The sequence below is a fragment of the Papaver somniferum genome, chromosome 11 (assembly GCF_003573695.1).
Source record: "Papaver somniferum cultivar HN1 chromosome 11, ASM357369v1, whole genome shotgun sequence".
Lineage (NCBI taxonomy): Eukaryota > Viridiplantae > Streptophyta > Magnoliopsida > Ranunculales > Papaveraceae > Papaver > Papaver somniferum.
In genome coordinates, this window is record NC_039368.1 from 113,035,485 (window position 1) to 113,107,573 (window position 72,089).

Genomic DNA, 72,089 nt, shown 5'->3' on the forward strand with positions numbered 1-72,089 from the left:
CATATATCAACCTTGAGGGTTTCGGTGAGGAGGAGAATCCAATCAAGCTGGAAGAATCAATTGACCCATCCTTTGGAAACTCTGGTTGTAATGTTTCAGGATCTACTATGTGTCTAGCTGCTTTCACACCACAGAAGCCTAAATACTATCCAAGTTTGACGTGCTCGTTTTGTTCTCAGAAAGGTCATGAACTATCAAGATGTTACAAGTACAAACATCAAGTGAGGCACGCCAACAAACTTCAACGAAGAGAAAATCGATTGGCAAGAAAGCTTAAACTTGCTCAGAAGACTGCAGAGGTATGTAGAATTTTATCTTCGTCTAAGAAGTTGGTTTCCAAATACAAAATAATACCATTATAGAAGAAGGTATGGTCAAATTGCGCTGATAGACAAAAGTCTGAGGGTTTCTCTCTAAAGGAAAAAGGTGGACAAATTGTTGTTCACCGTAACACAAATTTATTGTGTTGTTTAACAAATCTTGTCTCATGTTCCTGATTAAAAGAGATAAGATTGTGTACTGCTCAGGCTTTAGGAAAAGCTTTTTGATGTGTTTTTCATGTCTATCAGATACAGTAAAGGGTTATTATCGATAATTCTACTCTTTATAGGGTTTAGAGTTGGGCATCCACGAATTACATTCCTTTTTCTTCTCTGATATCCTTTATATCTTAAGACTGCTTGATGAGATTGTGAATTCCACTCACAAAAACCAGTTTTTTATAACTGTTCTCCAAGCATCATGTCTTTGGATGAAAAAGATGTCAATGTGATTGTTAAGCCATCAATCAAGGAAAAAGAAAAATCTCCAGTAACTCCTTCCTTGAAAAGAAAGAGGAGGAATACAAGAACGCCAGGGGCTGTCCCTTCTAACTCTCAGAAGTTTTCCGATGTTCTTGATGAGTTGAAGGAAGTAAAAAAGGAGATTAGTAAAATAAAGGCTTGCGTTTTAAGATCTTTGGAAATTCAGAAGGCCCTGGTTCGACATCATCAGCTAGGACGGTTCGTTGGTATTAACTCCTTCCTCCATGAACCTTATATTCCAATGGCTGTTGACGACAAGGAGTTCGGGAATGATAAGGAATTTCTCAAAGATATTATTGGCTAGTATGTCTTCTTTTTGGCTTAGTAGGAAGAATAACTAGTGCTTGAATAGCAATGATTGTAACTACACATAGCTATTATTTTTCATCTTCTTGTTCTTTTTTTAGGTTTATTGGTTTAAATTCTAAAAATATTTGGACGATGATGTTTTTGAAGTATTAATCTTTATGATTTGTGATATTGCAATTTGTTATGGGATATGTATGTTTGCGCCCGTGAACTTGAAGGTCCCATATATCGTCAAAAGTAAAGTCGTTCATGAGTTGGTATTCACGTACTGGTAAAAGAATGAATAGACTTTTAACAAATACAAAAGTTAAGCCTATATTGTAAATTCTTTGATGGAAGATAGGTTAAAACCTTTTGTGTTCAAGGATTATGTCTATTAATATCGTTATGCAATAGTGATTGAAGATGGAATGAATCCTTGAGTATTCCGCAGTATTGATCATCCCTGATCCATATTTTATGTATTACTGTGAGGATCCATAACGTGTCTTATGTTGAGCACGATACGACCAAGTTGATTAATTTTTGATTAGCTTTGTTGGTTGTTCCGTAAGGTACTTTATGTTGAGCTTTTTGAACTAAATTAATCATTTTGTTTGGTTATTTAGTTATTGCTCTATAAGTATTATTAGGTTGAGCAAAAAAATTGACAATTGAATTGATTACTTTTGTAATTAGGTTGTGTATTCCAATTAGATTAATTATGGGTTCACTTGTAATTAATCTAGTTGAGTATCTTCATACTCCGTAAGATTCCTCTTATGTTGAGTATATGAACGACTATCCCATTCATTTTCTAATGGTTATGTTAGTCATATGCTCCGTAAGTTCTCTTATGTCGAGCATAATCAATTAAGTTGATCACTTTTTGTGTTTAATTTGATTGTGTAATCCGATTAAATTAATCATGGGTTTACTTGTGATTAATTTGATTGAGTTTTTGGATATATAAAATCATTCTCATGGTTTTTGGTGTCCAATAAAATCCTTCTTTTCTTTTGAAATTAAGGTCGCTCTTGTTGTTCTTTCGGGAATGACATCAAATGGGGGAGAGTTCTTTTGAACTCGTGCTTAATGGTAATATCTTGAGGGGAGTGCGGCTGTGGAATATTAGAGGGGTTATCTTGTATCTTTAAACTCCTTGATGAATGCTATTAGCTTAGGCTATATGATTGCATCTAAATTAGACGGTATGTATTTTTATTTTAGTCATGAAATGTCTCTTACGGAAATTTCATTATGATCCCGTTCTTGTACCTTTGCCAATTTTATTGAAAAAAAGGGGGAGAATTAATATGTAGTTCACACTACAAATACATATGGTTTTTGGATTATTGTGTAAGGGGGAGTGGTTTCCATGTGAGATGGAGTATTGACTAAGGGGGAGTGATACATATCACCATAGTATTATTGTTGAAGTTGTGATACAATTGAACTTTGACACTGTGTAATAATACTATGACACTGTATAACAATGATCGAGACCGATGCTTTCTCATTGTTATAGCTACGGATCTTCAACAACGGTAATGCTAAACTTACAACCTTTGGGATCATTTGAGTACTTGGAAGTGACGAAGATTTCGAGGAATGTTGAAGATTAGACATGTGGAATAGGAGCTACTAAAGTTTCTTTATCTTTTTGGTATTCCATATGTATTGATAGTTTTGTCACTAAAATTGACAAAGGGGGAGATTGTTAGAGCATTGCTCGGTCGAACTCGCATGTGTTGTTATCTCAAGCATGTTTGTCAATCTTAGTGATCAAAACTATAAGTCTTGATTTCTAGTCTATTATAGCTAAGTCTCGGACTAGGATAGAAAGTGTAGCTGAGCTCAAGGACTTCATGGCGATTCATCATACAGGAAGAAGAACTACTCAAGGAACCGGTAGAGCTTCTCGACAAAAAGGTATGTGAAGACTTGAACTTATTTGTCACTCAAAAGTCTATCTACTCTATCTCCTACTCTTTGAGAAAAGAAGTCGTATGCTATATATATAGACTTGGATTATGTACATTTAGTATTTCGTGCCGAGTATACCTCGCCTATCTATATCTCGAAATATGTGTTGGTAAGCTTTTCGCTTCGATCAAGTTTATCTTTACCTAGTGACGAAAGTCATGATATGTTTCAATCACTTTGAAAATTGCTTTGACGAGAAATGGTTTGTGAATAACAACTATATAACGTCCTCTAAGAATGTTTCAATGATTGAAATGAGAGTTTAGATTACATAACCAATGGTGGACATAAAAATTATTGTGGAAACACATTTATGTATAATTCCTATTCCTTGAACCAAAGTTTGCGAACTTTGTTGATCAAGAGAAACCGGAAAAATGGCTTTGCCAAGTTCGCGAACTTCTGAAATTCTCATCCCGAGAAATTCTGCTAGAGTTGACAAACTAGACTAGTCCGCGAACCCAGACCGCAAACCGGCGGAAGGTCTTTACCGAGATTTTCTGCTGGAGTTTGTAAACTCTACCGGTTACTTAAGTCCGCGAACCTAGTCTGCGAACTTGAGAAAGGTTATATATATCTGAAGATGATTTCTGAACTTAAACTTAAAAAGACTAAGGAATGCAGTATGCAAATAGTGGCAATAAAAGTTCATGAACCGATTCAATTGAATCAAATCATCTTTGCTTCAATTGTGTCTTGTGTAGTACATGAGATTTCCTTGCAATTGAACAACTCTCTAACTAGTTCATTTGAAGTCATTTGAACTAGTTATGGTGAAGAATAACATGGTTGATATGAAATGCTCATATGGCTAACCTTTTGGTTGACTATTATTGAACCAACAAGTGCATACATTTGGGTACGGTTAACAAACCTAGAAGTGTGCATTGTCAAGTGTGTGTAACAAGCTAAGTTTTCGATCTAACGGTTGAGAAATATTAGCTTGAATCTAAATCAGGTTTTCATCTAACGGTGGATATTGTTTTCTTTGTGACCAACCCCAAACCCTGATTTGAAAGACTATATAAAGGAGACATCTAGTATTGTGCATAACTAATCCCCACACCTTACGTGTGATACTAGTTTGCATAATAGAGTCGATTCTCCTTTAACCTCTGGTTTTCTTTTCTCAAACCGGGTTAAAGACTTAAAGACTTTATTGGGATTGTGAAGCCAGACCGATACTACTTTTATCGTAGTTGTGTGATCTGATCTTGCATCTTCTATCGTACGAGTACAATCAGATTGATTGGCTTGAGATTGATATCTCCGATAGGCAAGATATAAAAAGTAATCACAAATGTCTTCGTCTCATAGTTTGTGATTCCACAACATCTTGTTTCGCTACCATACGATTAAGATTGTTGTGAGGTGATTGATTAATCTAGGCTGTTCTTCGGTAATATAAGACCGTATTATCAATTGGTTTCTGTTCACCTTGATTATTATCAAAAGACGGAACAAAACATTTAGGGTTTATCTGTGGGAGACAGATTGATCCTTTGATATACTTGTATATGTGAGACAGATTTGTTTATTGTCAAAGCCTGCGATTTTGGATCGTAACAACTCTTAGTTGTAGGTGAGATCAGCTAAGGGAATCAAGTGCGCAGTATCCTGTTGGGATCAGAGGCATAAGAGCATAATTGTACCTTGGGTCAGTGGGAGATTGATTGGGGTTCAACTACAGTCCAGTACGAAGTTAGCTTGGAGTAGGCTAGTGTCTGTAGCGGCTTAATACAGTGTGTTCAATTTGTATTAGGTCCCGGGGTTTTTCTGCATTTGCGGATTCTTCGTTAACAAAATTTCTGGTGTCTGTGTTATTTCTATTTCCGTATTATATTTGTTTATATAATTGAAATAATAAAGGTTGTACGTTTGAATCAATCAATTGGAAATCCAACCTTTGGTTGTTGATTGATATTGATTGATCCTTGGATATTGGTCTTTGGTACCGTCCAAGTTATTCCTTGTATTTGATTAGAACTCGCAGTTCCTGCTTGAGTAAATCAAATCAAGATAGAGATATAAACTCGTTGATATACTTTTAATTGATTGAGTCTTGTTGATTCTCTTAATAGTATAGTCGAGTTAGTCCATACAGATTTCTAAGCGAAATATTGGGTGGTGTTGTTAGACCCCCGCTTTTTCAGGGAAACTCTCCTAGAAGAACAGTTGGATGAACTATCTGATGAAGGTGATTCATATATTGATAGAGATGTTGATGAGGAAGTCTCAGATTATGTTAAGTTTTTGGATTCGTGGAATATGAAGAAGATTACAACTTCTCATGTCTCACCTCTTCTGACTCCTCTCTGTCGAGAAAACAAGAAATTGAGAAGACGTTACGCAGGTGTTTATTTTCGAATCGTTCTAACGAATCGATCCTCAAGGATTCTATGGAAAACCTACATATGAAGTCACTTGAATGTGATAATCTTTATCAAAAGTGCTTTTTGTTGGAAGAGAAACTTGCAGAATCTGAAGCAACGTTTAACTCTCAACAAATTAGTTTTGATGACAGAGAAAGTGCTTGTCTCGCTCGAGAAAAACGCCTTGAGGCTGATTTATCTGCTGGTCTTAATAAAATCAAGATGTTGGAAGATGATTTGAAAAAGTTCAATACTAGTTCAAGCAAATTAACCACTATGCTAGGAGCAAGTAAAAATAATCGTGATACACGAGGATTGGGATATAAGGGAATAAATGCTCCAAGTATTAGCAAAGAGGTAAAAAACTTCAAGGCTAGTGATTCTTCTCAACAAAAGGTTTACACTGATGGCAAAAGTGAAATACCTAAAGCGGCAGTTAAGGTTCAAAAGAGCAAAGTATATCAACCTCCAAAGTCAGCACACACAGATCGAGGTAAGAACATTCCTTATGTTTGTCACTATTGCGGAAATAAAGGTCACCTAGAAAGGAGATGTCGTTTCCGTATAAGGAATGAGAAACTTCATGATGTTATTGTTTGGGCATCACAAGAAGTTGTGAAACCAAGATCATATGTTGAGACTAATCCCCTTAACGCTACAGGTTGTAAATGTCCAACCTTTAGGTAAATGAATCAGTGCTGTGATAAATCTAGATTTGCCTATAAACGTCATACGAATCCTTTTCACAATCGTAATGGTAATCAAAAGGATAACTTCGTAAAGACGAACACAAGATCCGATGCTCCCAGTTGGAGAAAGACTAACTTGCAAAAGAATAGTCAATCCAATTCTCTTCCGAGGAATATTGAAGAGAATAATGGGAAGAAGGTTTCGGTTTTTCTAAACACACTCAAAAGTGGGTACGAAAGAAACTCAATGATGCTTTGAGTGAGAAAAGGAATGATCTTCCAGAAAATTCCATGACTCTGGAGAAGGCAGTATCCATGATGTTGGAACTTAACAAGTTTTTTGGAAAAATGGAATTGGATGTGAAAGGTTATAAAAGAAATTACTTTCATGATAATCCAAAGGTCACTTGTGGTGAGCAAGACATTTTTCACCCCAACACAACTTGATTGTGTTGTAAGTGCATCCTCACCAAGGAATGCCCTGCTATGTATACGGTGAGGGAAGCACGAGAATTGGGGCACACAGATTATGTTCGGGATGTTTGGACTTCATGGTGCACCTACCAGGTATGTATAACATCATTTAAAATCAAAATTGATGGGTTTAAGTACGCATACCCGTTTTCATACTACTCCAGGTCATGAAAATTCGTTTGCAAACCCGTAGCAAACTTGCCTGTAGATGTCGATATTCTGTAAACTTGTTTTGGCCGTAAATTCTTCGTCTGAACTCGGAATTAATTCATTCTTTTTGCATTATCTTCCTCTTTGAATTCTATTCAAATTGGAGATGATAATTCCTAAATTTGAATGAGTTAAGATTGGTATTTGTCATGTATCTTGTTTTTGAGTGTTTTTCTCCGTTTCGTCGCACTTGTTCTACTGGACTTGGGCACTTGATTCTTGGAGTAATTCTATTCTAAGCTCATTTGTAGATTTTACAAGAATGATATTGGTGAATTACAAAGAAGGAAATTCAAGAATGGGCAGTAGTACGCATTGCCATGGGATTTTTGAGTGTTCACAATCATCTTATATGAACTATGATGCATAGTCTTTAATGACTTTGTATGTTCTTCTTTGTTAAGAAAATATTTTTATACGCTTTTGGTAACCACTCTTGGTGTAAATCTGTGCGATAAAAATTGATTCTACCTTCTAAGGACAAAGATTGAGTTTTGCAGTATTAATCTTTATGGTTTTATATATTGCAATTTGTTATGGGATATGTGTGTGTTTGCATCCGTGAACTATGATTGTACCATACCTTGTGAAAAGTAAAGTCTTTAGTAAGTCCATATGCATGTATTGATAAAAAAAATGAATGGAATTTTGGCAAAATACAAAAGTTAAGCCTATTATGTCAATTATTGATGGAAGATATGTTAAAATCTTTTGTTTGCAAGGATTATGTCTATTGTATGTCATTGTGCGAATAGTGATGGAAAATAGAATGAATCCTTGTGTATTCCGCAGTATTGATCTTCCGTCATCCATATTTTATGTATTACTGTGAGGCTCCGTAAGTTATCTCATATTGAGCACTATTGACTGAGTTGATTATTTTATGATTAACTTAGTTATTGCTCCATAGATTCTCTTATGTCAAGCATGACCAATTAAATTGATTACTTTTTGTGGTTAATTTGGTTGTGTATTCTGATTAGATTAATTATGGGTTCTCTTGTGATTAATCTAATTAATTATTTTTGAGTCTCCATAAGTTCACTTATGTTGAGCATTTCAGATTAAATTAATCATATGTTCTCTTTTGATTAATTTAATTGAGTATTTTTGGATTCAAATTCATATTCATATGTGATTTGTTATGTCCAAAGAAATCCATCTTTTCTTTCGAAATTAAGGTCGCTCTTGTTGTCCTTTCGGGAATGACATTTTATGGAGGAGAGTTCTTAATTGAGCTTGTGCTTAATTGCCAAATCTTTGTGGGGAGTGCGGTTGTGGAATATTATAGGGGTTATCTTGTATCTTTAAACTCCTTGATGAATGCATTTGGATGCGGCTTTATGATTTCATCTAAACAAGATGATATATGTTTTCTTTTGGTCATGAAATATCTCTTTTGAAAATTTCATTAGGATCCCGTTCTTGTACCTTTGCCAATTTTATTGACATAAAGGGGGAGAATTAATATGTAGTTCACACTACAAATACATATGGTTTTCGGATCATTATGTAAGAGGGAGTGGTTTCCATGTGAGATGGAGTATTGACTAAGGGGAGTGATACATATCACCATAGTATTGTTGTCAAAGTTGTGATACAATTGAACTTTGATGTTGTATAATGATATTATGACACTGTATAACAATGATCGAGAATTATGTTTTCTCATTGTTATAGCTACGGATTTTCAACAACAATGATGCTGAACTTACAACCTTTGGGATCATTGGAGTACTTGGAAGTGACGAAGATTTCGAGTAATGTTGAAGATTAGACATGTGAAATAGGCGCTACATAAGTTTCTTTATCTTTTTTGTATTCCATATGTATTTATAGTTTTGTCACTAAAATTGACAAAGGGGGAGATTGTTAGAGCATTGCTCGGTCGAACTCGCATGGGTTGCTATCTCTAGCATGTTTGTCAATGTTCGTGATCAAAACTATAAGTCTTGATTTATAGTCTACTATAGCTAAGTCTCGTACTAGGATAGAAAGTATAGTTGAGCTCAAGAACTCCATGACGGATCATCATACAAGACGAAGAACTACTCAAGAAACTGGTGGAACTTCATCAACAAAAAGGTATGTGGAGACTTGAACTTATCTATCACTCAAAAGTCTATCTACTCTATCTCCTATCTTGAGACAAAAGTCATTTTGCTATATAGACTTTGATTATACACATTTGCTATTTTGAGCCGAGTTTAACTCGCCGATCTATTTCTCGAAATATGTGTTGGTAAGATTTCGCTTTGGCTAAGTTCATCTTTACCTAGTGACGAAAGTCATGTTATGTTTCAATCACTTTGAAAATTGCTTTGACGAAAAATGGCTTGTGAATAACAACTATATAACGTCCTCTAAGAATGTTTCAATGATTGAAATGAGATTTTAGATTATATAACCAAGGATGGATATAAGCATTGTTGTGGAAACACATATATGTATAAGTTCTTATTCCTTGAACCGAAGTTTGCGAACTTTGTTGATCAAGAGAACCGGAACAAGAGCCGTGAACTAAGTCCGCGAACCCAGTCCGCGAACTAGCGGAAGTTCTCGACCCGAGAAAATATGCTGGAGTTTACTCCTTCCGGGAACTTGAGTTAGGATATATCTAAAGACGATTGTTTGTGAACTCATGTTTATATAAACTAAGGAATGTTAATTGCAAACTGTACCTATAAAGTTCATAAACCGATTCGAGTGAATCAAATATTTTTTGCTTCGATTGTGTCTTGTGTAGTTACATAATATTTCCTTGCAATTGAACAACTCTCTAACTAGTTCATTTGAGTCATTTGAACTAGTTATGGTGAAGAAGAATATGGTTGATATGAAAGTGCTCATATGGATAACCATTTGGTTAACTATTGTTGAACCAACAAATGTACATGTTTGGGTACGGTTACACAAACCTAGAAATGTGCATTTCATTTGTGTGTAACAAGCTAGGTTTTTCGATCTAACAGTTGAAATATATTAGATTGAATCTAATCAGGTTTCATCTAACAGTGAATATTAAATGCTTTGTTACCAAGCTAACATTGATTGCAAACCCTGATTTGAAAGACTATATAAGGGAGAACTCACTGGGAAACCTAATCCCCACACCTTATGTGTAATACTAGTTGTGTAAGATAGAGTTGATTCTCCTTTAACCTTTGGTTTCTTCTCTAAAACCAGGTTAACGACTTAAAGACTTCATTGGGATTATGAAGCCAGACCGATACTATTTTCTTGTAGTTGTGTAATCTGATCTTGATGTTTCTATCGTAAGAGTACAATCGCAAAGATTGGCTTGATATTGATATCTCCAATAGGCAAGATATAAAAGTAGTCACAAACATCTTCGTCTCATCGTTTGTGATTCCACAATATCTTCTTTCGCCGCGTCGATTAAGATTATTATGAGGTGATTGATAATACTAGGTTGTTCTTCCGGAATATAAGTCTGGGTTATCAATTGGTTCCTGTTCACCTTGATTTATCAAAAGGCAGAACAAAACTCGTAGGTATTTCTGTGGAAGACGGATTTATCTATTACCGTAGACTTTTCTGTGTGATACATATATTTTTTATTAAAGTCTTTGACTTTGGGTCGTAGCAACTATTAGTTGTGGGTGAGATCAACTAAGGGAATCAAGTGCGTGGTATCCTGCTGGGATCAGAGACGTAAGGAGCGCAACTGTACCTTAGATCAGTGTGAGATTGATTGGGGCTAAACTACAGTCCAGAACGAAGTTAGTTTGTATTAGGCTAGTGTCTGTAGCGGCTTAATACAGTGTGTTTTCAATCTGGACTAGGTCCCGAGGTTTTTCTGCATTTGCGGTTTCCTCGTTAACAAAATTCTGGTGTCTGTGTTATTTATATTTCGTATTATATTTTGTTATATAATTGAAATATCACAGGTTGTGTGTTAGAATCAAACAATTGGAAATACGACCTTTGGTTGTTGATTGAGATTGATTGATACTTGAACATTGGTCTTTGGTACCGTTCAAGTGTTTTTTCTTGTATTCAATTAGACTCGCAGATTTCTATTTTGCTTGAGTAAGTATTGAATCGATAAAAAGAGAGATATTATAACTCTTTGATATATTGTTATCTAGATTGAGTCTGACTGTCTAGTTGATTCTCTAGAAAGTATATTGGAGTCAGTCCATACAGATTGCTAAGCGAAATATTGGGTGTGGTTGTTGTACCCCCGCTTTTTCAGGTATATTTCCATCTCAATATATCGTTCCCATGAAAAGAAATTATGATTTTCAGAATTTCATTAATTGTGTTCGCATCAAATAATGCAGATAGGGTATTCCTGTTCCATTGTTTGGTGTCGTGGTCAATGAGGTGGTTCACTGTTTTCATGTTTGTCGACATGAAGTTGTTTTTCAATGTCCTGCTACACTAGGAATCCCTCCAAATGCTTATAGTTGAACCATTTCCAACTTCCCAACATATGTTATTCATAAGAATATCAAGACCTTCTCTAATCCCATGCTAGACCCAAGAGCCTGAAGTGTTATGAGTCGGTTCACTGTTTTCATGTTTGTCGACATGGAGTTGTTTTCACATGTCTTGCTACATTAGGAATCTACACATCCCTCCAAATGCTTATGGTTGAACCATTTTCAACTTCCCAACGTATGTTATTCTTAAGAATATCAAGACTAATCCCACGCCAGATCCAAGAGCCTGAAGTTTTATTAGAATCATGGAGAGGGTTACAATTTATGAAATACTTACTTTCTAACAGTTTGACCCAAAGCACATCACGAGAAGTTACCATTCTCCACGCTAGATTTGTAAGAAGAGATTTGTTTAGGATAGTAGACTGTTTAATCAAATACCTCTCACGTGCTTATGATGCGCTATATACTTCCATTTTCTAAAATATTGATCTTTCTTGCCCCGCTTTTTATTCCACCAAAACCGCATCTGAATGGCATCTAGCTGATTTGTTAATTGCTTGGGCATAGGAAAGAATGCCATATGATGTGTAGCTAGGGAACCAAGAACAAATTGAGTTAAAATAATCCTCTCAGCTTGATTAAAAAAAAATCCATTTCTAACCTGCTAACCTTTCATCAAAGTTATCAAGTAAACCTTTAAAAGATTGCATTTTGTTCCTCTAAAGCATAATAGGAACACCGAGATACTTATCGTTCAAGGCCATTTTACTAATCTGTAGGATACTCGAAATATTGTGTTTAACCGAATTGGGAACTTTTGGACTAATGCTAATCCGGATTTAGAAAAGTTAACAGACTCACCAGAGTGTATGCTAAACTACTCACTAGTATGAGGAAGAGTTCTTGCTTCTCTTACATTGGGTTTAGTGAAAACTAAACAGTCATCTGCAAAAATCCAAGTGCGAGATGACAAGAGCATTATTGTTAACTTGAAATCCATGGATTTGATTACCTTGTTCAGCAGCCATGAGCGCACGGGAGAATGAATCCATACAGATAATGAAAAGATACGGAGATAAAGGATCCCCTAGTCTAAGACCACGTTGAGGATTATATACACCACCTAGGCTACCATTAAGCATTATGGACGTTGTTACCGTCAAAATACACTGATTTATCATTTCACACTAGGCTTCACAAAATCCTATTCTTTTAAGAGTGGCAAGGAGAAAACTCCACTCTATGCGATCAAACGCTTTAGCCATGTCTAGCTTAATTGCCATCCAACCCTTTTCAGACCTAGATTTTCTCATGAAATCAATCATGTGTTATAATTATATTGTCCGCAATTAACCTACCCAATAAGAAAACAGTTTGGAAAGGTATAATGATCCTGTCAAGAAGAGTTTTAAGCCTAGTAGCCAGAAGTTTCGATATAATTTTATACGCTATATTGCAAAGACTAATTGGTCGAAACTCTACAACAGTCTTGGGGTTAGTAGTCTTAGGAATAAGACTAATAAAAATTATGATTTAACTGCTTAATCATATGTCTACTAGCGAAAAACGATTGCACCATATTTACAGTGTCATCGCCTGCTGTTTCCCACATTTCTTGATAGAAGAAGGAAACTCGTCATGTCCTCGTATTGTCCACGACTGCATACTACAGATAATACTCTTAATTTCTTTATATGAAGGAGTTATAATAAGGAAATTATTGTCAGCTTCTGATGCACGGACTGATATGCTCAAGATACTTTGTCGCATCAGGTGGTCTAGTAGATCTGCTCATTTTGAAGAAGTGATCCTTGAGATTAGTAGCAATCTCCTCTCTCTCTTTCTGTGAGCCAGAGACCCATCTAGTTCTACAGGGTATATATCTGTGTCCTTCTACGAAACTTGGATTTATAATAGAAATATGTTGTATTTTTCTCCCCAAATTTGAAGGATTCTTCTATCCCTCTTTGCCTCCAAAAATGTTCTTCGATATCATACCAATGGCTTAACCTGTTTTACAATTTCACAACACTAAGAGAGCTAATGTTATAACTAAAATCAAGCAAATTCTGTACTTGAGATTTAATTTTACATATTTGAGTGGTAATATTTCCAAAATGAGTATAATTCCGGTTTTGGAAGTCCTGTTTGGTAAAAAAGACAGAGATCTTGTAAGCTTAAAAGCAGGGGAACCCCTTATGTCATTTCTAAAGTTGTTTATTATTAACTACTTACAACTAGGGTCTCTAAGTGCATCTCCAACAAAGAGTGAGAGTTTTATTTTCTTATTACACTTAGGATGTTAGACCCTCATTTACATTAAATTCATCTCCAACAATAGGGCCTATTAAGTAGGAAGGGTGTAAAAATAAATACAAAGGTCTTGGAGAAAGTCTTATCTAGACCTTGGGAATGACCTCCATGTCATCTTTTTAATTATATTTTAAAATTTTACTTTTAAATTTTTTTTCTAAACCAATAAGAAAAAGAGAAACAATTTTATCATTATCCAAGAAAAAAACAAATCTTAAAAATAAAACCTCTCACCATTGGAGATAGTACATGAGCAAAACATTACTATTTTTACCACATACATATAATCCCATACATAAGGATCTAAACAAAAATTCCACATACGATTTTTAGCACCTATTGTTGGAGATGCTCTAAATCAGATTTTGTTAAGACGAAATGGTTTACGAGTTATTGCCTCATTTCTCGCCGTGGATAGGAGAATAGGATAGTGATCATTTGCCATGGGTATAAGGTGGTAAACCGCAGCATTCAGACAGTTGGCTTGCCAATCTAGACTGGTTGCACATCTATCTAATCTTTTTAATATTAGGTCATGGCCATTTCTGTTATTAGTCTTCCGATAGAGTTCATGGTTAAAATGGGTGTTGTTACTTATTGTGGGGTTATTACTGGCGGGTAATCGTTTGAGCATGGAATTGGGGAAGTCACTATCGGACGGAAGGCTAGTGGAAAGACGATATCCGTTCAAATACTCAAAAACAAAAAAGTGACTTCCTGCTTTACCTGGCTCCTCACTTCTCTGAAACAAACCGATTTTGGAATATTTTCTTTTGTGACGATACTTTTGGGAAAGAATTTCCTCGCACAAAGACTCCTAAAAGACCAAATTGCGAACACACTGAGAACTTGTTTGTTTGCAGCTGACTCGGTTCTGGATCTGAGTCAATTCCTGACTCGGGCCGAGTCAGCAGTCAGACTTTCTGTTTTGTATTTTGAGTCAGATCTGACTCGACCTCTGACTCAAACATAATCCCTGACTCGGACCCATTTGAGTCAAGTAACAAAATACGTCTGACTCATGGGGCCAAACCACTGACTCACATATTTTTTGAGTCAGATAAGTCAGATCTGACTCAAAACAAACATCAGATCCAGATGAGTCAGGTGATTACACTTAGATTCAGATGACTCGGATCCAGACGACTCAGATGAGTCAAGAGTAAACAAACATGGTGTAAGGCACTGAAAATTCTGTAAATGCTAGAAAATTCTGTAAATGCTAGAAAAAGAACACCGGTCTAGCAAACACAAATGAGGAAATAATCTCTAAACTCTAAAGCTGAAATTATCTGTAATATTTAGTGGCCCGGAGCAAAAGGTGAGCCTGTGACTTTGCGATCCCCAGAGCAAAAGGTGAACTTAGTGGCCCGGCCAAGCCAGTACAAACAACAAGCTTCTATCTTCTATATAGGTCACTGATGTGAGATGTCACTGCTCAATGGATGGGACGGTTCTTGTGTATACGATTCATAGTGTATCAAACAAAAGATCACCAGGACCCATCAGGGTTCATCAATCATGGAAAAGCTTGCTAGTGGAAAAAGAAAATGAGAGCTTTACCTTTGCTCTTTTGTTTTGTGATTGATGCCAAGGATATTTTTGAGCCCCAGAACAAGGATAACAGGTGTTAGAATCACTTTCCTTTTGGGGATTTAATGGCATTGTTGATATTTCAATGGCTTCGACCTCAAAATATCTCTTACCATACCATGATACAAACAACAAGATGTGCCCAAATTTCTTCAGCGAATAAGAAATTATCTTCTTTTTTCCTTAATTATTCAAGTAGCTTATGCAACTTGCTGAGGGAGTATCTTATAACAATAATCTCTCAACAAATTTACAATATCTCACTTAGTTTGTGATCCACTTTTGTTCATCAATGGTGAATATGCTTGGAATTAGTAAATAAAACAGATCACTTTTCTTTACTCATGGCCAGAGATTTAGAATCACTTTTAGCTTTATGAATAAAGTCCTCCTTAGATGATACTATTAAATATCCTCCACCCATATTCCACCAACAGTCCTACAGATGTACTATCATGCAGTTTTCCATTTTCTACTTGATTAAGATTCGCAACATAGTGCAAGAACTTTACAGACATATTTCATCAAGAAGTAGAAACTTTGTATTGAGTTAAGAATGTAATAATAATGTATGTAACAAATTTACAATAAATGGCACTAGCATACAACATATCTCACCTCTTTCATGTGGAGTATAACTAAATAAACCTAATTTGAAGCTAACCCAAATGGTGAAGAAAAAAAAGGTTATATTTTTTACAGTGAAATACCATAGGCTAAACTAAGAAAAGTAAGGGGACCTAATGTATGAGATGAGGATGGCATGAAAGAGACCCAAGCCCATAATTTAAACTCATATCGTAGGGATTTCGACAAATTGTTTGAGTAAAAGAGAGAAAGATAGATACCGCAGTTTCAGTTATCCCGAAGTCGCCTGTTGTGGGAGTAGAGACTGTGGCTGCGACTGCTTGCCTTCAAGGAAAACTGTCAGCTCTTCTGGAGCAACTACCAATTTCAACCATTCATGCAGGTCTTCCCCTTCAACTTTCTCCTTTTCTGCATATGATATGATGGGAGAAGAAACGCAACAAAGGCAATCAGCAAAGGGTCAAATTAAAGAAGAGAAAGTGGTAAAAATAACATCTGAATTTGGTAAAATCAGGCGCAACAGAAAGCATTTCCAAACATATATGAATGTACATTTATGAATATGCACGAATAAAAAATACTACCTCCGTCCCACTATTAAGTGACCTAGTGTGTAACTCAATTTAGTGATACACTAGGTCACTTAATAGTGGGACGGAGGGAGTATTAACTAGAGCAGAATCTCCATTATATAGGAGCTCTGTGGTCAACTACCGTGTGGGCCATCTCGGCTGTTGGTCTGGGTTCTGTAGCACAATTCACTGATGTGCATTCGAAAACAGTAAGAACCCGTGGCAAAATCATATATTTTTGGATTCGTTGGACTAGCTTATATCACTAATTTTTACATAGAACACCTCATACAATAAGTTAGTAAAACTCAAAATCACCTTCTAAGTAAGCTCCTAGACCCTCCAACACAGTAGGATTGGCACGGACAACCGAGAGCGCTACTTCAAGAGCAGATTGAAGTAGTGCTTTCACCTCTCCTTGAACAAGATCCACCAGGCGCCCCTGTTAAATTCAACCATGGATCAGTACTTAGCGTATATAAAGTACAGAGAAGAAATATTAACACGGCTCTCCAGAAGAGAGACTACTATTTCATTGTTTTTGCCCTTGTATGCAGGCGCAGCTTTGTCTCTGCTGCCAAACGCCATCAAGGACTTGAGCTTCTTAATCCAAACTCTCAAACTTGTGTTGTTAGCAGTTTTGGGCTATTTCTTCGAAGAGCCCAATTCAAGAGTACAACCAGGAGAACTTAGGTTCCACATCTCAACAAAATGTAATTCCTCATATTTAATCTCACAGTCGACTAGTGGAGCAACCCTCGAATAAGTAGGCCAGTGACTCATGATTCTACTACAAAAGGCAACAAGTGAAGAAGAAAAATACCTGATCTCTTCCCCAAGGAGACCCTCCAGAATCATCCATCCCTCCAGCGGACAGTGTTGTTATTGATATTGGGCCTATTGTCTCATTAAGACCATATTCGGCCACTGCTTTGTATGCCATATCTGTTGCCCTTCTTATGTCGTCAAGTGCACCTGTTGATACGCGGCCAGAATAAACAAATTCTTCTGCTGCACGCCCTCCAAGAAGAGTGACCAAACGGCCTCGTAGTTCATCGATAAAGAGGAGATATCTATCTTCACTGGTTGGAGGAGTGTAAGTAAAGCCCAATGCCCCTCCTGACCTCGGTAGGATGCTTAATTTCTGAACAAATAGCCCAAATATTAACTTTTAGGATACACTTTTCAATCAATATCATGTGGCTGTCGTGTTATAGCTTACCTCCACACGTGGTTGCCCAGTTAAAATTTTTGCAACAGCAGTTCCAACAACCGCATGACCAGCTTCATGACGTGCAACTACAGCCTTCTCATTTCCTTGCAACTTTGCATTTTTTTTCTCTATTCCCTAATAAAAATTATATTTCTCAGTAATTTTTCTTGTTAATGCATGTGATGTGTTCTTGCTAAATGAACTCTTGAACTGGTAAAATAGCTACAACCACACACAGGTGGTAGCCTCATGCTTAGAAAGAAGATGCACCAACACTAGAGTTCAGTTCTTACATGATAACAGAATCTTATAAGCAACAGTGGACTTGCATATGACTATCATAGTTACAATATGCTAGACAAAATCAAGATCTTAAGCAGAGACTTACAGCTAATGAACGTTCTACTGCCTGGATAAAGTCAACCTTCTCTACAAGCACTTTGTTCAGTCGTCCAGCTAACAGAGCGGCTTCGTTCACCAAATTCCCAAGGTCTGCCCTGAACAATGACCAAATACAAGTCAATCCAGTGAAACAGAACTGGTTAAAAGACAGTAATAAGGCCAATCAGTACCCAGTGAAACCAGTTGTCATGGAAGCAATATCACTAAGATCGACATCATCTCCTAAAGGAAGTTCCTTTTTTTCTGCGTGAACTTTCAAAATGGCTTCTCTTCCAAGTCTATCAGGGGTTTCCACCTATGAAATACAGCCAAACAAATCAACCTCAAAAACAATTTAAGATACACAACAACAAAAGTTCCCCACGAGATAAGTACAAACCATTACAACACGATCAAATCTCCCCGGACGACGAAGTGCAGGGTCTAAGACATCTGCTCGATTGGTTGCCGCAAGGACAATAACTGCAGAGTTGCTGTCGAACCCATCCATCTCCTGTGGTACAGACATCAAAACATGAATTGGGAATGACATGTTTCTGATGGTGGTAATTATTCAAGAGAAGAAGTTTTGCAAGCATCTTACAGTAAGCAACTGGTTCAAGGTCTGTTCTCGCTCATCATTGCTGACAATTCGGAATCGACCATCACGACTTTTTGCCACAGCATCTATCTGTGCATATGAAATTTGAACTTAAACACATGAGGACTTCCAGAAGCAGAACTAGAAATCAGAGAAGAACAGGTAGAATCTTCCAACCTCATCAATGAATATTATAGACGGTGCTTCCTTTTTAGCCCTTGCAAAGAGATCCCGCACACGGGATGCTCCCATGCCAACATATAATTCAACAAATTCACTGGCAGAACAGCTTATAAAGGGGACATCTGCTTCTCCAGCTACCGCTTTTGCAAGAAGAGTCTTACCTGTCCCAGGAAGACCAACCTGTATAGGTCATTCCAACATTAAAGATTGTCTTCAGAAAAACTAATCAGGCATAACATCCAAGGTACCTCAGAGGACCATGATGACGGTCTATCAATAGAAAGAGGGAGTTGTTATAAGCACTGCGCGATGGAACTTTGGATCCCTAAATTATGAAAAATGGTCCATGAGCAAAAACTGTGCAAACTATTAGCAATATGAGCACAAAAAGGTATGGTATCAGTTGGAGATTGACCACAAAAAAACAATGAGAAACTCAATATTGACCTTGCGAATCAACTCACATTGATACATATATGTTTCTATTCAGTTGGCAGGCAAAATCTTTTAATATAACCAGTTTGTAAGTAGATAACCTAAAGCAATATTTACAACCTAAAGCTTGTCTTTCCAATTACTCATAAAAACTCACCAAAAGAACTCCACGTGGAGGTCGAGCACCAAGTTTTGTATACCTGTCTGGATTCCTAAGAAATTCCTGGTGAAGATATTTTCGTAAACAATGATTAGAATAGGTATTAAAACTTCTTACTTAGCGAAGACAAAACATGGTCAGTCATAAAAGCATAAGCACACGAATGTTAAATTCTTATTATTGGCCATGCACAATTTCTATATAAAGCAAACAAAAATCTATAAAGAAAATTCTTAGGCATACCACAATCTCTTCCAACTCCTCCTTAGCCTCATCAACTCCCGCAACGTCAGCAAATGTGATTGATTCACTGTGTTCAGCCACTTTTGCTCCACCAGAACCCCCATTTTTACGACTCCTCAGCTGCCCAGCTGTATTCTGCATAAACACATACATCCTCCATACTCAGCAACAATTAAAATACTTGAAGCAGCGAATTTGAAACATAACAAAACAATCAAAACTTGTCAATCAAACCTGAGAAAAGTTAACGGGAAATCGATGCAGTAGCCCTGCAAGTACTGCAACATAGAAAACTGCAATCTACAAAAGCCAACAGCAATTTCACATAGTTAAAAATCAGAACATATACACATATTAACAACATCAAATTCAACAATCCAATATCATCAATTACCAATGCAGAATTGAAGAACCCGCCAGACCGTTTATCAGGAGAACCAAATTCAACTTCATTATCAACCATTTTCTCATAGGGTGTCTTTATATCATTTGGGCGCGTAGTTGTATAAACAATACGTTTCATCGTAGGCGTAACACTTCTCAAAACCGCCTCAGACTCTTGCAACTTATTCATCCCATCAACTTCACCAATATCAATAACCTTTCCTGCTTGTTCAGCAGTTTTCAATTTAAACATAATATGAACACCATCAACTTCAACCTTATGTACTTGATTACTATTAATCTTATTTAAGAAATCACTATAAGGTACACTAACAAAAGTAGTTGAAACCCTAGGTTCAGAACCAGGTAATGGTATACTAGGTCTTAATAATCTCATTACAAATATAACAATCCCTAATTGTAATAACAATATCCCAATTTCTTGTACTTGTATTATAGGTTGCCATTCCCATTTCCAAGTTTTTTTCCATCCTTTTCCTCCTCCGCCTCCTTGTTTCCCCCTCTGCGGCGGAGACGCTGCAGAAGGAGGAGGAGTTGACGATTTCTTCTCTTTCGATTTATCTTCGTTACTTTCTTTCTGATTTGAATCAGTACTTGCTTGAATTTGAATTCTTCTCTCGATCCTCTGTTTCTTTAAGAAATTCCCTCCCCAACATTCAAAACCTTCGAAATTCCTTCTACCGAGGATATAAACAGAAGACAAACTCGATGATCTTAATGGAGAAATCCTTGATTGAGAACTACGAAGAGTAGTAGTCAATTTTGAAAACTCTTTTGTATGGTTTCTTGTAATAATCTGGGGCGTTGCTGTTGTCGTTGGTTGTAGAGTTTCAACCATAGACATACTTGGAACCCTAGGATTGATTTGATGATGAAGATAGCTTCAGAAAGAGGATAACTGTGAGAATGTTAGAGAAAAAGTGAGAAAGAAAGAGAGATAAGAGGATCGTTTTTGGGTGTCGTAGACTGAATAACATGCATACAGATTTTTCGGTCAGACTGGTTTCGCGTGCGCGTTATCCATCCATATATGAGTCCGACACTCCGCTTTCAAGGACATTTGGTTCTTGGTTAGCCACGGCATGATTGAACAAGTAACTCTCTTACACTCGGAGGTGAATTGCCCAACTTGTTTTTAGGTACTGGATAAGTATGGGCTCGACATTGGGCAGAACCACCCCACTTGACCTACCTCTAATCAAGTGTAGTCCAAAGACCATACTCCAGTTGTTGTTTTTCATAGAGTAGTTGTTTTTTCTAATAGAATAGTAGAGTGGTCTCTATGCTACGGTACGTCCAAACTTCTTTTAAATCGGAGTTGGTTTGGTAATTGTGAGGTTTGAACCCTTATCTTTGTAGTTGGAGAGAGCATGAGAACCATCATATCGCATGATGGTTCTCAAACTCCAATCTATCATGTTTACAATAGTCATGGTGTTTTATTTTATTTTTCGAAGAAAAGCTGACATCATTAGAAATATTGATAGATCTGATTTAGGAACTCGAGAACCTTATAAAGATTTTTCAAAAACATAATACGGTCGTACAAGCTATAATATCTTAATTAATTTTGATGTTAAACCATCCCTTCAAAACTAAAAATGTTTCAGATGTCCGTCTGCTCTCTCACACAGGAGAGGAACCGATATCGGAAAAGAAATCAGTGTGTCTCAGGGCACAAGGAAATGACTGGATAAAATCCAACCTAATGTTCCTCAAAACATGTAAATAATATGAACCGGATAAGTTTACATTGCCTAATGCAATCAGGGTAACAGTAACCCAAGACATACTTGGAACCCTGGAATTTCATTCATTTGGGGCGTTGTTGTTGTCGTTGGTTGTAGAGTTTCAACCATAAACATACTTGGAACCCTAGAATTGATTTGATTGAAGATAGCTTCAGAAAGAGGATAACTGTAAGAATGTTAGGGAAAAGTGAGAAAGAAAGAACGAGAGATAAGAGGATCGGTTTTGGGTGTCTTAGACTGAATAACATGCATACAGATTTTTCGGTCAGACTGGTTCCGCGTGCGCGTTATCCATATATGAGTCTGACACTCTCTGTTTCAAGATAACATTTGGTTCTTGGTTAGCCACGACATAGAAGATGTTACTCTTACATTCAGAGGGGAATTGCCTGCTTAGATACCGGATAAGTGTGTCCCCGACATTGGGCAGACCTACCTCTAACAAAATTTAGTCCAAACTCCAGTTTATTTATTTATTTTATTTTATTTATCTTTTAAAGATAAAGAGTATTACATTAATAAGTTGGAAGCTTAACAAGCTAAGCTCCAACAACATACTACTACATTAATTGAACATGTTGATGTGCTAGCCTACCAGCGAGCCTCATGGGTAACCTAGCCAAGGGAGCCGAAGCGGATGGGGGTTGAGATTGTGTCACAAGGGTGGCAAACTATCTCTATCTTCCATGTTAATTTCTGCAATGTTACGTCATTGGGGGCTCGAACCTGGGACCTCCTACAACGCATGAAACTTTGGGTAATGGGATGACCAGCTGAGCTAGATACCCGTTTATATGGAGAAAATTTTGCTAAAGTGGAAAAGATGTTATTGTATGGAGAAAAATTAACAACAATGAACTATGAGTTCGGAGAATCAAAAAAAAAAAGGATCCATGAGTCCAAATTTGTGCACCCCTCTAAAACCAGGGTGCACATTTCGGATGTGTTTATTGGTTAAGAAAATCAGCATAAACCACCAAAATTTCTGAAAGCGATTTTATATTCAATTATACTTAATTACGTTTATCTTAATTATTTTTATATCCTAAAATCACGTAACTAAATTTAAAAAAACAAACAAACAAACAAACTGCCTATTAGTGTCTCTTTCTTTATCTTTTTTGTTAATGTAGTCAAGGTTTTTTTCATCGATGATTCAATGACTTGTTCTCTCAATCCCGATAGGGATTTATAATGGTACTGTTCTTTTTTTATTTTGCCTGATCGAATATTGGTAATTAATAACCAAAACCTGGATATACAAACCAACAATTTTTTATTTTTCATCGTACCCATTGAATGTTTCGATATTTGGGTTAGGATTTTCATTTGGAAATTTGTTGTTTCATGCACATATATATAACGGTAAATATAGATGTAATTTCAACTTGATGGTTTTCAGATTTTTATTCATATAAGAAGCTGAGAATTTTTGGTGATTAAAGATTGATGATGATGCATGTTGTTAAACACCACAACTAATTAAGCATTTGTGTGTATACATCATGTGGTAAAATTGAAGAGATTAACAAGTACCGAATCAAAGCCATTTGGGATTTACGAAAGAAAGAGGATAAGAAAAACGATAGGTTATGTGTTCCACTGTTTTTCCTCTCTATCTTCTCTACCCCGTTACAAATAAGTCTATCTGATAATTACTTTCCGATGATAATAAGAATAAAAAGGAAAGAGAAAAAATATTTTTAGTGCATGGGTAATAAGGTAATTGAAAATTCAAAACTAAAACTGGTTTTCTACACAAAATCCCACCAATGGGAGTAGTCATAATGTGCACCCCGGTTTTGGAGGGGTGCACAAATTTGGAATCATGATCTATTATATCTTACCAATATATTTTTTTTATAATAAGAAAACAGAGTAGCTGACACATAAAAAGCATTTAACTCAATATTATATTGTTCCATTTTGTTAGGCTAGGATTAGCACCTAGCTGAATGTTTCCCACGAAGTATTGTTTGGTTAGGAGTGATATCCGTTACATCAAAAGATTGAAGAGTAGTAAAGAAATTCTAGAGATTTGGCCCCTTCCAGTTAAAGTTTTCAATAAGAGTAGACTGGATACAAAGTTTTTCTAGTCGAATTGCCGATAGGTTTTGCTGATGGTCGACTTTGTGTTAGGTGGCTAGAAAAAAAAGTCAATTACTTCAAATTTTCTCCTTCATTTGATGATATCCTAGATTAAACCTTTCTTCAACCTCTTGTTGACATTCCTTTTGAATAGCTTTGAGAGTATCATCATCTTGAGCTTCAAGGTTGTACTGGATTTATGAACCTCCTTTCCCCATTCTAGAGCTAGAGTTGCACCTCTTGAGGCTTTGTTGACTCCAATGGTACTGTCTTTGTGATTTCTTTCTCCCAAACATATCATCGTAGAGGACAAAGCAATTAGAGCATAGTTGGTGTAGAGAAAGATATCACCATTAATATCAGTTAGGAACACTTCCATGGAACTGATGCTAATAGTGATCCCAAATCTATCTTTATGTGTAGTTATAAGTCTTTCATGTCTGTCACCATGATTTTCATGATAGTATAAACACTTCTAAGACTTCATTGATTTATTAAACATTTATGTGTTTGAATCATGATTAATTTCATAGGTGTTTAAATGAACATCAAGTAGCTTTTAGTTTTTTGGCTAACTTGCTAAACTGAACAGTCATTATACACGGTTCAGTAAACAAAACTATATGTATAGTCTTCTATTGTAGTTTGAAAACCTATTTTGTTTACTTGATTCTCAAGTTATCTTAGTTTGAATTTTAAGCTAACCATGGTCTTTGAAAAACTATAAATAGAGCATCTATGTCAACTGGGAAAATCAATCCCTTGACACTTTGTCTCCTAGTTGATTTTAGAGTCAACTCTATTGACCTTTTAGGTCTACGACTAAAAAGACTTCTCTTGGGATTTGTGAAGTCAGGTCCGACTATCTTTACCTTGATAGTTCATGTAAACTAATCTTGCTTTCTGTTATCGAGGTTTTTGTAATCCCTTTCATGCAAGGTACATAGTAATCACAAAGTTCTCTTTGTCTCAGACTTTGTGATTTCTCAAGATAAATATCTAAAGACTGATCTTAGTTGATCTTTCGACGATTATTCTTGAGAGGTGGTTAAGAATCTAGGTTGTTCTTTGGGAGTCGTAAGTTCCGGATTCGTGAGGTTTGCTATCTTGCCTATGGAAACCATATTTCCAGACATTGATCTTTGATCTAAACGGAAATCAATAGGCTTATCAGTTATAGATATATTGGTATCAAAATTATTCACTTCGGTTGAAGCAATCTTAGGCTATAAAGGACGTCATCTAAGGGAATCAAGTGCGTAGAACCTTACGAGCTTCAAGAGACATAAGGAGCGCGGATGTAACTGAATCGCTTGGAGGGTGGATTCGGTCCCAACTATATTCTATTCCAACGTCTGAAAGTATGCTAGTGTCTGTAGTGTCTTAATACAGTGTGGTGTTCAATCTGGACGAGTGTTGATGGGTAAAAACGATTTGCTGGTTTTTGAGGAAAAGTGGCGAGACGAGCAATTCTTCGATCGAGCAAATTTCCTAAACCTTTAGCAAACATATGATGCACTGCACATGAGTGCTTTGAGTTCGAGAGATCAATATGTAGGACTCCGGCCTAAACAAAGACAATGGTCGTTCCAGAATTAATTCGGTCACAAAGAGGGATGAGGGTCGATCTGTAGGAGGGTAGCTGAGAAGTATTGGAGATCAATGATAACTGAAGGATTATGGATGTGTTGGAGAGTTCTGCAAGTTTAATGAACTGCAGAGCTCAAATAAGTTCAGATACGATAGTTCTGATTATATTCTGATAACTTGAGTTCTGTCGTGTTGTTCAATCATGAATTGATTAACTTATTTATATAAATAGTAAACACAATGATCTCCATTAAATGTGACGGTTGCAGAGGAGTGGAAGAATGTGAAGTGGAAATCGTGGTTAAATCAGTTCCTCGTGCGTGGAATAATTGGTTGATTGTCCATCCACTACTTTGCTAATTCCTTCAACTGCTTGCACGAATTACTGATTTTCTCATCGTGTGTGTACACACGTGTCGTAAGCCACAAAACCCTAGTGAATTTCCCCCCATCTGACATGATTGATTGTAAAGTATACATGTATTTAGTTGGTCAACTGTTGACTTGACTAGACCATGAATCTTAGACTTGATGAGTCGAACATAATGAACGAATATGGTATGCTCTGAGACTCATGGATTGTTAAAAAGCGGGGGTCTAACAACCACACCCGATATTTCGTTAGGAAATCTGTATGGACTAACTCCAATATCATTATGAGAGAATCAACTAGACAGTCAGACTCAATCAAGGAAATATATCAAAGAGTTATATCTTTGTTTCTCAATGTAATCAGAAAATCAAACAAATACAAATCTGTGAGCCTGATTATTATGAGAAACAACTAGAACGGTATGAAAGATCAATTTTCAAGTGTCATTCAATTTCAATCAACAACCAAAGGTTGGATTTACTAATTGATTGAACTACGCACAACCTGTGATATTTCAATTGTATAAACAAATATAATGTGAAAAAGAAATAACACAGAAACCGGAAGTTTTTTTAACGAGGAAACCGCAAATGCAGAAAAACCCTAGTCCAGATTTGAACACCATACTGTACTAAGTCACTACAGACTCTAGCTTACTACAAGTTAACTTCGGACTGGAATGTAGTTGATCCCTAACCAATCTCACACTGATTAAGGTACAGTCATGTTCCTTGCGCCTCTGAATACCAGCAGGACTCTACGCACTTGATTCCCTTAGATAATCTCACCCACAACTAAGAGTTGCTACGACCCAACGTCTAAGACTTGATAAATAAGTCTGTCTCTCACGGAAAAGTCTATTCTGATAAATAAATTTGTCTCCCACATAAATACCTACGAAGTTTATGTTCCGTATTTTGATAAATCAAGGTGAACATGAACCAATTGATAATCCGGTCTTATATTCCCGAAGAACAGCCTAGAAATATCAATCACCTCACAATAACTTAACCATATGGTAGTAAAACAAGTTATTGTGGACTCACAAAGAATGAGATAAAGAGCTTTGTGATTACCTTTTATATCTTACCTACCGGAGATAAATCTCAAGCAAATCTTAGAGAAGATAGTACTCAATACGATAGAACAAGTAAGATCAGAACACGCAACTAGAGAGAAAATAGTTGGGTCTGGCTTCAGAATCCCAATGAAGTATTTAAGTCGTGAACCTATAATGGTTTTAGGAAAAACCTAGGTTAAAGGAGAATTGACTCTAGTCTCAACTAGTATCACACAGAAGGTGTGGGATTAAGTTTTCCAGTTGCTAGAGTTCTCCCTTAAATAGTCTTCAAATCAAGGTTTGATAACTTTGAGACAAAACAATCAATATTCACTGTTGGATGAAAACCTTATTTAAGATTCAAACTAAGTTTGCACCGTTAGATGGTCTTATCTTGTTACACACAAATGTAATATACATTCATTTAGATATGGGTAACCGTACCTAAACGTGTATATTGTGTTGGCTCAATAACAGTTAACCGAAGTTAGCCATATGAACACTTTTGTATTAACACTTCTAGATCAAATGAATCTAATTGTGTTATTCATAGAGTTGTTCGGTTATTTATATTCCCATAGAAGTATACAAGACACAATTGAAGCAAAATCGGATTGATTCAAAAGAATCAGTTCATGAACAATTTAGCCACGATTTGCAAAGAATGCATTCCTTAATTTATAAATGTATTTGTTCATGAGTATGGAATCATACTTAACCACATAGGTTTGCAAACGGGTACGCAAACTTAAGTTCCGGACTTGATCCTTTCCGACAGTTCGCAAACAGGTATGCATACTGTCACTCCAGACTTGATCTTTTCCGACAGTTCGCAAACGGGTACGCATACTGTCGTTTCGGACAGAATTTAGGTGAAAAAGTTTGCAAACGGGTACGCAAACTTAGTTAGCGGACTTTGACAATTAAAACCGTTCGCATACAGGTATGCATAATTGGTTCCCGGACCTGAATCATTCTTACAACAGTTTGCATACTGGTGTGCATACTGTGCTATATCCAGACAATGGTTAATGTTCTAAACTCCCATTTCAATCATTGAAACATTCTTAAGAGGCGAAAATAGTTGTCTCACATAAACTATTAGCTTATAAACAATTTTCAACTGATCGAATGATCAACAAGAATCATTTTGAGTCTACATCAAATGACTGTCTCACACAAATCATGTAAGATGTTACAAGGCGATTTTCACATGATCACCTTTTGACTTTCATCAAGAATAATGATGAACATATTTAAAGCAAAAAACTTTCCAACACATATTTCGAGAAATATATAAGCGAGTTAAACTCGACTCAAAATATCAAATGTGTATAATGTAAAAGTCTATATAGCTATATGACTTAGTCTCAATATGAGATAAAATAGAATAGACTTCTGAGTGATAGATGAGTTCAAGTATCCACATACCTTTTGTTGATGAAGTTTCTCCAAGATCCCCTTAGTAGATCTTTGTCTTCAATCGATGAACTCCGTGAAGTCTTAAGCTCAACTACACATTCTATCATAATCCGAGACATAGCTATAAGTATATTAGAAATCAAGACTTATAGTTTTGACACCTAAACTTGAAAAACAAGCTTGAGATAGCAACACTTGCGAGTTCGACCGAGCAGTGCTCTAACAGATTGATCTTAAGGTGTCTGCTAGGATATGATAATGCACATACGTCGAGTTTGATAAATTGTGATGTTACTTTACCAGTTGAGGCAATAATGATATTATGATAATTTGGATCGACGCACGTCCGATGAGATTGCTCGATCATGGACCTATTCTGATATGTCGAATATTTGACTAGAAATCAGATGTTACTGAGTTATGAGTTATGTAGAGTGCTCATTCCTGATCTACTATGTCATGAATTGTCGAATGAAAAAGTAGGGATTAAAATATTAGTCAATATTAAACGATCGAACGTCCAACTGGATGGACGTCCAATGAAATATTGGATGATCGGCCTAGTGGATGGCAGTATAAATGATGGTGTTCTCATACAGTCGAGCAATCAAAATGTTGGTAGCAGGACCGAACATTAATTAAAAATATTGATTGTTGGATCAATATAAAAGTTATCGACATTTATCGAATTATCGTAAATTCGAAACCTTAATTTTGGAGAACCCTAAATCCTGAAGATTGGGAGTCGTCCAATGTGGGTCAAGAAATCAACCAAACAATGGACATGAGACCCGACCACTGGTGGTGAACGGACCTCTGAGCATGCTGAGAAATGTTCATGAACAAGGATTCTTTTTTGAAGAATTATGAAAGATATAAATTATTATTTAAATAATAATAAAGAGACGTGGGACCGGACAACCATGATGGGCAAGGGACCGGCCAGGTCCGGTCATTGTGGTGCACGGGCCACCATGTCCCTCGCGCGTCCATTCTTGAAAATATTAGGTATTTTGTTGGTCATTTGAGCAATATTTTGGAGTTTCATAAGAGTTTGATCTTGGCTGAAACTCTCAATTTTGCATGAATGAGCAAGTAGGACTTTGCCCGTACGTCCAATATTAATATGTTGTTATTTTATTATTATTGGTAAAAGAAAAATCTAACAGTCGTGGGACTAGGGTTTTTGGAGAGTTGAGCAATATTTGGAGAAATATGGAGATTTAGGAGTTTGCATAATAAGGGAGTTTCAAAACGGGTAGCTAGCTCAGCTGGTCATTCTTGTTCCCTAAAGTTTCATGTGTTCCAGGAGGTCCCAGGTTCTAGCCCCCAATGGCGTAATATTGCAGAAATTAACATGGAAGGTAGAGTTAGTTTTCCCCCCTTATGACACAATCTCATCCCCCATCCGCTTCGACTCCCTTGACTAGGTTACATATGAGGCTCGTTGGTAGGCGCCTAGCACAACAACATGTTCAATTAATGTAGTAGTATGTTGTTGGAGCTTAACTTGTTAGGCTTCCAACTAGTTAATGTAATACTTTTTATTCAATAATAATAATAAATTTTTTTTAGTGAAATCAAAGCAAAACACAAAGAGGCAGAGAGTTTCTTATTCATCACAGTAGTAGAATTGCACGTATACAAATATCCTAGATATACATGAAAATGTGAACCCTATGTATCTAGTTGGGACGCTCATCTATGGGCCGTACGCCCTACAACACTGCCCCTTGTGCGGTCCAGTAGAACTTCATATGTAGTGTTTCACATATAGTGCTTCGAATGTAGTTCTTCAAATGTCGTCCTCTTCTTGATGACTTGTGCATAAATCAATTGCCTCATTAAAACTTTGACAAGGAAAAATCCACTAGAACAAAACCTTGGTACAACACTTCACACGTAGTACTTCACATGTTGTCTCATACTTTACATGTAATTCATCACATGTAATACGATCTTCAAAGACCGACGAGTTTAAGTTAATTGCCTCACTAAAACTTCGTTAGGAAAACCCCAAAGGGAGAAAAGCTAAATTAAATAAAAAGAGTACAATATTAACCAAACTTAGAACATAGTTGTACTCGAATATGCTGCCTCATTAAAACCTTGATAAGGAAAATCCAGTAGGACAAAACCCTGACGAAGGGAAAAGAGTACAACGTGATAGATGCAAGTAAAGGTGATCCGTTACAGATGATCACTTTGCTTCCGATGAAGTTGACTAGTTGCTTCACAACTCCTAAGGCAGAAAATCCTTATGGGAAAGACAATAACCTTAGTTGGGAAATTACTTCCCTGTGTTTGTTGGTGTTTCATTGAAAACCTTGCCGATTAACAAAACCCCGTGGGAAAAGTAACGCCGGTTAAGAAAGGAGTCCACACACTATTATATCCTCCCCATGATGTCAGAAAGTTTTGTTAGTCCAACCAATCATGGGAGTTCATCACATTTACTTTAGTGACTTGGATGTTTATAAGACATTTTTGTTGATTCTGGTAGTTACGTCGCTTAACAGACTCGTGCTCATTTCTTTGATTCAGATAGTTTCAGTAATATCAACGCGATCTTTATATCTTCAACATATTTGATCTTTTATAGTGTTGTCTCGTTAAAAACCTTGTCGAGTAACGAAACCCTGTGGGAAAAACTATTCTCGACCGAAGGGAAAAAGAGTGCAACACAACTTCAATTTCGAAATAAAATATGTCGACATCATATCCTTGGATCCTCCCCCTGATATCGGCATCTTCCCCTGATTACTTTCAGAGTTATTCTAGACAGTTACTTTAGCCATGTACTTTTCGAAACTGAATATCGATAATGACTTAGAAAGTAGTCTACCATATCTCCCCCTGATTACTTTCGTTGGAGAAGAGATTATTGTTCCATCACAATCATTAAACTTTGGATTGTAGTTCCTTTAGCATTCCTTTTTTTTTCTTTGTAGGGATAAAACAAACTCATGTCAGTGGTTACTTTTAAGTATATGATTATGTTCATTATACCATTCTAATGACATTGAGTTGGCACTGAGCTATATCTTGCTAAAAAGTTCACTGAGGACGTTGTATTTTGTCGAGCGTACAATATCTAAGTACAATAATGCATCTACTGCACTAATATTGGGTAATTTCATCTCCCAACACATCTCATATTCCATTAGACGAAATGGTCATTCATGTACATTTGAAACTCGACTAATTATGGGAGTGCTAGCAGGATGCATGTCCTTGTTAAATTGCCCGACAATGGACATATGCAAACCGTTGGAATAATATACCACAAGCTCGGTTTTCTAGTTCAGAACATACATAAGATATTTTCTAGGATTTTCATATCAAATTCAGATTTTAAATACCTTGTAAGATCTCTTATTCCATTAAGAGTACTTATCATGTCCATACCGTCGACATAGATAGCTATAATTCTGAATCAAGAACTTATTTAATATGAATTGCGCAAAACCTTACTTGTTTATCCCTTCCTAATCAAATAGTCACTTAGACGGGTATACCACATCCTTCTGATTGTTTAAATCAATAATTGAGTGTTCCAGTGTAACTGCAAACACACTCCGTGGTTTAAAGTCATTCGACTTGGGAAGCAAAAGGCCATCATGTAATTTTTCAACTATCCTTGAGCCCAAATCTCCAGAGATATAACCACATCTACTATGTTTCAAGTTCTTTTGAAACTACCAAGCAAACTAATTAATTGAACATTATGATGTTCAAAAGAGTAAGCGATCCATGGGCTTGTAAGAAACCTCGCGCCACAAGGTGATTCTTTATACTTTAAGACCTCATTCATCTCACCACACTTTATGACAAATAACCACGTAAAAATACCCGTATACTTTTCAAAGAACTAAGTTCTACCTGGATTGCGTGGGTCAATATGCTCTTTATTTAAAATTAATCAAAATAAAACATGGTTAGATCTCATTGTGCTCTACTTCTTGAGCAACTATTTATGGATTATATCATTACCGTGCACGCACGATCCTTCCATTGACTCATGTGCGTTCTCATAATCCTTCAGGATTTCATTGTTCTCTAGAATCATTTAAAACTTCGGAGAACCTTCCCGTCTGATTCATGGACATATTTAGAGACAATCTTATGAGATAATTTCAGATGATATTGTTAGGTTGTGCCGAACTTACCTATTTCCTTTATAGGTGAGCACTGGTCGAACCTAGTGGTCTCTCCATATTTCTTTGTGGAGCCACGACCTCAACCATACTTCCACCAAGTGTAGTTGTAACACTTTAGTTTATGGTGCATATCATTTAAGGATTTAACCTTACAGGCACATTTGCAGTTGGTATGTGCGTTCTCGTCAGTTTAACGATACCAGTGTACATTCCGAAAATTGATAATCCTTTTTTCACTTCACATTTCCATTTGTGGAGTATAGGAGTCTATATGAGACAAAATGGGAACACACCACGACATTCCTTGTCATTCCCTCGGAAAATACTCTAGACTGAATATATGTTACGTTTCAGGGGGGATGATATATTTTTCATCTATATATATCTCAAGTGCTTTATAGAATTTATGTTCTGTGGGAATGATGTACTTTTCATTCCATAAGCGTAGATATTGGATCTAGTTCAATTAAATAGTCAATTTTCCAGACAAAGTTCTTCTTGTCATTACAGTTAATGTCTAAAGTATGACCTCCTCTAGAAATTGGTTGCTATTAGGATACACGCATTACATTGCATATATTAACACATACGACCAGGTGCATTTCCAACTATTTCATTTATGATGGGAGCTAGAATTACATTTTAGCTAATCCCGTGTTCCGTTGATACATGTACTTAATTTGGTGTCATTACTATCAGGGAAAAAATACGTCTTTGTCTGATGATATATATGTCCCTTTTCACATGTTTTATATGAGTCAGTACATCTAACCCTCATTACTTAGGGGGTTCTTTCCATTTTTAATTCTGCTATATTTAGCTTAGTTTGACAAATTTCTTTATCTCAACATGCCAAGAGAATCTCACTACACATGTCAACCACTTGTGTAAGTTGAATAAATTACTAAAGATAGTTCTCTTGTTGTCATACTTCAACATATACTGGTTCGTTAGTATCATGGATGACGTAAATAAATGGAAATTTTCTGACTCAGATCACCTTTTTTGAGTTCTTCCACAAAAATTGGAATACATGTGATTTTATTTGCATTGTATCTTTTGAAACTACCTACTCTTTTATAGTCGAGCAAGTGGATTATATTCCACGGAACATTCAAATTTGGGGAGAAAATATCAAGTACGCAATAATGGTGCTCAAGTACTTCTAAACCCCAAATAAACACATTGTACTCGAATTGGTACAACCAATTGAACAAAAGATACCATTAAACTATAGCCAATATCATATTCAAGAGAACAAAACTACATCAAGACCAAAATTCTTAATGATCGAGATAACAATCATAATTTAAATTGACCATTTATATGATGAGGACTTTTCTTAAGAGAAAAAAATAAAAAACAAGACTAGGCATGTTCTAAAAATAAATAAATAAGCCCAGCAAGTATTCAACGTAAAAACCCACATTAGTTACATACCTCGTACTTTAGTTCTCGTTGTATATACAAGAAACCGGAACAAACTTGATCGCGCACATCCCAAAGCTAGGATGGAACAAGACACAGACCGGAACAGGTTCAGACCGGTATGCACCGGACCGGGTTGGGATGTGCTGGCTTGGGTTGGATCGGTTAAGCCAAACCAAGTTGGACCGGGCAGAGAATATTTTTCTTTCTCCTTCGGGACGCGAACAGAAGATTTCCAGCCGACCATTTTCTCTCATGGATTTTACACAAAATTTTCTCTTTCCCGGATTTCATACTGACCTAAATAGGAACAAAATATAGATTCGTACCATTTGCAAGCTTCGCATAATTCATCAAAATATCCCCTTCTTAACGGAACATTGAATAGGGGAAAACTATAGAAATATCGAAATCAGTCTATGATATGGCTTCCGAGATACCGATTGATGAGAACCCGAAAAAAAAATATTTTTCTAGCGGCGGGGAAGAGCTCGTGCTTGATAACGTGTTTTAGTGGAATCAAAGCAAAACACAAAGAGGCAGAGGGTCTCTTATTCATTACAGTAGTAGAGTTACATGGATACAAATATCATATATATACATGGAAAGGTAAACCCTGGGTATCTAGCTGGTCACACATCTATGGGTCGTACGCCCTACAATAAAAATAAGGAATTGGACAGGCGTGGGACCGACCACGACCGTGGGATGGACGGCAGGCCTGGTCACGTGTCACCTCTTACCTATTTTTATTATTATGCTTCAACTTTCCTTAGCTCTTCATATTTCCCGGTTCGTCCATATTTTTTGGTTCTCGTTCGTGTATTATTGATAAGTACACTCGCACCATTTTCTTGGGGCTTACCAGGTGGTGGCCCATATCCCTGAAAAGTGAATATCTATTACTAATCCGTGGAATTCGGTCGACAAGAGACATGAATTGAAGTAATGAGATATTATGATAAAAATAGATTATTTTCTAGGAATTCAATTGATGAATACTACACTAGAATTAATTAATTGATAGCTCTATACTAGCAGCCAATCTGTCTAGTATCATTATATTTATTCGAGAATCAAGGTATGAGATAGTGGAGGCATCATACTCGTTCTGAACATTTATTCCGTATGGTCAGGGAACGTTGCGACATCCTGAGGACGTTATCTCTCTATACTAGAAGGCAATCTTTATAGGAATCCAATCATTAATATTATATACACATGTATTTAATATAGTCAGGGAACATTGCGACATCCTGAAGACGTAATCGCTCGATACTAGCAGACAATTTGTATAGGATCCGTCCAATTATTTTCGATTATATATAGAAGTGAATATTGAGTCGGGCAGTATATAGAGATATATGGAGTATTGAGAGCTCATCCGGGGAGGTCCTAATATTGACGTAATATATCTAGGTTTTGATGAGGTTACATGATCATTCGTAGATCGCGGTAACATGATCTTTCATGTCCAAATTATAAAATATAAATTTCATGTATTCTTTTTAAGTCGGGTCAGAACTATAAAATTTGGCATTTAAAAATTCTAGCCTTCGTCAAAAATCCACCATCAACAACGAGGTCCTGAGGTTTTTCTGCTATTGCGGTTTCCTCGTTAACAAAACTTCTGGTGTCTTGTGTTTTTCCTTTCCCGCATTATATTGTTTATCTTCATAATTGGATTTACACAGGTTTGTACGTATTCAATCTGAATAGATATGTCCACTTAATTGTAATCGATTATGAGACTAGTTTCTTGTAGAATTCGTATCTTGAAAGATAGATAACAAGTTTAATCACTTGGCAGAATTCCGTTTGAATTATTTGGATACGACTAGATTGATCTTGGATATTGAATCACTTAACAATCAGGTTCACGGACCTTGTGTCTTTATACATACTGATTGATTAGAAATTGAGATATTAACTCTATAATATTGTCAAGGATTATTAAGTTGGTCTACTTGCAATTGTGTTAAGTTTTGTCTATACAGGTGTTTGAGGGTGAAAACTGTTTCTGATGGTTTTGGTAAATTCGGGTGTGTGGATGAGAAACAAATCTAGACCCTAAACAGTGCACTACACGGGAGTATTTTTGATTCGAGAGATCAATCTGTACAATCCTGGCCTAAACCAAGAAATGGTCGTTCCAGGCTTGCTTCGGTCACAAATTGAAGGAGCAGGGTTGGTCTTAGGGAGGGAAGCGAAGAAAGTGTTGAAACCAAAATCGTTGATCCTGAAGGTGTGGTTGTTTATGACTTGTATCAGAAAGTAGAACTGGCTAGCATAATGGAAAGCTACCAGGTGATTTCTGGATACTATGTTGTTCTCCGACCAAAACTTGTTGTCTAGTGGAAATAGGTGAAACCTATTTATACAATTCGTAATAAAACATACCATGATCTCGTAGGAAGTGAAAACGATTGAGTGGTGGAAGAGTGGAGTAACGTGTAACGTTAGAATTTATGTTTCCATGATGAAGGAAACGTTTACACCATTACTTCTTGCCATTACTAACCACCCTTCTTCATGACACTTTCTTGTAACGGGCGTATTGTACTCCACACGCTGTAAACCGCCAGACCAATACCCTAATGAGTATCCCCCAGTTTGTGACATGTTTGATGTCTCGAGTGTTTTTTGTGGAAAGCATGTAGCAATTTGGCAAGTCAAAATCACGAGACTTGCCGTAGGAAAATAACATGTGGTGCTATTAGGCACGTCCTGGCTGGCCTCCTGAAACTTTCCACAAGTCTATCAGTTCGGTAGCGAACTTGGATGGCTGAGATTGCATATCATGAGGAAGGGTAGCCATTGATTATGGCTACCTTCTGTTGGTGCCTGATAATGGCACAATGGCGCCTTTAGTGCATGCCAGTGGTATTGCAGCATGGATGGCATAGTTCGTGCATGCCAATGACACGGTGGAATGGTTGGCATAGTTTTTGCATGCCAGCGGCATGATGGTGTAAGTGGCGCCTGGCGTAGCCATGGCCAAGGGATTTAGGCGGCTGGTCGCCTAAAAGTTGCCACGAGTCTGTTAGTTTGGTGGGAAACTCGGATGGCTGAGATTGCATCTCACGGTTAAGGGTAGCCGTTGATTGTGGATACCTTCCGTTGGCGCCTGAGAATGGAACAGTGGCGTATTTAGTGCATGCCAGTGGCATTGCGACATGGCTGGCATAGTTTGTGCATGCTAGTGGCACGATGGTGCAAGTGGCACCTGGCGTAGCCATGGCCGCTGGATTTTTGGCACGTTGGTGTTAGATTCAAACGTGGTGTGGCAACATCAGTTTTAATGGCCATATTGATCCCCATGTTCTGTGGAACATTGTTTAGCTCGGTTGGCGCGACAACTTTGCCTAAATTAGGGTTTGGCATGTCGAAACCCTAATTAGCATATATGGCATGCAGTATGCAATAGGTGGCACGTTTGGCATGTGCACTTGTCATGCCTGTTTGGCATCTGCGATTGGCATGCTTTTGGCATGTTTGGCATATGCGCCTGACATGCGCGTTTTTGTCATGTTTGGCATGCTGTTACCATGTTGGCATGATTTTGGGAAGCCAACTTAGTATGGTAACCTTTTGACACAATTTCCACCCCTTTTTAAAGTTGTGGCAGGTGTAGATCAACCTGATTGGTCAATGAAAGCGGGGAGCCGTCCAAGCATGAGCGTGGCCACCCTTTTGGTGCGCGTGGCAGGTTTAATGCGACCTGATTGGTCAATGGGAAACAGGTCCGGCAAGTATGGGCCCAACCACAACTTATGTGCGTGTGGCAAGTTTAAGGCGACCTGATTGGTTGAGGGAAACAAGGCCGGTTTAGGATAGGGCGTGGCCAATGGCAAATGGCTTCGGTCAGCCTAAGGGATGGCCACGCCTCTCTTTGTTGCTGCTCCTATCCCGCGGCTCCTTGTTTTCTGATTCTGGGAAAGATTTTGCATCTGCTAATCCATGGCGGATTAATTACCTAGTTTGCGTAGGCTTAATTTCGACAAGCAAGGTCCGATATACTGCGCAAAGCGCAAAACCCTAACTTTTGCAAATTAGTCAGGATAATTGATTGAATTCTATGTGTTTACACAGAGTTCTTTTAAGTTCATTGCCAGAGAGCAGCATGCTTTTAATTGAATACCTTATGCAAGACCTTATTCTTGATACTTGGAAATTCGTGCTACTCTGCTGCGAGTGAACACAAATTTTCATGCCATATCAACATCAAGGGTTCAGCCGGGGAACATAGCACATCAAGCATTCAAAGAAACTTATATTAATTGAATATATGCAATGTTCGAAAATTTACAGAATACCTGGGATTGTTGCTACATGCACCATTCTGGGTAAATTTCATAAGAAAAGATTGTGTTGCTCAATAAACGTGCCAGTGAAGAGGTTGACACTCATGGATCCGTGACGTCACATCAGATGCAAGGTTTTACAATTTTAACCCTAAGCTAAAGACCACCATCAATATTAAGTCCCATGCTTAGCTCGGAACAGTTGCATTGTTGCGTGGTAAGCATGAGATGGTAACAGACAAGGATAAAATCAAAACGGCTAGTCATGAAGAGATTGTCAGGAAGGTTTTGGCTAACCTTTTGTCATGAGGCATGAAGAATCAGTGATCTTTGCATTGGTGTATTTGCATAAATTATGCTTGGCCATGGGGGGTTGGCATCAACGCGGAAACTTTGGCTACTGATCGGCAGAGATGGCACTGCAACTTAGTCCGCGGAACGGGCACTGGCTGGCTAGGAAAGGGAGATGGAGCTGTTGGTTTTGAATGATGGATGACGCTGCTTGCTTGGCTACATCCATGGAATGGTATTGTTGGCTAGATCCGCGGAGCAGCGCTGTTGGCTAGTTCCATAGAGCGGTGTTGTCGGCTAGGTCCGTGAAGCGGTGGATGACACTTGGCTGGCTAGATCACGGAGAAGCAGAGATGGCACGGCTGGCTCCTGATTCGTGGAATGGTGGATGACGCTGCTTTGAACGGCCAAGATGACACTTCCTTGACTGGTGGAAATGGCGCTGCTTTGAACGGATAAGATGACACCGCTTTGGCTGGCTAGGTCAGTGGCGCTGCTGGCTACGGAAAGGTAAATGGCGCTGCTTTGAATGTCTAAAATGGCGCCGCTTTGGATGGATAGGGCATGATCGATGGCGCTGCTGGTTAGGGCGTGTACTGTTGGCGCTGGCTTGGGTGTGGCGCTGGCCGGGATGCGGGATGTTAGCGCTAGCTTGGCCGCGGCCTGTTGGTTCCATGGATCTTTGCCAGCGCGGGTCTGGTTTCCTCTTTACGTGTATAGCCCAAAACAAGAAAACTTCCTCCATTCGAATTCCAAAAAGTGCTATGCCTATAAAAGGCGTCACCTATCCTCTTTAACTCGTATTATTGGCTTTGTTTCCACGTCTTGGTGCTAGCGGCATAGTGGTAGCAATAAAGCAGGTGAGCATATTCCAGGTACGTATCTCCGTGTTTCTTATTTTTGTTTGCTCTTATGTTGTTGGTGCATGTCTGCCATAAATCCGTAAAATACTTCAATGTGAATAATTATCCTTTGCTAGTAGTATCATAATAACATCAGCCACCATGTTAATGGTAACGAAGCCAATTGCTCATGCAAAGTAGGTATGCACAAACGGGTAGCTTCCGTTTAAACCTTTTCCACAAAAACCTAGCTTTAGGGTTTCCTGTTTTTTTTTTGTTGAAAGAAATTATTTCCGTGGCATCCTCTTGGCCGAGGGTATATTTCCGCGGCATAAAGTTGGGGCGGATGCCAGTCTCCACTCCTTCGTCTACTACTCTTCTGGCTGTGCGCCACTTTCCCCAGGAAAATAACATGTGGTGCTATTAGGCTCGTCTTGGTTTGCCGCCTGAAACTTGCCACAAATCTATCAGTTCGGTGGCGAACTTGGATGACTGAGATTGCATCTCATGAGGAAGGGTAGCCATTGATTATGGATACCTAATTTTGGCGCCCGATAATAGCACAATGGCGCCTTTAGTGCATGCCAGTGTGCGACATGGCTGGCATAGTTCGTGCATGCCAGTGACACGGTGGAATGACTGGCATAGTTTTTGCATGCCAGTGGCATGATGGTGCAAGTGGCGCCTTGCGTATCCATGGCCACAGGATTTAGGCGGCTGGTCTCCTAAAAGTTGCCACAAGTCTGTTAGTTTGGTGGCAAACTCGGATGGATGAGATTTCATCTCATGGGGAAGGGTAGCCGTTGATTGTGGCTACCTTCCGTTGGCGCCTGACAATGACACAGTGGCGCCTATAGTGCATGACAGTGGTGTTGCGGCATGGCTGGCATAGTTTGTGCATGCTAGTGGCATGATGGTGCAAGTTGCGCCTGGCGTAGCCATGGCCGCTGGATTTTTGGCACATTGGTGTTAGATTCAAACGTGGTATGGCAACATCAGTTTTAATGGCCACATTGATCCCCATGTTCAGTGGAACATTGTTTGGCTCGATTGGCGCGACAACTTTGCCTGAATTAGGGTTTGGCATGTCGAAACCCTAATTAGCATATATGGCATGCAGTATGCAGTAGGTGGCACGTTTGGCATGTGCAATTGGCATGCATATTTGGTGTGTGCGATTGGCATGCTTTAGGCATGTTTCACGTACCATTTTGCATGTGCGCCTGGCATGCGCGTTTTTGGCATGTTTGGCATGCCGTTAGTATGTTGGCATGGTTTTGGGAAGCCAACTTAGTATGATAACCTTTTGACACAATTTCCACCCCTTTTTAAAGATGTGGAAGGTTTAGAGCAACCTGATTGGCCAATGAAAGCAGGGAGCCATCCAAGCATGGGCGTGGACATCCTTTTGGTGCGCGTGGCAGGTTTAATGCGACCTGATTGGTCGATGGGAAATATGGCCGGCAAGTATGGGCCCAGCCACAACTTATGTGCGTGTGGAGAGTTTAAGGCGACCTGATTGGTCGAGGAAAATAGGGGTCGTTTAGGATGGGGCGTGGCCAATAGAAAATGGCACCGGTCAGCCTACGGCATGGCCACGGCTCTCTTTATTGCTGCTCCTATCCTGTGACTCATTGTTTTCTGATTCTAGGCAAGATTTTGCATCTGCTAATCCATGGCAGATTAATTACCTAGTTTTCCTAGTCTTAATTTCGACAAGCAAGGTCCGATATACTGCGCAAAGCGCAAAACCCTACCTTTTGCAAATTAGTCAGGATAATTGATTGAATTCTATGTGTTGACATAGAGTTTTTTTAAGTTCATTGCCAGAGAGCAACATGTTATCTGATTGAATACCTTATGCAAAGACATGCGAGTGAACACAAATTCTCATGCCATATCAACATTAAGGGTTCAACCGGGGAACATAGCATATAAAGCATTCAAAGAAACTTATATTAATTGAATGTAGGCAAGGTGCAAAAATTTACAGAATACCTGGGATTATTGCTACATGCACCATTCTGGGTAAATTTCATAAGAAAAGATTGAGTTGCTCAATAAACGTGCCAGTGAAGAGGTTGACACTCATGGCTCCGTGACGTCACATCAGATGCAAGGGTTTACAATTTTAACCCTAAGCTAAAGACCACCATCAACAACAGGTTGTCAAACGAAAAAATTGGGTGTATTTGGTATCCCCTGTGTTTTCAGGTATAATTTGCTAAAGGTAACCCAAGCCTACCCAAAATAGTGAACCCCAACATTTTCATTTTCACGTGCACCAAGGTAATGGTATTATGAGGAACAATATAATGAATATCGACCCGAATTTCAGAATGGACAATATATGTACTATGACCGTTGTGTGGATAGTACTTAGAACCACTACCAACCTTCTAAGGGTTATGTTTCATAACATGGTGATCTCAATTACTATTCACATATGCACCGGTCATATGAACGGGTAAATGAACAATAATGTAATGGCAAAAATATAAGTTCTCCGTCTTTGGAAGATTTAATGAAACAGTTGCAATATAATACTTCTTATGATCCAAGTCTTTCCTTGGATGACTTACTCGAACAAGTATATGAAAGTTCACATAGGATTAACATAACCATGGATAAATTGTGTGTGACTTTTAAAATTATGAGGAATAAAGTACAGTTGCTAATATTGCTCCAAATGAACTTAATTTTCAAAATTTTGTTTTCGGTTTGTCAAAGTTTATGATACCAAGACATTACAAGTTGTGAAGATCCAAGTAGTAAATGTCCTTCTCTCATAGCCACTTTAATATTATTTTCGTAATTATTGTAGTTGCACTCTTTTTGTTAAAAAGAATAATAATTAAAAAATATATATATTATTAAAAAAAATTATTTGCATTTTGTAAGTTATTTGTTCAATAAGGCCACGTGGAAGTGAAATATATAAGAAGTTTCAATCAAGAGGAAAATGAGGAGAAGAGTTAATACAATGTCAAAGTTCTATGAAGTTCAAGAGTTTATCATCAACAGTTGAATCCGAAGACGATGATTGAGCATTATGATAAAGTTGAGGAGAAATGCATATGGTTTGCTATGTTAGTCATCTTTCCATCTGACACAAAATCTATCCAGTACTGGTTCAACTCATCACACATACCATCTCTCTATCCACTATTGGGTAGATAAGACCAACTGTTGGCCGTGTCTTTCTCTCTCCCTATGTTAATACCACTGTGGAGTGGACATATATCCACTTTTGAGCGGATATATCTCTGTCTCGACGTTGTTCCAGTTGTTTAACGGATCTCTCTGTTCCAGTAGTTTAACGAATTTCTCCCTTTCAGTTGTTTAATGGATCTCTCCCGCTGTTTAGCGGACACACGAACATATGTTTTTCTCTTGTACTTTAATTACTTGGCGATAGGTTGGGAAACTTTTTGTCCTCATAGCTCTTTGAATATGTGTGACTAGTTAGGGTTAGGAGTAAAGGTTTTGTGGGTACACCCCTTGTAAACCCTCCCGAGACTATAACTCGGCCGTTAGGACCACCTAGGGGTTTAAAGGCTTGTTTCATATGCTAAATATGTTAGAGCATAGCTCGGTTGAACCCACCAAGCGTTCGTATGTCAAGTTTGGTTGTCATATTTTAGTGAATCAAAAATCACTTTAAGAGTCGCTTGATTATGTACTAGAGTCAATTTCGTATAGGTTAGCTTGAAAATATTAGGATATGAGACATTACAAGTATTGCGAAGACCTGAAGAATTGAAGAAGTAGGAAGCTACAATAACAACATTGTCCTTCCACTCGAGGTTAGTGATATTTGACTTGAACTATTTCATTCCCTAACGTATCTTTCAAGTCGTGCATATTGAAAACGAAACTGCGAAGCATGAACACTCTAGATAGACATAGTATTATGGAATACAATATGAAGTTTATTGCTTAACCATTAAACTTTGTAGATAAGACATCGAAATAATCGTTTAAATTCTATCGTTGTATGGGTATGAGGTGAGGATTTCATCCTAGGAAACAATTTTTTACATGTGTTTTAAGGAAGTAAGTTCATAAACTTGTTTATGAATCGAAAAGGAAATCGCCGGGAATTATTGGGATTGTTATTCATTGCATATCTTGTGAACATCCAATATGTTTGATTTAGTATAACCGCTCACGACTTGTTTGTGTTCTTGGTAAAACTATTCACAAAGGCCTGACTTATGTATTAGTATGACTTTTATTAGGGAAACCGATCTTAAGTAATCACCTGAGATGGTAGGATCGAGTTTGTGATTTGTTGAATCGAATCTGGGTAAAGGGGAACCGATCCTATGAAGAGGTACAACACATCACAAAGGGGAATCGATCCTTGTATGAGGCGCAACAAGTTTGTAGCATAAAGGGGAACCGATCCTATGGACATGTGCAACACATATAAGTTACATACCATATATATATGTGGGGAACCGATCCTAATACCTAGTCAACCAAATTTTGGAAAGCTAGTGTGACTATGCACAGTACTCACATGGAGGTAAAACCGAAACTTGTTTTGGTAGAACCGTTAAACCCATGATTTGTGATTGAGTGTTTCTTGATCAATCACATAGTTCTCGAAAGTCAGATGAACGAATGATAAACTTATTTGGGAGTGTGGAAAATCGGTTTCAAGGTTGTAAGCATGAAAGAGGACTTACAAAGTAAGGATGTCGACATACTTTGAACACGTACAATAATGTTTATCTTTTATTGTTCAAAGTTATTCCTTAATAGCTACAGAAAGAAAATCCCAAGATTGAAATATAAATAAGTTAAGAATATTTTAATTAAGGTTGTTAATTTTATTTTAGGAAAATGAGAATTAGTAATGTGCATTTACTAGTTGAGATTTTCCAAAGAGATTTTCGGTCATTATTTTGGACAGAGGATTTCCAGGAATTATGGAAACCGAATTTGGAATATATTGAATATCTTTGAGAATATTTTCGGTTTTGGAAATTCCTTGGTGTCCAAACTTCCTTGTCTATAAATACTTGAAGTTTGCATTTCTAGAAAACTAATCCTTCATGACAGCAAACTTCCTCGATTGTGTTGTTACTGGTGTAGCCGCCTATTCGGAGAGGAGAATAACTGTTTGTACCATAAGTAAAAATACCACATATTGGGCCACATTGGGCCACTATTCAGCTGCCCACTGAAGTTGCTACCAGCAAGGCCCAGTGTTACATAAAGTCAATCGTCGGTCAATGGTAAAAGTCAACCATTGGTCAATGGTGGAAGCCAATTTGCCGAGTCGCGCTCCCAGTCAGTTTCCATCCTTGTTGCTGACAGTTCTGCCGATTCCATCCATGTTGCCAGCGATGCTGCCAACCAGTTTCCAGCCATGATTGCCAGTGATGCTGCCAACCAGTTTCTATCCATGTGCCAGTCGTGCTACCCACTAGTTTTCGGACGTGTCCCCCAGCCAAGTCCGTCGACCATGTCCCCGGCGATGTCCCTGACCAAGTCCGCCAGCCATGTTCCCCGGCCATGTCACTCGGCGATGTCCCCCGGCCATGTTCCCCGGCTAAGTCCGCCGACCAAGTCCGCCGACCATGTCCTCCAGCCATGTCCCCCGAAAATGTCCCATGACCATGTCCTCCGTCCATGTCCCCCCGGAAATGTCCCCCGACCATGCTTCCCGTCCATGTTCACCAAGCATGTCCCGCGGCAAAGTCCCGCAGCCAAGTCCTCCATCCATACTGCCAGCCCGTTATTTCTGTCAACTAGTCAAGTCAGTCTTCCAGCAGGTCTTACCATTCAAAGCTTGACAGTTGCAGTCAACAGCTGAAAGGAGGCATGCAAAATTAATACATGGAGGCATGCAAGGGAAATTAATACAATCTATGTCAGGAGGCATGCAAGAAAAGTTAATTCCATTTAAGTTTATCTTGAAATTAGGGTTTAGCCCAGGTGTATAAATTCGTGTCTCTCATCTTTATGCTTGTTTCATGTTATTAACCCTGTTTTCCTCATCATCACCAAATCATCTTGTTTAGTGCCTGGAAATATTTCTAGGTACAAACATTGGCACCGACTAAGGGGATTACGAGAACAAGAATTGTGTTTTCCCGTTGAGAAAAATAGTACATAAAGCTTCAAAATCGTGTTCAAGAGATAGGCAGTTTGGACGCCTTCAACAATTACTGCTGCAGTCCAGTTGATTATAATTGTTGCAGTCCATTTTTTATCACAATCTTTGCAGTCCATCTGATCGTAGATGTTGCAACCCAGTTAATCGCAATAACTGCATCCCAGTTGATCGCAACTACTGCAATCCAGTTTCGTAGTTTGAGTTCTGCTGAAATTATCACCTTCAGAAGCCATCAAAACTGTACCACCACAAAGATCGTTAAAACTGTTAGCTGGTTGTTCGATCCGCGAAATGTTCAAGTCAAAAGTTCGAAGAGTTTGCTTCCCAGATAACGCAGCGTCCATATATTCGAGTTTGTAGTATGTCAAAATCATTACTGTCATGTTCGTAGGTTTATCTAGATGCCTACATCTCTAGGCGCTTGTAAACCCTAGAAAGAATCTTCAGAAAGGCATCACGAAAGGCTCCTGAAAAGGTCAACAAAAGCACCCCGAATAACCGTTACAGAAAACTGTAGCAGGGAAGTTCTAGAGAAACGACAATTGTTCATAGAAAACTGTTGCAAACGGGCAGATGGAAAGACAACAGTTCATAGGGACTGTTACTATTGATACATGAAAAATGACACCCCTTAGCGGGATGGGGATTCCCCAAAGAGTAGGGATAAAACTTGGGTCAAGACGTAGGAGCTTGGGGACTAAACCCGATCCCACATAAAAGATACCCATAAAGGGTGGAAGGACAAAGGAAGAATTAACAAAGAAGGAAGAGGTTATGTTAAGGAATGACATCAGTGGTAATTAATAAGGTTTAGGACATGTGGCATGATGTCATAAAAAGAAGAGTTTTTATAAAAGCCTATATAAGGAAGTACAAGGTACAATGGAAAGGAAACTCTCTCTCTTACTATTATTGGTATTGTGAGATCATGTGCAATAGCTAGGACGGGTAGGACCTAAACCGAAATTTGGGTATTAACATTTGGAGACCACAGCCGAAGGCTCGTGCCTAGCTCACAAATGAAAAACATAAGAGGTGCCGATCCGGGCGCTACAGGAGATCAAGCGGCTAATCAACCCATTAACCTCGATCAAGTAACTTTAGAGGATGATGACAGCAAGGAGGAAACACCGATCCTAAACGTCATCAAGCAATCGGCAAATCATGCAGCTTGATCAACGGAACCCGCATCGCTTGCACTACAAAGCATGCAAGAAGAATTGAAATAGCGCGCTCGAAGGAGACAATAATTGGAAAATTGGATAGCCCAAGCGGTCGTAGCAGGACAAAGCGCCCCAGAAGAGGCGAGAAAAGAAGAACACCCGGGCAATAGAAAAACAGTAATGTCACAAGATAAAATCGTTGAATACCTAGAGCAGAACTACTATATGGTAAAATAAGACAACCATTGCCGCGTAAGAAGCCCATACCCCGCACATATGCAAACGTACTCGTACCCCGAAGATTACATCTTTCCAAAGTTCAAAACATATGAAGGACAAGGGAATGTGCGAGAACATCTCAGTCGATTCTTTTCAGCTATGAACGACAGAGCCAATGATGAATTTCCAAAGTCACTTACGGGCACGACATTTTCTTGGTATGACAATTTAAAAAAAGAAAGTGTCGATTCCTGGAAGACCTTGTCTACACTCTTTCTTGGAAAATTTTATTCTACTAAAAGGAAAATCACTGCAATAGATCTAAGCAGGAGCGGACAACGAGTAGGAGAAGACATAGGAAAATATATCTCGCGGTTTAGACGCTTGACTTTAGACTGTCATGAAGATATCAATGAGGAGGCACTTGTGGAGATCTGCGTACGAGGAATGACCCCGACTTTTAAAGGAAGCTTGATTAATTTCAAGTTCCAAACCTTTGTAGAGCTATAAGAAGCGGCCGACAGGATCGCCGACTGTATAGAAGACATACCCAAAGAATCTACCTGGCGTACCACAATCGGCGCTGTGTCAGGAACTTCGTACGATGAGAGATCTAGTGCTAACATAGAAAATTGGAATCAGCCACAAGGAGATGGCAGGAATCAAGGAAGGGGTGGAAGAGGAAGGCGAGACAAAAAAGCGCCACCTCCTCCCCCGTGCAGTAAAGATCGAATAGTCAAACTCTTAAACCAATGGGTTGCTGAAGGAGAGATTCAATTACCTCCGACCACGGTGGACATCAATAAAATGGACAAAAGCTCAACTAATTACTGTCATTATCATCGAAGAATGAGACATCCAACGGAGGAGTGCTTCGCCATTCGAAGCATATTTGAACGAAAACGGATAGTCGGGGAGCTCGAGAGAACAAAGCACGATCCATTCCCACGCCATTGACCCAGAAGAGAAGGAACCCAAGTACGGGTGTTCGAGATGTAATCAACTTTATTATGGTAACAAATAATAATAACAGACGTTTCTAGAATTGGCGAGCAAACACTTCAAAAGGTCTCAGGTTAGTTAAAGGCGCCTGATTGACTGAAAAACTTTACAAAAGGTCCCGGCATGCCAAGGGCGCTCGGTTGACTGACAAAAGGTCTCAGGTTAGCCAAAGGCGCCTGATTGACTGACAAAAGGTCTCAGGATATCCAAAGGCGCCTGATCGACTGATAAACTTTACAAAAGGTCTCAGGTTAGCCAAAGGCGCCTGATAGACTGATAAAAGGTCTCAGGTCAGCCAAAGGCACTTGATTGACTGACAAAAGGTCTCAAGATAGCCAAAGGTGCCTGATCGACTGACAAACTTCACAAAAGGTCTCAGGTTAGCCAAAGGCGCCTGATCGACTGACAAAAGGTCTCAGGTTAGCCAAAGGCGCCTGATTAACTGACAAAAGGTCTCAGAATAGACTGAAAAAAGGTCCCAGGATAGCCAAAGGCGCCTGATCGACTGACAAACTTCACAAAAGGTCTCAGGTTAGTCAAAGGCGCCTAATCGACTGACAAAAGGTCTCAGGTTAGCCAAAGGCGCCTGATTGACTGACAAAAGGTCTCAGAATAGCCAAAGGCGCCTGATCGACTGACAAACTTTACAAAAGGTCCCAGCGTGCCAAGGGCGCTCGGTTGACTGACAAAAGGTCTCAGGATAGCCAAAGGCGCCTGATCGACTGACAAACTTCACAAAAGGTCTCAGGTTAGCCAAAGGCGCCTGATCGACTGACAAAAGGTCTCAGGTTAGCCAAAGGTGCCTGATTGACTGACAAAAGGTCTCAGAATAGGCTGACAAAAGGTCTCAGGATAGCCAAAGGCGCCTGATATACTGACAAACTTCAAAAAAGGTCTCAAGTTAGTCAAAGGCGCCTGATCGACTGACAAAAGCTCTTAGGTTAGCCAAAGGCGCATGATTGACTGACAGAAGGTCTCAGAATAGCCAAAGGCTCCTGATCGACTGACAAAATTTACAAAAGGTCCCAGCGTGCCAAGGGCACTCGGTTGACTGACAAAAGGTCTCAGGTTAGCCAAAGGCGCCCGACTGACTGAAATTTTATAAAAGGTCCTGGGATGCCAAAGGCGCCTGATCGAGAAATTTTCAGTTACAAGAAAAAGGGGAGAGTAGGCGCGTTTAATCAATGCCCACCCCGCCCACAACCCCTTGAAAAAGGGGGGGGGGGACGCGTTTTATCAACGCCTAACCCGTCCAGAACCCCCTTGGAAAAAAGGAAAAGGGGGGTAGGCGCGTTTAATCAACGCCCACCCCGCCCACAACCCCTTGGATAAAAAGAAAAAGGGGGGAGTAGGCGCACTTAATCAACGTCTATCATACCACCTTTGCAAAACAAAAAAAAAAGGGGAGAGGGGGAAGGAGTAGGCGCGTTCAGCGAACGTCCACTCCACCCAGCAATCCATCGCCACAAACACAATAGTCAACAAAATACCAACAACAAAAGAAATTAATACAAATACCAACGAAACATTCCATAATAAAATACTAGCGGAAGAAATCAATCCAAACACTAACATCCAACAAATAAAACATCAAGTTTAAACAAAAACAAAAGAACAAGTAACATAAAAGCGCCGCAAGCAAATCAAAGCTTTTCCAACTCCTTCCGCTTCCCCTCAAGCTCAGCGCGGATCTTAGCCTCAGCAGTTTCGGCTTGCAGTACCTTGTCATTGGCCAAGCCAACATCGATAAGTAGCAGGTCCAACACCATATTCTTACTGGAAGTCGTCTCAAAGCACTTCTTCAGCCTTTCCTCCAACCGAGAAATCTGGCTAGTAAGACGACCGCGAGGATCATTGCATCTTTTCACTTTCACTAAAAGCTCCTTCATCCATGCAATAGGAAACTTGACATTGAGTGCAGATTGCACATAAGCTTCTCAGCTGTGCAGCCTTGCCTCATCAACAGGATCATCACTTATGTGCGTGAGTTGGTCTGTGATTTCCAGAAGATTCCGCGTCATGTAGCAGAGGATAGGGACCCCCAATAAACCCACCGTTGCCATATGGCCGCCACCACGCTCGAAAATGTACCTAAAGTTGGCAGAATAAATGGTAGGGACCCAAAATCCGTGGACAAGGGTATGAGTAGAAGGGTCCACACCAGCTTTGGCAGGGCTCACCACTAAAGGAAAACGAAATTGCGGGTCCTCAGGGCCTCCCGCCACAACATGGGTGTTTGATGTGTTAGTAGGAGTACTATTTGGTTCCTCTGGAGGAACAGATGAGCCGCCTCCATCCACCTTGGTACGCTTAATAGATCCATCACCACCAGGAACGACGCGCCTAGTGCCGTCCATGTCAGGCTTCGCAGTTTCCTTTCGCTTCTTACCCATATCCTAGCACCGATGGCGATACGTCAAACCATAAATAAGATAAGAAAAATAAAAATAAAAGGAGGGGAGAAAACCAACCTCGGAAATTGATGAACCTAGCGGAGTATCAGTAACTTTGGGATGAGACGCGGAGGAACTAGAGGAGGACTCAGAGTCACTGATGGAACCTGATAAGTGAGAAATAAGCACCATCGCGAAAGGACAATTTAGATTTATAAAATAAGGAGAAGAGAGAGGAATGATAAAAAGAAAGACACATATTAAATAAGAAACTACCTGCAGGCTCATTGACGTTTAACGCCACGTGGGATGAGAACCCACCAAAATTTGACCGGTTAGACCCAAAAGGACTCATCGATTGCAGAACGTCACTAGGATATACTGGAAACTCACCCCTGCCACGGACGGTTTCAGGCTTAAGAGGGTGAATCGACGACACACGAAGACGTGGCGACACCTAGCCGGCTCCCGAAGGAAGGCTAATCCCCAATTCCTTCAGCTGGTCTACAAATGAAGGAGCCGTACTTCTGCTCGTATCCCTAGGAGGTTGTGATGGACTCCTCCGATGGCTTTGACGAGGCTGAAAATATGCAGTATTAGCAGAGGAACAAGGACGCAAAGCAGAAGACTGATTCGCCTCCCGCCTAGCCTTTTTCTTCAAATTACGCTCCGTCCAATCGCACTCGGGCATATTTAGGTAATCCCCCATCACATAAGAAGGAGCCTTCCACCCTAGGCGATTGGAAGGAAGGACTCCCTGGGGAAAATGATTTCCGTCATCCATCACAATCAAGATCAAGCCGAGGAACATAGCAATGAGAAATAGAAAAGAGGGGATACGACAAAGGAAATAATGAGTACCTGGGGCACTGAAGGACTAGCGGATGTCCTCACATTCAGCCGAAGGGGCTTTCGATCGGAGAATGATCCCTTCTTTGGTTTCACGGGTTCATAATCGTTAGGCGGGGACCAAGAGGTCACCACAGGGTCCGAACGACCTTTGTTGGAGGGGACCAAGCGATGTTCAACAGCCACAACATCGTCGAGTTTGATCTTTCCAGACGCATGGAGCTCCCGAAGGTCTTGAACGGTCAGTTCATGAGGGGGAGACGATTCACGCAAAAGGAAGTTTAGAGCTCTACGCTTTAAAAGATCATGATACTCATGGGACCTCTCAGTAATTGCTGAAGGCCGCGCGGAGATGGGTTGCTTAAATGAAAAATTGATCCCTCGATCAGAAAAGCGAGTCGTCCCTTTGAAAATGTAACGATTGAAACTAGCGATAATATCCTCGGTGTTAGAACTATCCGGAGGAGGGAACCTGTGAGGGACCCCTTGATCGAACCCTACCTGTCGAGCTGCGGGATCAGGATTATACGCCACGACAATAAACTTACCGGCATAGAAACCAGGAAGGTAACCAGGTAGCACATCCATCACCGAATCGAAATCAGCTTCGGATAAAGGTCTTGAGGAATCCAATTCGGTGTCAAAAGGAGCAAGAAAATCATAATGCGCTGGACCCGAACGACCGTCCTGATAAGGGAATGGCTCAAAGTCCTTGGCCACATCCAAGTGCTTGCCCAAGTCGCCCTTTGGCACCTTCCCCTTTAAATTCCACAGAGCCATCCGCGGATAGCCATAAGAAACCGGGACCTTCTTAATCGAACTGTCATCCTGCCTAACGTCTTCTTCACAATGGAAGACAAGATCATTTGGTTCTGGTGCACACGGGGGAACGTTTTCCTAATACCAGGCCTGCACTAAGGAAGTATGGATGTAGGTCTCAATCTTATGAGACGAAACCACAGTCTGGAGATCTCGACAAAATAAATCAAGGTGGCGATACAAACCGCCCAAGAACATAGGGGCAAGCGGAAAGGAAACCCCGCGGGATAACAACACCGCCATCGACATAAGCTCTCCTATAATAGTATCCTGGGGACTGTATTCAAACACGTCATAACACAGCCAAAAAAAGATGAAGGAAACTAACTCCGCGTGAGGATTCTTCTCCTTACGTTTACAAGGGAACACTTTCTTACCACCAACATGAGGAGCCCAATACTCAGCCATAGGGAAAAATAAGCACGACGATTAGCTTTGACAACCCATTCAGAGTCGGCTTCTGACGGATTGGATGAACCATGAATCGCCTCATACGCGCGGGAAGAACTAGACAACACGCGGTCACCAGATGAGCTTTTAGGAGGCGTCTTCTTCTCCTCTACCCACTTTGCTTTCCCCTTCTTGGCGGACGACGACGTCCCCTTTGCATGAGCAACCTCCTCGCCTTTAGCTTTCCCCGGGGGCGCTTGGGTCTTCCGCACCAGTTCACGACGAGAATCGTCCTTGCATTTCAGCAGATAGGTACACAACCTCTTGTATTCGTCATTTAGCGCTCCAAAGACAACCTCCTCCTCATATGAGTGACTACCATGAATCGGCAACCCTGTAAGGGAGACTACGTCCTCCAAGACAATAGTAGCTTCTCCCCACGCTGTGAAGAGAGTATGAATGGGAGTCCAACGACAGAAGAGCCGCGTTATGTCGCGGAAACATCTATTCACCTCCATCTTGAGAGACGAGTGTATAGCCTCCTCAATGCCGGCCTTCTCAAGTGCAGCAACATGATCAGGGTTATAACAAATACGATCTGCCCAATATGGCCATACTGGATGAGTCTTGGACTTGGAGCGAATATCAATAAAGGGAAGGTTGTAATCGCCACGATGAATGACCATCCGAGGAACATTTTTGAATGTAAAGGCATCCATGCTCTCTGATTCAGGTTGCATAAGCCATCCATGAGAAGCAAGGTAAGGCAGCACATAAAGATTTAAGAGACGGGAAATTAAAACATCTTCTAGAGGGAAAGCGCGTTTACCTCCGCGGAATTCCCTTAACCTTAGGGCGCGTTTTAAAGCGAGACCACTTGTAAACTCGGCGAGCGTGTACAACCTGCCATCCGCTGGGACAGGCAAAATGATCTCTTCCTACTGTCATTAGGCGACGAGCTGCTAGAGGAATTACTAGACATGGCGAGTGTTCGGGCGTTTTTAGAGCAGGGGAAGAAAGAATAATATTGAAAAAGGAAGAAGTTGACAGTTATATATATAGGAAGGTCTCAAGGCCGAACGTGGCAAGTTATGAGTAAGAATGGCAACCGTCAGAAACTGAAAGGAAGAAGGGTTTTGCACGATGAGGAGTCGAAATGTCGCCCAAGATCGCGGGTCCGACGAGATAACAAAGCTCGTTGTGGACATAGGGAGACGCCCCAAAAGATATTTTGACTATTGGATCCTCCAATGGTTAATCCAATAATCAGGGGACTAATGTTGATACATGAAAAATGACACCCCTTAGCGGGATGGGGATGCCCCAAAGAGTAGGGATAAAACTTGGGTCAAGACGTAGAAGCTTGGGGACTAAACCCAAGCCCACATAAAAGATACCCATAAAGGGTGGAAGGACAAAGGAGGAATTAACAAAGAAGGAAGAGGTTATGTTAAGGAATGACATTAGTGGTAATTAAGAAGGTTTAGGACATGTGGCAGATGTCATAAAAAGAGGGGTTTTTAAAAAAGACTATATAAGGAAGGACAAGGTACAATGGAAAGGCAACTATCTCTCTTACTATTATTGGTATTGTGAGGTCAAGTGCAATAACTAGGACGGGTAGGACCTAAACCAAAATTTTGGTATTAACAGTTACAAAAATTCAAAAGCAATGCCAAAAATTCAGAAGAACCGTGGCGAAAGGTTTTTTTTTTTTTTCTTAAAAAAAAAATAATGCGGACAGAGCCGGCGACCAAGGCTGGCGGCGCACCCCGACGGCCAAGGTGACGTTCACCCACAACAAAACTCGTCACCCACTTTAAACTTCTATCACCCTCGTTAGAGGTTATGGAACCCACATCCAACTCCTGTCATTCACCTGATTCAACCATAGCTGCCACGTTAGCAACATACACCAACTAGAAAGTATCACGTCATCAGTGTGCCACGTCAGCAGAATGTTACATACCAGTGTGTCACGTCAGCATGCCATGTCAGCAGTAAGACGCCACGTCAGCGAACATGTGCCACATCAGTGTACCACGTCATCTCTAGAGTGCCACGTCAGCAGTTTGACGCCAATCATACGGTGCCACGACATCAGAACAATACGGTCAGCATTCAGTGCTCGATGACGTCATCACGACGTCATCAGACAACATATTCCGTTAGTAATGCCGTCAGAATACTCTCAGAATATTCCGTTAAGAGGTAATAGCGTTAGTAATACCGTAACATCTAACGCCGTCAGTTAACCCTAACACCGTTAACAACCTAGCAAATCAGGGCAGTCTGTGGTAACGCCGTTAACTGCGTCAGCATGACGTCATTCGGAAGCATCATCATGATGACAGCAGACATATCTGTCATCTGCTCCTACTCCTCATGTTCTCCAGCACAGTTACCTTCTTCGGCGATGGTTGCAGCAGCAGGTGCCCGGCGGCCTTGCCCGGCGTCGATGTCAGGCGGCGGCGGCGATGTCCGGCTGCTGGACTGATTTCCGTCCGGAAGCAGAAGAAATTCATCATGCGTTTCTCGAAGTAACATAATTCTGTGGTCCCTGGATGTTTCCACCCCATACTGATTGAACTGCAGGATATTTCCACCCTTACGCGTCGAGCCGAGTCGGCTCAGCCTACTGAGTCATTAGACGAGACAAGCCATGGCTCACTGGATCTTTCTGCCCCATACTGTTATCCTTGCGGATAATTATGCCCCATTGTGGGCTTAAGCAAACTTTCTTCTTGGGCTTGGTCTTCAATTTTGCTTCCTTGATATCTTCTTCATCCTTCATCCGAACTGGATGATTTTTGGCTCGTTGCGATCGCATATAATTTCCAACATCATGAGGGCGGAATTTCAATTTTCGGAGAAAATTTTGTTTTTAGAATTTAAAATGGCAACATCGAAAACGATCGCATTCAATCATCAAAGGAATGCTATAGTCCAGTTGATCGAACTGCTGTAGTCCAGTTTCTCAACAACCGCTGCAGTCCAGTTGATCGCAACTGCTGCATCCCATCTTTCCTCACAACAATTATAGTCCATCCGATCACAGCTGCTTATATCCATTTCCTCGACAACTATCTGCAGTCCAGTTTTGATTCAACTGACATAACAACTGTTACAGAGCCGAGATGCTCGAACCATATTCTTCAGCATGACATCGTAACACTTTTAATACGGTGCGTATACAATTTCAATATTTTCGAATCTTTTTATCAGATCATGCATACTTCTATTATGTGAAACATCTACAATGTGGCAAGCATTTTTGCATGCCAAGCATGTAGAGATGCACACATTTCAATTCTGCACGCATCTGGAATAATGGGATTGGCCTCCTGCACGGATTCAGATAGTAGACACCTCCAACTTCATTCCATGCGCAAGCAAGATGCAGCAAGGCGGTGCACCCTTGTGTGAGCATTGAGCAGGATGACAATCACTATCTTCTGAGGGCGCGTTGCATATCACTTCAACGTGGATGACCATCACTTGGGGGCGAGATATGTAACACCTTATGGTCTAAAGTAACCATTTTATGGCAAGCTACGTCACACTCCACACGCTTGGGGGCGAGTTATGTAGCACCTAAATGCGATGCAAAATTCAGCCGCTAAAAATCAAAACAAAGGGCAACCCGAACTTCTTAATCCTCTAACGAGTTACAGGATTAAGAGAGGGCGAGCATATACCCTAATATTTTGATGAAATTATCGCAAACAAAAAGATTGATAACTGCTACAGTCCAGTTGATTGAACTTATGTAGTCCAGTTCCTAAGAAACTGCTACACTCAGTTGGACGCAACTGGTGCAGTCCAGTTTTTCTCGCAACTGCTGAACTCAGTTGGACGCAACTGATGCAGTCCGGTTTTGCTCGTAACTGATGCACTTACTTGGACGCAACTGATACAGTCTGGTTTTGCTCGCAGCTGCTGCACTCAGTTGGACGCAACTGATGCAGTCCAGTTTTGCTCGCAACTGCTGCACTCAGTTAGACGCAACTGATGCAGTCCAGTTTTGCTCGCAACACTTATAATCCAGCTGATCGAAGCTGCTGCAGTGCAGCTTTTCTCGTCGCTTCTGCAGTCCAGCTAATCGAAGCTGTTGCAGTCCAATTTTGCTCATTAATACTGCAGAGCAGTTTTATATGACAGTCGCAATCCATTTTACTGCGCTCATTCCATTCTAGTCCCGCTGCAATTGTGCATTTCAGTTTTAGTCATCGATGTTATCCTGACGACATATAAAGATCGATGTCAGATCCATTAGTGCATCCCAAACCGCTGGAGCTCCAGCGACAACAAAAATCTATTACCATCCCCACTATTAAAAGATCTCACCAATGACTGTCGCATTTCGTTCATAGTTGTCGCATCTCATCCTGTAGTTGACATCAGTCTAGTGCCAACAACCACCGCTACCCAGTTCGGTCGAAAATTACTATCAGTCTGCGAATTCAAGTTTCGCTTGCAACAACAGCCGACACATATTCCATCTTAGTGACTTTAACAGTAGCTCATTGTTGATGGTGGATTTTAGTTCAGGGCTAAAATTATAAAACCAGTATTTAATGCGTTGTAATCCTGCAAAGAGTAAAACCGTTCAAGAAGCGATGAGTGCAAAAACCTCTTAGATTTGATTGAAGTAATTCAATATAAATATATACATGAAATTCATTCAGAATGGTGCGTGCAACGGCAATCCCAGATGTTCTGTGAAATTCTATGTTTTGTTAGCATTATCAATTAATTCATGATTTGCCTGGTATTTTCCATGCTATGTTCTCAGCCGAAATCTCATCATTGAAATGAGATGACATGAAAATTAAGTGTTCACTCTCATCAGAGTAGCATTAATCTCCCGAAGTGCCAATATTGAGATCTGCATGAAATACCCACACAAGTTACATCACTCTCTGACTAAGAGAGTATCGTATCGACGCGCTTTTAATTAAAGACAGCTCGATCGAACATGTTTAATTTCCTTAAGGGAAATCTAGACTGTCCATATCAGTCTTAAAAACGATCACAGCCACACAATTCGGTCGCGTAATCTAACAAGCCTAGCCAAACCTTGGCAGGAATAGGCAATCATCTTGATGACCACCGGCGAGCCCACTAATGCCCTGACCGACAGGACCTCACCCATACATATCCCAGCGCTTTCAAACACCAACCCTAAGCAGGGTGGTCGCGCTGTTTGGAGAAGCTCAATCGAGCATGGACTGTCCAATACAGTCTTAAAAGTATCGCAACCGTCCAACTTTTCCATCCTGGTTGGACGGCTTAGATTGCTTCACAAGTGATTAGGGAAGTGCTAGCACGCACACCGCCGACCCCACTTTTCCCTCACTTGATCGGTTTGCCAACGACAAGGCTATATGGCAAGAAAACGCTTGCCCAAACTATAGAGGGCGCGATGCTTCTAAACCTTAATTTTGGGTCGCGGAAGTACACTAGCGTCTTAAATCGATCAAAACCATCTAACTTAGGCATCCTATTTGGATGGATTAGATTGCATTTTGGACCATCAGGAAGGTGCACATAAGTTCACCATCAGCCCAATATTATCCCCACGTGATCTATTTCCCTAAAGGAAGCCAATGGCGTGTCAAGACGCTTGGTCAAACTCGCGTGGACGTGGCTTTTTCAAAACCCTAACTAAAGGTTTATGGCAACACACTTCTGTCATAAATTGATCACTACCATCCATCCATCTTCTCCATCCTAAAAGGACAGTGTAGATATAGATTAAAGTGGTCCCAAAGGTGTTAACATGTCTACCATTGACCCACCTTTACGTGTGACCAATCGACCTGTGTAAACCAGGGCCATATGTCTCGAAACACACGCCCTAAAGGTGTTATGTCACGCGGTTCTCAAACTATAATTTGCACTTTGTGGAAATATATTTCTATCGCAAATTGATCATGACCACTCATCTTTGCCGGTCGAATTGAGTGGCTCAGATCTGATTTTTGATGGACCAAGAGATGTAAGCATGTACGCCAGCAACTCAACTCCATGCATACTCGATCGGTCCGTGTGAATCAGCACTCAGTGCTTGGATTCGATTAGACAAAGTAGGGACGGCCGCACGGCCCCTAAACCCTAAATTTCATCAAAGGCAGTGCGCAACTGTCGTAAATCATCTTGTCCATCCATCTTTGCATGCATAATTGGACGATGAAGATCTATTTCCAGCACTTTCGAATCAACATGACAATTACCAGCCTCCTTTCTTCCACAGGGAGTGATCGACCAAGTGATGACTTGTTTACACAGCTCTCAAACGATCACCCAAAGGAAGTCTGGCATGCTGCCATTTTAAGATGCTTAATCCGCGACTTATTCAATCAAGCTTTAAAACAACTATGCTTCATGCATATCGACTGTTTTGAGGTGATTTCTTAAAAGCGATGCATTACATGCATCAAGCACGTATGATATTTTATGAATATCAATTCAATAAATAACTTAGTTATTTAACTTAATAGCACCGTATGCTATTATTTGCGGCAGGTCCCATGACTTGACCCACTCATTGGAGACATCAAACATGTCACAAACTGGGGGATACTTACTGGGGTATTAGTATGGCGGTTTACAAAGTGCGGCGTGCAACACGCCCATTACGATAACGTGTCAAGAAAAGATGGACGGTTAATAGTGATAAGGGAAGTGGGCAAAGACGTGATCGTGTGACAATCATCATCCTTAAACGACCCCACTACTCTATCACTTAACTTCCTCCACTTCCTACGAGATGAGGACTGCGCTCAAATGACTTGTATAAATAGGTTCTTCGACCTATTTTCAAACAACAGAAAACCAAGTTGTTGTTAACACCGTATCCAGAAAACACCCAGAACTGATAGCTTACATTATGCAAGCCAGTTCAATATTCTGATACAAGTCATAAACAACCAACACCTTCACAATCTCAACACCTCATTCGCTTCCCTCCCTAAGATCAACCCCATCTCCTTCACTTTGTGACAGAAGCAAGTCTGGAACGACCATTTCTTGGTTTAGGCCAGAATTGTACAGATTGATCTCTCGAATCTAAAGTACTATCGTGCAGTGCATTTGTTTACGGTTTAGATTCGTTTCTCATCCACACACACCCAAATTTACCAAAACCAGCAGAAAAAATTTTCACCCAAAAACACTCATCTTTTCCAATGACTGTTACCAGTGTGGTTCTACATAACTTCTACAGTTCAGTTTCGCATTAACCTGTGTAGCCTGATTTCGGTTCAACTGCTACAGCCCAGTATCGCGACAACAACTACATCTCACTTTCAACAATTATTTATGCATCTGCAATCCAGTTTCACCAGTAGTTGTTCTGGTCATTTCTCGCTTGCACTCCAGTTTCAAGCAACTACTGCGCTGCGGTATCACACTTTCATTGCAGACCAGTTAGGCCTTCAGTCCAGTTACTGCATACAACAATGGTTCATGCTCAACTGCTTCCCGCCAAAATTCCAATCACAACAACCTCACTTAAAGGCGTATTGATTATGATTGTTGTAAACAACAAAGGAAGGTTTCCAATCACTTAAGCAGCAATAATCCACACTTTGGAGCGAATTTTGCCATTGATCAAGGGAAATAAAAATTTTCTTAACCCCCAACAAGTTGGAGGTTAAGAGGGGGCGATGTTTGTACCATGAGCAAAAATACCACATATTGGGCCAGATTGGGCCACTATTCAGCTTCCCACTGAATTTGCTACCAGCAAGGCCCAGTGTTACATAAAGTCAATCATTGGTCAATGGTAAAAGTCAACCATTGGTCAATGGTCGAAGCCAAGTTTCCGAGTCGCGCTCCCAGTCAGTTTCCAGCCTTGTTGCTGACGATGCTGCCGATTCCATCCATGTTGCCATCGATGCTGCCAACCAGTTTCCAGCCATGATTGCCAGCGATGTTGCCAACCAGTTTCCATCCATGTGCCAGTCGTGCTGCCCACCAGTTTCTGGACGTGTCCCCCAGCTAAGTCCGCCGACCAAGTCCGTCGACCATGTCCCCCGTCCATGTCCCCCAGCGATGTCCCCCGACGATGTCCCTCGGCCATGCTCCTCGGCCATGTCCGCTGACCAAGTCCGCCGGCCATGTCCCCCGGCGATGTCCCCCAACCATGTCCCGCGGCAAAGTCCCGCATCCAAGCCCACAGGCGGAATCTTCCATCCATACTGCCAACCCGTTATTCTTGCCAACCAGTCAAGTCAGTCTTCCAGCAGGTTTTACCATTCAAATCTTGACAGTTGTAGTCATCATCTGAAAGGAGGCATGCAGAATTAATACAGGGAGGCACGCAAGGGAAATTAACACAATTTATGTCAAGAGGCATGCAAGGAAAGTTAATGCCATTTAAGTTTATCTTGAAATTAGGGTTTAACCATGGTGTATAAATAGGAACGCCCTGATAGATAAATGGGGGAGGGAAAAACCCTAAAAGGGATCAAAAACCAATTGTAATCACATCAATGAAATATCTCCCCTACGGGGATTCATCCGTGGATGTAGGCAGAACTTGCCGAACCACGTAAAATTCGTGTCTCTCATCTTTATGCTTGTTTCATATTATTAATCCTGTTTTCCTCATCATCACCAAAATCATCATGTTTAGTGCCTGGAAATATTTCTGGTTACAAACAGTAACCTAATTAGGAAAAATCTCTCAAGGCCGCTCAGTTTAAAGTCTTCTTTGGGATTGAGAAGCTCTACGAGTACCATTGGTGGAAAACTAGATAACTGCGGTTTATCTTGTGTTTTCGATTGTTTTGATTGACTAACGATGGTTGAATTTTGATTGCAGCTAGTTTTTTTTATGCCTGAGAATCTTCTATTCTGATATAAGATTCACTCAAACTAGATCGAAGTTTCGACAGGGATCTTTAGACTGTTGTTAATGATAAAGACGATCTTGTGATAATCCATTGTTAACAGACTCCGTTCTGTGCGTGATTGATCACAAGAGATTCAAGTTGTTGTTTGCAGGTGTTTATTGAAAATCTAAGAAGATTTGAAGACAAAGAAATTATTGAAGATTTCTGATTTGGGGTTCATAATCTTTGGTGTGCACAATACTTGTTTCAGTATAAGAGGATCCAACTATAATCAGTTTATCCTTGTGGTAGATTGGATTGATTAGTTGTGTAGATCGGCATCAATACAATTCTTTGTGATTAAAAGTATTTATTGCAAAATCTTACCTTTGGTGATTGAACATAAGATAGATCTAAGAACCTGTCTAAGGAGTTTATGTTAAGATAAAAAGAAGAGCCTTTGTCTGACTCACATCACTTGGTTGAATAGAGTTGATACCAAACAAATTTGTTGTTCCTTTACTGTTTGGAATACGAACCAAAGGAATTGTTCCAAGTACGTGACGTATTCATAAGATGGAGGCGTCGGAATACAGACGGAACTAGGTGAACTATAGGTTTAGTTGCTTAGTCTCAACTATACGAAGTTGGTTTAATTTTGTGTAGCGGCTTAATCCTGAGAGTATTCAATTCTAGATAAGGTCTCGGGTTTTTTTTTGCATTTGCGGTTTCCTCGTTAACAAAATCTTGCTGTGTCATTTACTTTATATTTCCGTATTATAATTGTTTTATTATAATTAAATTAAATTACACAAACATTAATTCCTATTTACTTGATAAGCAATCCTATTGTGTTTGGTTAAGTCCGAACCTTTTTATCAAGTAAACTTACTTCGTTATTGTATTGTCTCGATCTCTATCCATAGACGATCACACGAAGTGTGAACCGATTAGTTGCATTGTCTCGACTCAGTCCATAGACAATCACTTTCGGAGAAAGGACTTATAGGTAGGAAAATTTTTAGCTTGAGGTATATTTGGGTACCCTCGCCTTTTCAATTAGTATCATAGTAGGCAAACACGAAAAGTTCTAACAATCTGTGTTTGGTGCGATCCAACCTATAAGAAATTGAATCTATGTCTGATTTAATTAACGTTATGCAAGAGTTTGAATACTCAAAAGTTGTAGATGTTACTACTTCGTTGACTCATGATCCAGGAGTTACGAAAAAATCTATGTCTATCTCTGATAAAAGAGAATATGCTGATAAAGAGTTTGTAAAACTCCTAAATCCTATACAATCTTTGTCTTCTAAAGTACTAATATTAAAGACAAAGTCAAATCTTATTAAACAGGAGATCAGAGAAAAAGACATCCAACCGAATTGTCTAGCCAAAGATAAAATGGACCTCACTGTCAAACGAAGCTCTGGGTAAATCTCTTACTTTAGATAAAGAGACACGTCCTATAATTTTGACTAATGATGCTGTTGTGATTTCTTCTGATAATGAGGAAACTAAAAGTCCTTGCTTGACTTTTACAGACTGTGATAAAACCGGTTTAATCACATCTGAAACAGATCAAGATGATGGTGGTTTGCCTAACTATATCAAGTTAGAAAAGGATGAGAAACCAGCTTCTAGATCTACTGATGATCAATAGAAATCTTGTCCAAAGGAAACTTTGAACCGACTCCATGATGGTAATATCAAGGAATACAATTTTCAGTCACTTGAAAGGAAACTTAAACTTCTTCAACATACGGTGGTAAAATTTTTGAAGGAAGTTTCTTGTCTTAAAAAACTAAAAGATAATTCCTCGGTAGAAAGACAAATTATACCACATCCCGATAACTCAAAAAAGTCAGAGGAAAGAGTTGATAATCGCTTCTGTAAAAAGGTTCCTCCACACCCATATTGAAACAATTCTAGTTTTGATGAAGAATGACTCTAGAAGAAAGGGAAAGAGAGAATCTCTGCCAAAAGAAACAATCAGGATAATTGTTTCAGACAATCAGGAATCTCCTATAATTGTTTCAGACAATCAGGAATTTTCTATAATTGTTTCAGACAATCACACTAATGTGGATAATAAGGAAGTCCTTAGAATGAGAGAATTAAGACAATCACACTAATCCTATGAAAATCTCATTGAAAGAATTAAGAGAGATTTATCTATCTCCGAAAATTCTCACATTAGTACAGTTTCTCCACATGATCATATCTCTGGAGTTACAAAAAATCATCGTCTTGGGAAGAAATTCCCAAGGAGAAACATGAACTATGTTTCTGGTATTCACTGTAAGCTGGAAAAAGCTTACTCCGATACCACTTAGTTATATCAAAGTTGTGCATTCTCGTCCTTTTTTGTGCTCATAATCTTGGATGGGAAAGGCACAATAAAACAGGAGCACATTTGTTTGTGTAATTTTTTATCAGAAAACTCTGTGATTATGGATAGTTGCGAATCCATGGATGTCAGAAAAATGTTCATGTTTAAAATGATCTTCTAAAAAGAGGTTTTATTTAGAATTTTAGAATTTTAATAAACCTTCCAGCTTGAGAAGTTCAGACTAAGGAAACGAAATATATTCTTTAGTATTTTCGGATTCTCCTGAGATCTTTTGGTCCGAAAGTTGTCTCTTTTAAAAGAGAAACTATTTCTTGCATGTATTCTAAAATCCTGATCAATCCTTATATTTATACATAACCGAGCATGCCTCCAATAACTCGCAGTGTCTCAAAGGATAATACGGAGGAAGCTCAAAAGGTTAAGGATTGTCAAGGAATCAATACAGAGAGGAAGAAGAAAAGCATATCAAATATCATGTATGATTATGATTCTGATAGTTCAGTTGGATCACAAGATGATTCATGTCTGTTGGCTTACAACCTACAAGATCCAACCAAAACCAAGTGGATTCGCTCTGTATTATGATTGACTATATCCAAGGTTTTGAGGAACTAAGAACCAACCTTATTATAACGGTTCGCAATCAAGATTGTCTCAAAGATAAGATTGAGGAAACAAAAGCTGATATTGCTGATATGAAGATTCAAGTTGAAAAACTTGAGAAACAACAAGTGGTTGCAGACAAGTCTCTTGAGACATGCTTTAAGAGTTTGAACACTGAAGAGACCTCAGTGAACAACAAGAACACCATATAGATTAAGTTATATGTTGTAATACTTAATCTAGTAAAATAGATATCAATTTTTGATTCCTTTCAATGATTGTATTGGTCTATTATGAATGAAAACTATTATGAATAAAATTATTAGATTTATAATTTTTCTTGTGATGGTTTTTGATTTACATATCCTGTGCTTGAATGCTTTAGTATTGCTATGGATATTTGTGGGATGTTTGATTTCGATTTTATTACCTTGATGTTCGATCTCATAGTGTTGTGAACCCTTATGGTTTGGGTGACTTTTTGATTTAGCAGGATTAAGTTTCGAGCCCATGTTGGTAGGCTTTATCAAAGGATCATGAGGGGTTATGGTAGAAACAATATGTGAAAAAGTCACAATATGTTGAATTAGTTTTGGTTTAGCATAAAAGCATGTGTATTTCGATGGTTTTCAACTTTTGCTTGCAATTATTAAAACCGTTTTTCAACCTTTCTCTGGTAAAGGTTGGTTATTGTTATTCTTTTGTTTTGCATAAGGATGACAACATAATGATATTTGTATATCAATTCTCCCTGGAAGAAGATGCAAACATATTGGAGAAGTGGATGCGAAATTTGAGAAAAACTATTGTTATCTTGCTTTATTGTGTGGTATCAATTGTTTACGCTAACGAAATTTCGGTGCAATTGCGGTGTTTTAATGCTTATGTTGATTCAATTGCTTCCGATTGAGGTGAATAAAGCTGATTTAGTTTGCATGAATTATTTATGGCTTAACGAAAGAAAAGGCTTACGGGATGGATTGTTTAGTCCAATTTGATTCCGGATAAGAGAATCTAAGTTTATCTTAGTTAGACTTATCAAAGTGGAGGTTTCGGTTATTCAAGTCTAACCGAATGCCTTAACAAGAAATTATAGTTAACTAACCTAGTACTTGTCTTGTTTAAAATTGAAAGGTCTAAGTTATATGGATAATTAGAACGTGATGAGAAAAATAGAGTTTGTTAGAGCATTGCTCGGTCGAACTCGCATGCGTTGCTATCTCAAGCATGTTTGTCAATGTTAGTGATCAAAACTATAAGTCATGATTTCTAGTCTATTATAGCTAAGTCTCGGACTAGGATAGAAAGTTTAGTTGAGCTCAAGGACTTCATGGAGATTCATCATACAAGTAGAAGAACTACTCAAGGAACCGGTGGAACTTCTCGACAAAAAGGTATGTGAAGACTTGAACTTATCTATCACTCAATAGTCTATCTACTCTACTTCCTACTCTTTGAGACAAGAAGTCGTATGCTATATATATAGACTGTGATTATACACATTTGGTATTTCGAGCCGAGTATACCTCGCCTATCTATATCTCGAAATATGAGTTGGTAAGCTTTTCGCTTTAACCAAGTTTATCTTTACCATGTGACGAAAGTCATGATATGTTTCAATCATCTTGAAAATTGCTTTGACAAGAAATGGTGTAACAACTGTATAACGTCCTCTAAGAATATTTTAATGATTGAAATGAGAGTTTAGATTACATAACCAATGGTGGACATAAGCATTGTTATGGAAACACATTTATGTATAAGTCTTATTCCTTGGACCAAAGTTTGCGAACTTTGTTGATCAAGAGAACCGGGCGTGAACCAAGTCCGCGAACTCAGTCCGTGAACTGCCGAAGTTATCAAACCCGAGAATTTCTACTGGAGTTGACAAACTACTTGCGTGAAACTAAGTCCGCGAACCCAGTCCGCGAACCGGCGAAGTTCTCATACTCGAGAATTTCTGCTGGAGTTTGTAAACTCTACCCGGTAACTTAAGTCCGCGAACCTAGTCTGCGAACTTGAAAAGGTTATATATCTGAAGATGATTTATGAACTTCAACTTAAAAATACGAAGGAATGCAGTTTGCAAACCGTGTCTATAAAAGTTCATGAACTGATTCAAGTGAATCAAATCATCTTTGCTTCAATTGTGTCTTGTGTAGTACATGATATTTCCTTGCAATTAAACAACTCTCTAACTAGTTCATTTGAAATAATTTGAACTAGTTATGGTGAAGAAGAACGTGGTTGATATGGAATGCTCATATGGCTAACCTTTTGGTTAACTATAGTTGAACCAACAAGTGCATACGTTTGGGTACGGTTAACAAACCTAGAAGCGTGCATTTTCAAGTGTGTGTAACAAGCTAAGTTTTCGATTTAACGGTTGAGAAATATTAGCTTGAATCTAATTCAGGTTTTCATCTAAGGATGAATATTGATTGCTTTGTTGCCAAGGCAACTTAATTACAAACCCTGATTTGAAAGACTATATAAGGGGAACTCTAGTATCTGTGCAAAACTAATCCCCACACCTCACGTGTGATACTAGTTTTCATACTAGAGTTGATTCTCCTTTAATCTTTGGTTTTCTTCTTCTAAAACCAGGTTAACGACTTAAAGACTTCACTGGGATTCTGAAGCCAGACCGATACTACTTTTATCTTAGTTGTGTGATCTGATCTTGCATCTTCTATCGTACGAGTACAACCAGATTGATTGGCTTGAGATTGATATATCCGATAGGCAAGATATAAAATGTAATCACAAACATCTTCGTCTCATTGTTTGTGATTCCACAACATCTTGTTTCGCTACCATACGATTAAGATTGTTGTGAGGTGATTGATAACTCTAGGATGTTCTTTGGGAATATAAGACCGGATTATCAATTGGTTCATGTTCACCTTGATTATTATCAAAATACAGAACAAAACCTTTTAGGGTTTATCTGTGGGAGACATATTGATCCTTTGATAGACTTGTCTGTGTGAGACACATTTGTTTATTGTCAAGTCTTCGACTTTGGGTCGTAGCAACTCTTAGTTGTGGGTGAGATCAGCTAAGGGAATCAAGTGCACAGTATCCTGCTGGGATCAGAGGTGTAGGGAGTACAACTGTAACTTGGATCAATGGGAGACTGATTGGGGTTCAACTACAGTCCAGTCCGAAGTTAGCTTGGAGTAGGCTAATGTCTGTAGCGGCTTAAGTGTGTGTTCAATCTGGACTAGGTCTCGGGGTTTTTCTGCATTTGCGGTAACAAAATTTCTGGTGTCTGTGTTATTTCTATTTCCGCATTATATTTGTTTATATAGTTGAAATAATACAGGTTTTGCGTTTGAATCAATCAATTGGAAATCCGACCTTTGGTTGTTGATTGATATTGATTGATCCTTGGATATTGGTCTTTGGTACCATCCAAGTTATTCCTTGTATTTGATTTGAACTCGCAGTTCTTGCTTGATTAAATCAAATCAAGAAGAGAGATATAAACTCGTTGATATACTTTTAATTGATTGAGTCTTGTTGATTCTCTTAAAAGTATATTCGAGTTTGTCCATACAGATTGCTAAGCGAAATATTGAGTGGTGTTGTTAGACCCCCGCTTTTTCAAAGTTATCTTTATTTTGGTTTTATCGAATGAAGCGGTTGTATTTGTACAATCGGTTTAGCAAAGGGACTAAGTTTCTTAGTTGATTTTTGGTCTGCTAAAGTAAATTGGGAAAATTTCTTTGGGCAATTATTACCTTGATAACATATCAAAAAAAATTACTTTGTAGTTTCGGTTTTGATATTGGTTATCAAAAATGGTGTGTAGAACCCTCGTGCTTAACTCTATATAGGTTTGCAAGTCTATTTTGAGATTTGTAAGATTCTTTTCGTGTTGTCCTTTCTTTTTTCGTTTCTTTGTCATTTTTGTGACAAAAAGGGGGAGATATATATGTAGTAAACAAGTGATACTGGTATTGTTATATTGATTGGTATCACTAAGGAAAAGAACAATTGTGCTTAAATGTTTATCTAACGAAAGAGCGAAAGTGTAGACTAATAGGGAGTAGCATATCATATTAATTGGTATAACAAAGACGTGCGGATTGATGAAATCTACCTATCTCACCTTTAGGGGGAGTATTAGATTTGTTATTATAATGTCAACATATACATTTAAGGATTGAATGAATGTAGGTTATTGTGATGTTGAATTCGGGAATCAAGCGTATGTGTAATGAATTCTTGTAATTTGTTTATCCATATGATTGTAAGAGTTTTGTCACTAAAATTTACAAAAGGGGAGATTGTTAGAGCATAGATCTGTTGAACCCACCAAGCGTTGGTATGTCAAGTTTGGTTGTCATATTTAAGTGAATCAAAACTCATTTTAAGAGTCGCTTGATTATGTACTAGAGTCAACTTCGTATAGGTTAGCTTGAAAGTATTAGGATATGAGACATTACAAGTATTGCGAAGACTTGAAGAAGTGAAGAAGTAAGAAGCTACAACGATAACATCATCCTTCCGCTTGAGGTTAGTGATATTTGACTTGAACTGTTTCATTCCCTAATGTATCTTTCAAGTTGTGCATATTGAAAACGAAACTGCGAAGCATGAATATTCTAGATAGATATAGTATTAAAGAATACAATATGAAGTTTATTGCTTAAACATTAAACTTTGTGGATAAGACATCGACATAATCGTTTAAATGCTATCGTGATTACGTATGGGTATGAGGTGAGGATTTCATCCTAGGAAACAATGTTTTACATGTGTTTTAAGGAAGTAAGTTCATAAACTTGTTTATGAATCGAAAAGGAAATCGCCAGGCGTTATTGGGATTGTTATTCATTGCATATCTTGTGAACATCCAATATGCGTGGTTTAGTATACACGCTCACGACTTGTTTGTGTTATTGGTAAAACTATTCACAAAGGCCTGACTTATGTATTGGTGTGACTTTTATTAGTGAAACCGATCTTAAGTAATCACCTGAGATGGTATGATCGATTTTGTGATTTGTTGAACCGAATATGGATAATAGGGAACCGATCCTATGAAGAGGTGCAACACACCACAAAAGGGAATCGATCCTTGTATGAGGTGCCACAAGTTTGTAGCATAAAAGGGAACCGATCCTACGGACACGTACAACACGTTTTTAGGCAAAGGGGAACCGATCTTATGGACATGTGCAACACATATAAATTAGATACCATATATATGTGTGGAACCGATCCTAGTACCTAGTCAACCAAAGTTTGGAAAGCTAGTGTGATTGTGCAAAGTACCCACATGGAGGTAGAAACCGAAACTTGTTTTGGTAGAACCGTTAAACCCATGATTTATGATCGAGTGTTTATTGATCAATCACATAGTTCTTGAAAGTCAGATGAACCAATTCTAAACTTGTTTGGAAGTGTGTCAAATCGGTTTCAAGGTTGTAAGTATGAAAGAGGACTTACAAAGTAAGGATGTTGACATACTTTGAACACGTACAAATGTTTATCTTTTATTGTTCAAAGTTATTCCTTAATAGCTACAGGAAGAAAATCCCAGGATTGAAATACAAATAATTTAAGAATCTTTTAATTAAGGTTGTTAATTTTATTTTAGGAAAATGAGAATTAGTAATGTGCACTTACTAGTTGAGATTTTCCAAAGAGAGTTTCGGTCATTATTTTGGACAGATCATTTTCAGGAATTATGGAAACCGAATTTGGAATATATTGAATATCTTTGAGAATATTTTCGGTATTAGAGATTCCTTGGTGTCCAAACTTCCTTGTCTATAAATACTTTAAGTTTGCATATATAGCAAACTAATCCTTTGTGACAGCAAACTTCCTCGGTTGTGTTGTTACTGGTGTAGCCTCCTATTCGGAGAGGAGAGTAACCTAATTAGGCGAAATCTCTTACGGCCGCTCAGTTTAAAGTCTTCTTTGGGATTGAGAAGCTCTACGTGTACCGTTGGTGGGAAACTAGATAATTGCGGTTTATCTTGTGTTTTCGATTGATTTAATTGACTAACGGTGGTTGAACTTTGATTGCACCTTGTTTGTTTCTGCTTGAGAATCTTCTCTTATGATATAAGATTCATTCAAACTAGATCGCAGTTTCCACAGGGACCTTTAGACTGTTGTTAGTACTAAAGACGATCTTGTGACAATCCATTGTTAACAGACCCCGTTCTGTGCGTGATTGATCACAAGAGATTCAAGTTGTTGTGTGAAGGTGTTTATTGAAGATCTAAGAAGATTTGAATACAAAGAAGATTTTGAAAATTTCTGATTTGGAGTTCATAATCTTTGGTGTGCACAATACTTGTTTCGGTGTAAGAGGATCCAACTATAATCGGTTTATCGTTGTGGTAGATTGGATTGGTTAGTTGTGTAGATCGGCATCAATACAATTCTTTGTGATTAAAAGTATTGATTGTAAAATCTTAACAATTACCTTTGGTGATTGAACATAAGATAAATCTAAGAACCTGACGAAGGAGTTTATGTTAAGATAAACAGAAGAGCCTTTATCCGACTCACATCACTTGGTTGAATAGAGTTGATACCAAACAGATTTGTTGTTCCTTTACTGTTTGGAATACAAACCAAAGGAATTGTTCCAAGTACGTGACTTATTCATAAGTTGGAGGCATGGGAACACAGACGGAACTAGGTGAACTATAGGTTTAGTTTCTTGGTCTCAACTATACGAAGTTGGTTTAATTTTTTGTAGCGGCTTAATCATGAGAGTATTCAATTCTGGACAAGGTCCCGGGGTTTTTATGCATTTGCGGTTTCCTCGTTAACAATGTCTTGCTGTGTCATTTACTTTATATTTACGCATTATAATTGTTTTATTATAACTAATGTAAATTACACAAACGTTAATTCATATTTACTTGATAAGCAATCTTATTGTGTTTGTTTAAGTCCGAACCTTTTTATCAAGTAAACATACTTCTTTATTGTGTTGTCTCGATCTCGTATCCATAAACAATCACACGAAGTGTGAACCGATTAGTTGCATTGTCTTGACTCAGTCCATAGACAATCACTTTCGGAGAAAGGACTTATAGGTAGGAAAAGTTTTAGCTTGAGGTATATTTGGGTACCCTCGCCTTTTCAAAATATAATCGTGATGCCTGACAATGAGTTAGGATTCTTATTTTTATTTGGTTTTGCTCGAGGACTAGAAAAATGTAGGTTTGGGAGGTGTGATAGTTGCTTAATTCTTACATATTTACTACTCAAATTTACATTTATTTAGTTCTTTATTTTGTACATATTTAATGGTTTTGTTTAGTTTGCAGTTTTTTGAAAATAAATCTCGATGGATTAAAATGAGGAATTTTGCTGATAAAATGGGGGAAATGAAGTGATTTATGATTGTTGATACATGAAAAATATTACCCCTTCAGCCGGGATAGTGTTCCCTCAAAAGGAAGGCAAGCCCGACTTGAGACGTGGGGACTTAGAGACTAAAGCCCAAGTCCACCAAGAAGATGCCTACTAAATGGAAAGGATAAGGGAGGAATTAATGGGAAAGAAGAAGGTTTTATTAGAGAAGGAATGGCATTAGTAGTAATTAAAGAAGTTTAAGACACATGGCATGATGTCATAGAAGGAAAGGGCTTTTGGAAAGCCTATATAAAGAAAGACAAGGTACAATGGAAAGACAACTTTCTCTCTTACTATTCTTAGCAAAGTGAGGTCATTTGGCTAGCTAGGACGGGTAGGACCTAACGAGAAATCGGGTATTAACATTTGGCGACCACACCCGGAGGCTCGTACCTAGCTCACCATGACGCACCTAGAAGGCGCTATCTCAGGCGCGACAGGAAACCAAGCGGCCACTCAACCTCTTAACCTTGACGAAGTGACAATAGAGGATAATGACAGCGAGAAAGAAACGCCGATCCTGGGCGTTATCAAGCAATCGGTAAACCGAAGACCCCAAAACAAAGAAGTAACAACGTCACAGGAGAAGAACGAGCAGGCATCCCGGCTAGCGAAACCCGTATCATACGCTTTTCAAAACATGCAGGAAGAATTGGATGAGTGCGCACGAAGGATACAAGAGCTTGCAAACTGGATAACACAG

General features: G+C 39.0%; 1 protein-coding gene across 1 annotated transcript; it reads right to left on the bottom strand.

Annotated features, from left to right (window-relative positions):
• Nucleotides 1-15,659: 15,659 nt before the first annotated feature.
• On the bottom strand, nucleotides 15,660-20,928 carry LOC113321129 (ATP-dependent zinc metalloprotease FTSH 7, chloroplastic-like). The gene is made up of 13 exons (XM_026569012.1): nucleotides 19,911-20,928; nucleotides 19,751-19,816; nucleotides 19,517-19,651; nucleotides 19,271-19,336; nucleotides 18,673-18,858; nucleotides 18,499-18,585; nucleotides 18,295-18,408; nucleotides 18,086-18,210; nucleotides 17,902-18,010; nucleotides 17,523-17,648; nucleotides 17,124-17,444; nucleotides 16,619-16,742; nucleotides 15,660-16,136 (listed from the first exon to the last, which is right to left on the bottom strand). Exons 1-13 carry the CDS (start codon nucleotides 20,763-20,765, stop codon nucleotides 16,000-16,002), a joined length of 2,451 nt encoding a protein of 816 aa, XP_026424797.1. The 5' UTR covers nucleotides 20,766-20,928; the 3' UTR covers nucleotides 15,660-15,999.
• Between the last annotated feature and the right edge of the window lie 51,161 nt (nucleotides 20,929-72,089).

Excerpts from the sequence above, each read along its gene's own strand:
- LOC113321129 (XM_026569012.1), bottom strand. The coding sequence starts at position 20,765 with ATGTCTATGGTTGAAACTCTACAACCAACGACAACAGCAACGCCCCAG. Across the intron at positions 19,337-19,516 it reads AGGAGTTGGAAGAGATTGTG|GAATTTCTTAGGAATCCAGA; the intron begins GTATGCCTAAGA and ends TATCTTCACCAG. Across the intron at positions 17,445-17,522 it reads CTGGGCAACCACGTGTGGAG|AAATTAAGCATCCTACCGAG; the intron begins GTAAGCTATAAC and ends CTATTTGTTCAG.